The following is a 72,089-nucleotide window of genomic DNA, read 5'->3' as shown; positions in this document are numbered from 1 at the left end:
TTTGAAATGAATGAAAATTTTATCTTTTCTCCTAAAGAAGTAAACCCATATTCTTCTACTAAAATCATCAATGAAATAAACATAATAAACTTATCTACCAATAGAAGGAACATCAACTGGACCAAATACATTCAAATGGATTAGATCCAAAATATATGAGGACTTATGAGAACTTGAGTAAAACTTAATGTGGTTTTGTTTACCATAGATACAATGCTCATAAAAATTAAACTCAAGATTGCAATCATTTAACCTATCAAAAATGTTTTTTATTTTTCAAGATCCGAAGACCCTTCTCACCTATGTGGTTGAGTCTTTGGTGTCATAACATGGTCTTTTGTATAGGAAACCTTGACTCAGTAGATAGGAAACCCTTGTCTACCCAAAAACCTTGACCATGTATTAAACAAGAAACCCTCTCCTTATCCAAAATTGTAAGCTTTTCACAAAATTATTAGAAGTTATATTACACTCAACTGTGCATGCATCAAGATGGTACAATTTGTATCCAATTTTCTTCCTCTTGCTATTATCATAGCACCTCTCACCAATTTCACACATGCTTTAGAAAAGTATACATGCATGCCCAAGTTTATTAGTTTGCTAACAGATAGTAAATTGCTTGCTAGTCCCAAGATATGCAAGACACCATCAAATCATCTAATTCTACCATAAAGAAAAAATCATATGAATACATCCATGACCAACAATATCAAGAACTGAGTTATCACCCAAATACACCTTAACACCATCAAACTTTTAAAACTTACTAAACTAATGTCTTCTAGTAGGCATGTATAAATATACACCTGAGTCTATCAACCATGCATTATCACCTACATTGGTGGCCAAAGCTGCAATGAAATCATCTCCATCTTTCTTCCTGGACTCAAAATCAAAATCTTTTTTCTTCTTGTTCTTGTTCTTCTCCTCTTTATAGTATTTTCAGAAGTATCTTGGTTTTTGAAATTTCTAAAAAAATTCCTTGGACTTACCAGGAGAATTTGACCTTCCCTTATTGTTTGACTTAGAATGGCCATGTTGCTTTTCGTTAATTCATCTTTCTTTTGGTCTTCCTCAAACACTCAAAAACTCTTTGGCATTTACAGAGACCTTCCTTCTCATCTCTTTAGAAAGTAGAGAACCAACAACATCCTCCATATTTAAGGCAACTAAAGTGCTCCTTATGGCCATGATAAGGTTATCCCATCAGCTTGGCAACAAACATTGCAATATTTGGCACCTTTCTTCTTCATCCATTGACACCCCAATTGAGGTCAACTTAGTCACCAACATATTAAATTTTTCTATATGCTCAAAAATCTGTCCACCTTCTTTCATTCTCAAAAAATACTACTTCCTATACAAAATCTTATTCACAAGTGATTTTTCTTGATATATCTCACTTAGCTTCTTTCAAAGCTTCTTTGGAGTAGGTTCTTCTTAAACATTTATCAAAATTGAATCTACAATAGACAATGTGATAAGGCCTTTAGATTTTCTATATGTCACGTCATATTATATGATTGAATTCAAATTTGTGGGCCTCTACTTATTCTCATCAATTGCATCCCATAGATCCTGATCAATCAATAGATCTTCAATCTTTAACTTCCACATCTCAAAGTTTGTGACAGAAAACATCTCTACATCAATCCTCCCCAACATGCTTGTGATCTTTGCAATCCTATGATACAAAAATGAAAACTTCTATACAAGGTCCCACTCAAACATTGATTAGCTCAAAAAACCCTATACCTAAAAAATAGAACCAAAATTGGCCAAGCTTTGATACCACTTGTAAGGAAGAAAAGGTGCACATAATCACTTCATATGCTAATCTTGAGAGGATGACTATGTAAATTCCACTAGCTATTACAAAGATTTCAATGGATAAATAAACATGCATAAATAAAATATCACAATTAACACATAACACAATGATTACTATGAGTAAACCCTTCCGAGAGAAAAATCCAACCCTCCAAAACTTGCATAATGTATTACCAAATCAAGATGATTATAATGCAACTTCTTATGTGAGCACATCACCACAGCTCAAACTTGGAGAGACACCTTCTAGCATCTAGTCATGCAAATAGAACTCAATGGTCAATCTTCTCCCCAAGCCCTCCTTATATAGTGATTTTACAACTTTGAAACCACTTGTGATTTCACAAAACCATGAGAAAAACAACCACGTCACATGTTACCCAATCTTGACATTTGTAACTCCAAGACTTGAAAATAACCAAACTAAAATAGTATTCCCATATATAATGTTGTCCCTTACTTTAAACCCTGATAGAAGTTATCTAATGAGTTTTTTATAATCTAAAAATAGGCCACCTATATTCTACTAGGGATAAGACACATTTTTAACAACTCACACCTTTTCCAACACATAAACAAGTGGGAAACTACTACAAACAAATTATAGATCTTTCTAGAAAAAACTTGCAAGGTTGTGACACATGTTTGTCAACATCCTCTATCTCGATATTTTATACAACCTTTTGTTAGAAAAGATACTAGCTTGGTTTGAAAATGTGACTGTCCAATCACTCTCTCTTATCTCTCACACAATTACAATCTTGGAAGAGACCATTCTTTTTTATGAGAAAGCAAACAAACATGGCTATGGTAAATGATAGCAACAATATGAACAAATAACCAATGGTGAATAGAGATGCTAGTTCAACAGATGGGAGGAGTAACATTTTTTTTCTTGATTAACTAATTGTAATGTAATTACCTCTTTATATAGAGACTTTTAAATCTTTCTAGAATCATATCAATCTCAATTAATTTTGTAGAAAATAAACCAGAACAATTTATTGAGTTATATGGTTGTCCTATCTATCATAGGTGTGAGAGATTATCTTAGTTACATGCAAAGGTATAGAGAACATGGCATTGATTGAAATTTTAGTGTAACAAACTAAATACATGGTTGGAAATCTTCCAACACTTTCATTGCACAATGAAAGTCTTCTGTTCAACTAACTAGCTTTGATCACCAAGGGAAAACCATGGAGGGGTAAATTCCCTCTACTATAGGAAACTTGTCTTCCTTGAAGAATCTTGACCTATCACTTGCTAGAATTGAAAGTGAGACCCCAAGTGCCATATGGAATTTGTTGTCCTTGTAAAGTTTCATCTATCATTTACTAAAATTCAAGCTAAGATTCTACCCTCTATAGGGAATATATCTTCCTTGAAGACTCTTGATTTGGCTTTTCATAGTGTCATACAATAATCTCATTTGAGCTCAAGTTTAGATATTCTCCACTCCAATAAGATAGAACTATGTCAAGCCATGCATATGTAGATATGTGAGTCTCTACATCAATATTAGAATTAATGTCCCAAATGGTATGATGTTTGCCTAAATGTTAAAGAACTTTAAGGGCCCATTTGGTTGCTGGTGTAGGAATTGAAAATTAGAATAGAAAAATCAAATAAGAATGGAAATGGGGAACAAGAATAGAAAAGAGCAATTCCAATCATATTTGGTTCACTTGGAATTCAATTGAGAATATGTTAATTCATTGTTTCGTTGTACAAAAATGGAATAGGAATAAGGTTAAGTTTTGTATTTCAAAAAATATTTCCGTTCAATTATTTTAATTTATTGTTTCTTTGTTAATTTTTTCAATAATGGTAAAAAGGTTAATTTATTTTCATTTTTATTTTATTTATTTTATTTTTCTAAAAAAATATGAAACTAGTTACCATTTTTCACCTATTGCAACTAGTTACCATTTTTCACTCTTTTGAAGTGATCTTTGTTAGGAGCCAACCTTGTTAAAGGTTACAAAACATACTATTAGGTGTGATCCTATTAGAGGATTTAATCAACCTATTAGGAGTGGCTTTCTTAGAGGTCTTTAGACAATTCAATAGAACTACCACCTTGTTAGAGGATTTACAAATAGTTGTTAAGCCAACTCTGTTAAGAGATTTAGGTCACTGCTACAATAGTTAGAGAGTAAGAATGACATGACCTGATTTGGATGTAACTGAATTGCTAATTACAGATCTCAATTCTGGCTTGTACTTGATCCTTCCTAATTGAATATATTTTTTTGGCTTCTCAAGGATATTCTAATTATCCTTCTAATTTGCTTCCTCTTTTCATCATTAGATCTTCAAAATCTTCTATGTATTTTCATTCTAACACTCTCAAACTCTAATTCTCAATTTGACCTTTCATTTAAATCTTTCATATTGTCAAGTCAGCTCAAATATAACTTAAAATAATTAATATTCATGTTCTTTGTTTGCTAGAACCATTAAATTAATTAATTGAACTCAATATGCCAAAATAAGAAAATCCTTCGTTAATTGACCCTGTTCAGTAGAGACTAACTCAAAAAAAAATTTCCTATGTTAACAAACTAAAACTTGACCAACACTGCATACTAGAAAATTTCCTTTGGTAACTGAGTGAGATCGATTAATACTAGTTCCATCCAACATTTCCTTCATTAACCGAGTGAGCTCATTTAACACTCATCTTCTACAGACTTTCCTTTGACAGCCAAGTGAACTCGGTACACACTTCCTTCTAAACTAGGAAAACTCTAGATTTCCTGGTAGCCACAGAAAACTATCGTCAATGCCCATGTGGGCTCAACATACACTGATTGGTAATGATATGAAGCTTTTTGTAGCATCAAAGACAATATACAATTAATCAATTGTATTCAACACTTAACACATCATTGGCATACTTTGTTTGTTTGAAAAATAAAAATCCCTTTATTAGATCGAACAAATTCAATACCCAAGAAATATCTCATCAATCCCAAAACGGTCATTTCAAATTCTTCCATCATTGATATCATAAACATTTCTCTAGACAAAAATTTAAGTGAAAATAAAATCATCAACATATAAGAATACAATCAAAATCTAACCTTCTTTATTGATTTTTGTATATAGAGTGGGCTCATTAAGACTCATGCAAAGACCATTGCTTGTCAAGTATGAATCAATTCTACTGTACCAAGCCCTAGTGGCTTACTTCAAACCACAAAGAGATTTTTTTCAATTTGCACACTTTAGCTTCATGCCCATGTACCTCATAACCAGGTGGTTTCTTAATATAAACTTCTTCCTCAAGAGAACCATTCAAAAAAGATGATTTCACATCCATTTGAAAAAAATCCAAACCATTTTGTGTAGCAATAGATAAAACTATTCTAATTGTATCAATTCTAGCAACTGAAGAAATGTTTTATTATAATCTACACTCGATATTTTTGTCAAAAATATTTTGCACCCAATCTAGCTTTATACCTTTCAACTTCATCTTGAACATTAAATTTGGTTTAAAAATCCCATTTAACTCTAATGCAATCCTTACATTTAGGTAGATCTACAAGCTCCCATGCATGGACTCAATTTATTCATCCATGTCCTTGATCCAATGTTCCTCCTTAACTACTTCTTCAAAACATAATGGATCACAAGAGAAAAATACAAAATTTGAACAAAAACTCAAACTCTCTTCTTCTTGATCATAAATATCTTTCAAACTTCTCATATTTTTACCTTTTCTTGCCGAAGGTGTATTGATTACACTTCAAGTCTGCTGATTTTAATGGATTGGTGTTTGACCTTGCACATGATTCCTTTGTGGAGTGCTTTGTCTTGCTTGACTTGGCTTATTCAATTTCTCTTTTTTCTCTTCTTCATTAGGTATAAATGCTCCAATTGTGATTACTTCAATCCATGTTTCTATCCCATGCTTCTTCCTCTTTAAATTTGACATCCCTTCTTCTAATCATCTTCTTTGAAATTTAGTTATATAATCTTTAACCTTTCCACTCTTATCATCCAATTTCCTTCTTAATTCAACTAGAACCAAAACATATGCAACAAAGTTACCCAAAATTCTAAAATGAGATAAAAAAAATGTTTCATACCACTCCATGCTTCTTGTGGGATTCTATCTTTCATTCTCTTTGTAGGACTTTTATTTAGGATATATACCTCACATGAAAAAACTTCAGCATGAAATTCATTAGACAACTTCTTTTCCTTCAACATAGTTTGCACCTTGTCCATTATGGTTCTATTTTTCCTTTCTACTACACCATTCTACTGTGGTGTATACCTAGATATAAATATTTTTTTGATGCCATCATATCTAAAAAAATCTTGGAACTCATTAGAACTATATTCTTCACCTCTCTTAGGTCTTAATACCATGATAAATATTTTGCTTCACTTTTCAACAAGTGATTTGAAATCCTAAAACTTAAAGCCTTAGATTTCTCCTTCAAGAAATAGATGCAAGTTTTCTTACTAAAATCATTAATGAATGTCAAAAAAATATGAACTTCATTTGAAATATGAGGTTTGCATAGGGCTACATATGTTAGTATGAATCAACTCCAAAAGATCTCTTGCTATGTTCTGGACTTCCTACAGGAAAAATTTCTTAGTGTTTATTTTCCTTTATACAACTATCACAAGAATTAGTAAGTACACAAACCTTTGACCATATTATTCTTCTACAATAGACTTAATCCATCAAAATGAAGGTGTACATACCTCAAATGCTACAACCATGTATGATCTAGGGCTTCCTCCTTCAAGTTAGCTTCTGCCATTCCTATAGTCTAATGGACCTGAGGAGGATACATCATGTTCCCGGTAATATCAACTCAACAATAAACCTATATCTATAATTTCCATCCAAGATTGTGCATGCATTATCCTTAGAAATAAATTTATACCCATTTTTTAGTTAATTGACCAATACTCGTTAAATTGTGTTAATGCATGCACATAGTCAACATATTTTATCCATTTTTAGGAAATGCATGAATAACACATTTTCCCATTACAAGCACTATACTATCATTTCCTAATTTTATTTTAGATTTGTTAGAATCATCCAAGTTAGAAAATAATTCTCTATTTTCTACCATGTTGTTATGACAACTGCCATCTAAAAACCATATATAACCTTATAACTTTCTTGTTCCACATTGCATGTTATAAAAAAAATCCTAAATTACAATTTGATACATCTAAATAATTGGCATCATGACACTAGTAAATTTGGACTCAATATTCGACAAGTTTTGGTTGAAATTTTGACTTGGGTTGATCAAAATTTTTACCAAGCAGTTCGTTGGTATTTTTCTTGCCAAAATTTTGACCAACTTGCAGGTTGGTCAAAATTTTGACAAATACATTGGTCAAAAAGTCTTTGCTTTGATTTTTTATATTTGGTCAAAATTTTGACCAAATATTGGTCAAAAGCTTTCTAGAATTGGTGGAAATTTTGACCAAATATTGATAGAAAATTTACAGGAATTTATCAAAATTTCCACCAATTTTTGGTCGAAAACTTTCAAGAATTGGTGGAAATTTTGACCAAATATTGGTAGAAAAAATTCAAGGGTTGGCCAAAATTTCCACCAATATTTAGTCAAAATTTCCACCGATTCTTGAAAGTTTTTTACCATGATGCCATGGTCATTACCAAAAGATTGCTCAAAATTTTGACCAATTGTTAGTGGAAAACCATGAGGAGATGGTCAAAATTTTGACCAAACTATGAGGTTTAAAGAAAAGGTGTAGATGAATCCCCCAATGAATGTCTACCCATGGAATCTCTCTTGGATCATCTTCTTGGATCAATGCAATTTTAGAAGAGGCTTGGTAGTGGTTTCCATTGTATAGTGCATTTGTTCAGCGATTTTGAAGTTGATCTAATGGTGAGCCCTCATCTAGCATTAGGTGGCTACTTGGCACTCTAGCAATTTGTTATGAACCTATTGTGGCTAATGGGAGATTTGATAATGAAAGCTCCCAATGACCCTCCAATAGAATTAATATTGGTGTTCAAGAAAGACACATTTTTTGGATTTTGAATATTGACATTAGCATCCTTTCTATTAGAGGGTCATGAAGCATCCCAATTTCTATGTAAGGGATCCCCAAAGTTGTCTCTATACAACTTTATTAGCATAGTTTGCAGAATGGTTCAATAATGGTTGTCATTGTGGTTTCCTAGAAAGTGATTTGAAGGGCAAGCTATTGTCTAGCAATTGTGTTGCTTATCACAAGTGATGAGGGAGCCATTTCCAAGAATGAGAAAAGGATGAATGCAGTATCAAATTCCAAATGAAATCAATGACATCGGATCTATAAGAGAGGAATGAAGCAAAAACCTATTTTCTATGTCTAGCTCCCTAATAATGCTTTTCTTTCTCATTCCATTGTCACAAATTTGGGAATGTGGTTCAACATCAGTTGTTATTCTAGTGTGTCATTGTGGTGATATGGAAAGTGATAGTAAGGGTGGAGCTTGCATCTAGCATATGGGATGTTTTGATTTATTCACTCAAATCTATGATAAACAGTTCAACTCAGCCATTAAACACAGTAGATAATTGTTTTGACCTCAATTCAAAGAGAAATAAGGATATTACTAGAAAGATCTAAAAATAACAATCATATGGCAAAGTAGCAAAATGGTCAAAGAAAAATAACAAATAGCATTAAATTTATTAGGGAAGGAGAAAGATGTATAGTGAAATTGATATTATTGATATCAACAATCTCTATTGTGGTTCTATATCATCAGATACTTTGATATCATTGTTAGACACCTTGCGCACACATATACATATGTATCCATCTTTTCCTTGGGTATAGCCAACTCCAAGTAGGATCAGCATTACCAATACATTTCCAAGAGTTAATGTGCAACGATGAATATCCAAAAAGTGTGGGTTAAAGTAGTATTTTTTCTAAATTCTAAACAATGCATGACCTGTTCATAGTAGAGCTGGGCATATGCCTTGCACAATTGCATCATAATTCTCCAACTTCCACAACGTATGTTTCTCCAAGAATGGTCTATAATGTTGAGACCTTTGAATATCACTGTTGAAGATCAATTGCTTCTATTGTCCTATTGTTATGATACTATTGTCACTTATAGTTTTGGGAACATCCACCAGATGCTCTTGTGAAGCTAGGCTTCATAGGGATTTGGTAAAGCTGGTCACAGTTGTAGTGTAGTTGTAAATTGGAAGGTATGGAAAGATTGGTGTGGTAGATTCATTTGAACCCATGTATCTCAAAATGGTAGTTATTGTGTTGTTCTCAATATTTGATTTAGATTGAGTAGTGTATAGTTTGGTAGCCATGTAGTATTTGGATTTGGCTTGATTAGCTGTGAGAAGTACATCTATAGTCTGACCAGATGTTAACATGAGAGTGTCTATTGTGTATGGCTTTGTGTAGGAGGCATCCACTGATACCACCATGAGATTGTATGACACAACCTTGAAAAAGAGGTGATTATTGACTGTAGCGTTGATAATATGAAGAAGATATGTTTTTCCCTATTGTATAGTGAACCTTGTTATTCCTACATACATCAAATTTCATTGCTCACTATGTTGATTTTGTTTAGTTAGAAATGGATAAATTGTTTAGAATTAATTGTTTTTGATCTATTTAGCTATAGCCAATTGAATCCAAAGCCTGATCTAACAAAAAGAAAATGGTAACCTGATGTTGAGCATGAATAGAGGTCTCCTAGTTGTAAATTTATAGTGAAAGCATTTGAAATATTGGGCACACCTTCAATTTCATTTTCTTTACCTTCAACTTCAATGGGATCGTTGTTCCACCAATCCCTTGTTCATTTAAGTAAATGTAAAGTTTAAGCTATTATAGTGACTACTAAATGTAATGACTATCTAGTTGGAATGCACAAGGAAAAGTCTAAGAGATTGAAAGCTACAAATCATTGGCATAGAAATTCCTTATTGGAAATTACCCAAAATTTATACATAAAAATTAACTTAAATTAATCTTGTAACAATAAAAAAAGAGAAAATACTTTGTCAAAATAGAAATACACTACCACACTTACTCTCATTGGAGAAACTAGAAGACTACGGGGGATATTTCACATCTCAAACTACTTCTCCAATCATCTCTTTAATAGGAATAAAAAACACATTAAAATTTTAAGGATAAACTCTAAAATGATGTCGATGAACAAACAAAGAGCTTACTAAAATTTTAGATGACAAGGTTCTAAATCTCAAGAAGTGGTCCTCAAGTGGTGCAAGTAAAAATCTATACTTAAGCTTATCCAAAGTATGATCTAGGTTAAATGATCTTATTATTCACCAATGTCATCAACATGAAGATCATGATATTTCCCTTAATTAAATCAAACCAGTGAGGTTCACATAAATAGAGATTTCCTATTCTAACATTTCCATTATATGGCATTCCACATATTGATCATAAAGTTCCTTTCATTAATATTCCAAAGACAAATATGGCATCAAAGGAAGTATGATATAGATTTAAAATATTACTTTAGCAATGATCAACGAACATAATTTTGAATAGTATCAAATATTATTAATGACTTCTATAAGAAAGGAGAATACTAGGTGGACTATATATTAAGGTAGAGTGATCATCATATTTACTATAATATCCATTTATTATCATCGCTTTTAAAATAATGATTATTTGGTTTCAATCAGCAAGAGAACATATCACAAATCACTTTGTAAAGAATGGTTAATTAATTAATGAATTCTAAAGTGGATTAGTTATTTGATCAATCAATAGGTGCAATGAAGAGCTTCACATTAAGGCTACGATGAAGAGATGCCACTCATCCATTCCTATCATATGATGGAGCCTAGGTTTTTATCAAATTTAGAGTCTCCATTTGTGAAGACATGTTGGAGATCAATGTCATATCTTCAGATCACTACTCAAACAATAGCTTGTTTATAGATTCCTATTTGAACACTACGCATATGTGAAATTTGCATGCAACTTTGACATATATAGAAAATTAATATGTCGAAAGGACATAAACATCCATATAGAGATGAGAGTTTGCATTCTCATGGCAGACTTTATAAGATATTATGTGCTTCTTAATCTTCCTTACTCATCTTCCTTACAAGGAACACTTATATGCTCTTTATACTGCCTTAAAAAGGACATAAAGTTGATCCAATTTTACACTTTTATATGCTTGTATTTCTTTGAGACATTGGTTACAATGTTATATCTGAATGAACAACAATGTTACTAATCACAAAACCTATAGTTGATAGTCACCAATAGGGTTTTGAAGAATAAATTTGAAGTGATTTAGAACACAAGTGAAAATTGACGATCTCCTTATCTCCTTACCATTAGTTTGTTGCACCTGTAATCTGTAGACTCATTGTACCTAATAGTATGTCCAAGCATGTAATTTTCCCTTCTATGCTTATGCATGTTATAACCAAAATTAAGCCCTATCCAATATACTTGTGGCCTAAACTAAATGGACTAAGTTCCCTTGAATCAAATCTATGTTATTTGATTATTCAAAGTAAGGAGAGTTATATAGTCACCAACCATATTAAGAAAATTGTTAGGATTAAACCTCAGACAGAAATAATAATTACATGCAAATATAAACAATATTAGAAAATAATAGACCACACATAAAAGAACACAAGATACCAAAATTTAACGTCGTTCACCCAAACCCTGGGCTACATCCACCAAATAGAAAATCCAATATTATTACAATCTAGTGATTACAACTTGATTACAATCTATAATCCCCTACAGCTCAATACCGTTGCAAGAACAAATTTTTACATCACTCATAATGAAACAATCCCTAACCATAAGCCCTTTTATACAAGTATTTTTTGTGGCTTTAGGGTTACGACATGTCAGCCATAAATTGGTGAATACTAGCCCAAACTTTAGTGGCAAAACCCCAAAGAATTTATGAATTATGTACAATACTTCCCTGACTAGTCACCGCAAACTAACAATCTCCTACTTGGGGATTGATTAGACTCCACACGAGACAACAATCTCCCACTTTGAGACTGATCCTGTAGTTATGCCACTACTCCATGAGGCTCCCACTGGATCAAACCACCCTAAACTCTATTGTTCTTTTATTCCTATTTAGTATAGAAGACCATATTTAACATATCTACTAGATTTTCATTTGTATGTATCTTATCCAACTTTAACTATCCATCATCCAAAACTGACCGAATGAAATGGTACTGCAACTGAATGTGTTTAGTCTTTGAATGTAGAGTTGAATTCTTTGCAAGATGAATGCCACTCTAACTATTTTTAAATAAATAATTATCCATTTAAGGGTGTCTCTATTCTTGCAAGAAGAACTAAAGCCATATCATCTCCTTGGTTGCCTCTATAGCAGCAACATACTCTGCTTCTATAGTGAATAAAGCATTAACCTTCTGTAACCTAGAAACCCAACTCATCGCTACCCCACCAATAGTAAATACATAACCTATAGTACTCTGTCTGGTATCAATATCTCCTACCAAATTAGAGTCAAAATAGCCTTGTAAGCTAGTAGTAGAGCCCCCAAAGTGTAAACAATTACTAGATGTTCCTCTCAAATATCTGAGAATCCATTTTACTACATTCCAATGCTCAATTTCTGGATGAATCATATATCTGCTAATGAATCCCATTACATGTGCAATATCTAGCCTTGTACATACCATAGCATACATCAAGCTTCCTATATCTGAAGCATAGGGTACTTTGGACATCTTATCCTCCTCTTCTTGTGTTTTAGGACACATCTCCTTAGTCAACTTCAAATGACTAGGTAAAGGTGTGCTGACAGCTTTATCATTCTTCATAGAGAAATGTTGCAACACCTTCTCAACATAATTAGCCTGAGATAGTGTCAATTTCTTGTTCTTCCTATCTTTGCAAATCTTCATACCAAGGATTTGTTTTGCTGCCCCCAAATCCTTCATGTGCTAATTGGTATTTCAGCCCCTTAATGTGATCCATGTTAGACCCAACTACAAGCATATCATTAACATATAAACATAAAATAATGTAGCTCTCATCATCCAACCTCTTAAAATAAACACAATGATCTAAATGACACCTACTATATTCATGCTCATGCATAAAACTGTCAAATTTGAGATACCATTGCCAAGGTACTTGCTTCAAGCCATATAAACTTTTCTTCAATCTGCACACTAAGTTCTCCTTACCTTTGACCTCAAAGCCCTATGGCTATACCATATATATCTCTTCATCCAAATCACCATGAAGGAAGGTTGTTTTAAGATCAAGTTTCTCTAAATTCAAATCTTCAATAACCACAATACTTAAAACAATCTGAATAGAAGTCATCTTAACAACAAGAGAAAATATCTCATCAAAATAAATGCCCTTTTTTGTGCAAATCCTTTTACCACTAACTTGACTTTAAATCTTTTGTTACCTCCACCCTCTTCTTTTAACCTATAAACTCATTTATTTTGTAAAGCCATTTTACCTATAGGCAACTTGCATAAATCCCAAGTCTTAATCTTCAGCAAAGAGTCCATTTCATCTTTCATGGTAGACTCCCACTAAATCTTAGTATCCAGCTACACAGCTTCATCATAACACTCAGGTTCACTAGCCTCTATTAGTAAAATAGAATAGAAAGAGGGAGAAAATCTTTCTAGAGGTCTAATTAGCCTTGTTGACCATATAATATTCATTGGTGTGGGTGATATTTGTTGTTGTGTTGGTTGCACATGATGAGGAATTGTTGGAACATCATCTTTTGGAGTATTTATCCAACACCACATAATCATCTTCTTTCTTCTCATGTTTCTGTAATAGATCTTTGTACAACACTTTCTCATTAAATATGACATCCCTACTTTTTACAATTTTATGATTTTCAAAATCCCAAACCCTATAACCAAATTCATCAATGCCATATCCAAAAAATACACATTTCTTTGACTTAGCTTCTAGTTTGGTTCTATTTTTAGAATCTATATGAGAAAATGCTTCACAACCAAAGGTTTTGAGAAAAGAATAACTCACCTTCTTACTTTTCCATGTTTCCTCTAAAATACCACAACCCAAAGGAGTAGAGGGACCTCTATTAATCAAATATATAGTAGTATTGATAGCCTCTGCCCACATGTGTAAGGGCAACCCAATGTGTAACCCCGTGCTCCTTCTATGCTCCATTACAATCCTATTCATGCATTCAACCATTCCATTTTCATCTGGAGTCTTTGGAATAGTTTTCTATCTACAAATACCATTAGTGGAACAATAATCTTCAAATTTATGACTACAATACTCACCACCATTATTAGTTCTGAGACATTTTAATTTCTTACTAGTCTCATTTTCAACCAAGCATTTCCATTTCTTAAAAGTTTGAAATACATCATATTTCTCTCTAATGAAATAAATCCATACTTTTCTAGTTGCATCATCAATAAATGTAACATAATATTGAGAGCCACTAAGGGAAGATACCTGAGCTAGTCCCCATACATTTGTATGCACAAGAAATAATTTGTCCTTTTTATTTTCCTTCCTAGTCTTCACAAAACTCACTCTCTTTTATTTTCCATACACACAACTTTCATAGAAATCCATATTAACACATTTTAGACCTGGTAAAACTTTATTTGAATGAAGTACTTTCATAACCTTCTCACTTATGTTCCCAAGTATGTTGTGCCACAATGTTGTATCAAAATCTATAGCAACTATTTGTTCTCCCTACCTAATTGCAACAACTATTCCTGAACATTCATTTTTCTCTAAAATAATTAAAGTAAAAGGAACAATATGACTTGTAAAAAGATATAAGATTCCTACTTTCATAACTTATTCTACTACAAGGAAACCTTTTGAAACCTTCCAATTTTTATCATTGAAAGTAACTACACAACCCTCATCACCGAGTTGCCCTACTAAAATTAAATTTCTACTCAACCTTGGAACATGTTTTACCTCATGTAGTAGCCAATGATTCCCATTCTGCAACTTAATCTTAAATTTTCCCTTTCCAACAATATGATAGGGTTCATTATCCCCCAAATAAAAAATCCCAAGATCCCCTTGGACATAATCAATGAAATAACCTCTATGAGGTGTAGCATGAAATGAAGCACCAGAAGCTAAAACCCATGAATCATCAATAGTTTCTAAAGACATAAGCAAGGCATCCTCTTCAAATTTGTTACTTACCACATTTGCATGCTTGTCTCCATTTGGTTTATCTCCTTCATTTTTCTTTTGACTCCTACAATCTTTCTTTTCATGTCCTGGTTTTCTATAGTACCAAAAGTTGTTCAGTCCTCTTGATTGAGACCTCCTCCCTTTTGACTTTACTCTTGATTTTTCATGATTTTTGGAATTACTTCCTCTCAGTCGTTCTGCCTTTGCTTTGTGCATTCAAAGCACTTTGTGATGTACATCCACCTAAGAATTTCCTATGAGTTTCCTCACTCAAAATAACACTGATGACATCATCATATTTTAGGGTACTAGATCCAAGAACAAAATTACTCACAGCCATTACCAAGCCATTCCAACTTTCAAGAAAAGAACACAAAATCAAGAGAGCCCTAATTTCTTCATCAAAACTAATACCCATACAAGATAACTAACTAGTAATAGTATTAAACTCACACTTCTTGTTAGGATTAAACCCATTTAAATGATCCCCAATAGATCCACCTTTTTCCATTTTTATATTAAATAAATGCTTCATGAGAAATACCTTGTTTGAAGTAGAGGGCTTTTCATACAATGTCGCTAGGGTTTTCATCAACTCTTCTATTGTCTTTGCTTTTGTAATATTAAATGCCATCGATGGTGCTAGGCATAATTGAATGCTTCCAAGTGCCTTTCCATCTAAAAGATCCTAGTTGTCATTTGACATTGATCCCTGATTCTTGGTTTTTCCTTCCAACAGCTTCCATAAATTCTTCTGATAAAGATTGTCTTCCATTTGCATCTTCCAGAACTAAAATTTCTACCATTAAGCTTCTCAGCCCTCATGTTAGGATTAAATCTTAGACATAAATAACAATTGCATGCAAATATAAACAATATCAAAAAATAATAGAACACAAGACACCAAAATTTTAATGTGGTTCACCCAAACCTTGGGCTATGGCCACCAAATAACAAATCCAATATTATTATGATCCAGTAATTACAACTTGATTACAATCTATAATCCCTTATAGCTCAATATTGCCATAAGAATCAAGTTTTGCATCACTCACGATGAAACATTCCATAAACCTAAGCCCTTTTATATAGTATTTCCCTAATCAGTCACCATAAACTAACACAAACTTACTATTTATGATCCTTAGTGTTGATACTACCTCTAACACCATTTTAGTTCAAGAAGAAGAAAATTAGGTTGTAACCAAGTTTCTTAGATATGAATCAAAATATGTTCCCTCAAAGTTTAGAGATGCAAACACTTATCCTATCTTCGGACTATGCCCTCAAGGTTCTAAAGGGATGCTAACCTCTACCCTATCTTGGGAATCAATCCATTGGCTAGATTTAGATAGGCATCTCCTTGGAAACATGTTAGTCCCTTCTTTTTCAGGTACTAAATGATATCAAATCTGGACATGGACACTATTGTTGGATTTGTGAGTAACACCACATTAAAATATCAACACACAAATTATGACACTATTGTTGGATTTGTGAGTAACATCATGCTTAAAATATCAACAGACAAATTATGATACCATTGTTGAATTTGTGAGTAAAAATTCATCATGTTCATAAACCATTGAGTAATTGTAATACACAAAAACATGAAACAACAAATTTTTTAAGAAAGAAATGACAACTATGAATGGTAGAAAGATAGTCAATTAGCTATCCTTTGTTGCACTTCAACAACACTGGCAACTATTCCCAACCAAATAAAACCTGTAAACTATACCCAAAAATAATTTTTATATCAAATAACTTCACTCCCAAAAATACAAAAATTTAAATTTACAAGCATACAAACAACACCAGAATTGTAATCTGATTTCCGTAGGAGGGTTTCAAAATGACAAAAGGGTAGGCTCAAAAGTTATAGATGGTATATGTCTTGGATGCTACAAACCAAAGGCATCATCAGCTTCATAAAGTGACCAATACCTATCCTTCATATAGTAAACTATGACACAATTGTAACCGCATGATAACCACTTGTAGATACCTCCCAAGAAGTGTGAAGCCCATGTGATAAATCTATTTCCTATTCTCAAATCCACAACTTATGTTCTGTATCCAATATCCAAAACACAAAATTCTCAAGACCCACTTCTGATCTGCAAACTAATAGATTTCCCTCCAATTCAATAAGGCAATATACAAATCCTACTAAGGCAGGAACAAAAAGAGTAAAGCCCCATTGATCTTGATTCACATCATAACCTATAATCATGTGTAAAAATTTATCCCCATCTTTGTACAATCCCTCTAAATTACTATATCCTTCCAATTCCTAGGCATCTCTACTAGCGACTCTTAGCAACAAAATAAATGACACCACTAAAGAAAACTTGAGTCTCTGAAGATCTATATGGATTGTATTGATATTGATTAATAATGTGCAAAAGAGGTAAAGGCTGAGCACTATACCATGAATTCAAATGAGAATCAAACCTCTTATTTGTGCAACTCATGTATCATGTTCAAATTCCTTCTAAACTAGGATTTGTTTGTTTAATAAAGTGTAGATAAAAATAAAAGGAAGTTATAATAGAAACCAAGAAACATCATTCATTAGAATTTAACAAAATGGTCATCTTTCTTATCAATTCCATACAATTTTTTTCATTAAATAAAACAAATAAACATTTGCATCCATGCAAACTATTCTTATAATTCAACTGAAAGATATTCTAAAAAGCTTTATGCATCTTCAAAGATATAAAAACACTCCACACAACTTAAAGATGGAAAAAGTTCAAATCATTTTGATAGTGTTCTACTAAACACTTATTATTATAGGAAATCCATAAATCCTAAGAAAAGGAAGAAAGAATAGATTCGTTTTTAAACATGGTAGGGGCAACGAGCATCAAGACAACATCTAACACATTCCACTCCCAATTTTCCTGCAATAATTATAACATCATTTCATCTTTGTTTATTGTTAATAATATATTACAAAGTAAATTATTATGATAATAGATAAGGAAAATTATCTGACCTAATAGTGTCATAATTTTCCTATTATTTGCACTAAATGGTATAAAATTTGGTAATATATTGTTATGTGATGGTATTCAAAAGTCATCTACTATGTATTTAATTTAGAATGGTGGATTTGAAACAAAATATAGCTTTTAATGCAATCATATTTCCACAAACCATCATAGTTATGTAAATCAGTTTTTGGATTAGATTGTGTGGAGATTTGTGTGGGGATGGTAAAAATCTACACACAATCTAATCCAGAAACTAATTTACATAAAAATATAGCTTACTAGTGGAGGATGGTGTGAAGAGAAATAGGCCCATTATTCATGAATAGTGTCTTACAAAATCCCATCTCCCATGAGAGGTAATGGAACATTTAGCACTCATTGCATTTAGGTAATGTTCATAGACCTAAAGCATTGAGACTTCACCAGAAGTTACCCATCCTAATGCTACAATAGCCCAAGTGCACTTGAGAAAATTAAATTTGAGATTTTGCAATGGCTTATCATCACATGTTGTCATTCTTAATTCAAATGCAATTCAAGAACCAATTACATAATCAATTTGCATTTGACAAATAACTTCAAAACTCATTTTCAAGTTACTAAAGGTATATGTAGAGGAAGGTCTAGTAGTGATGAAGCGGAGGAAAATTTGTTAATGAAATGGACAATAGAAATGATTCAAACTATGATGATAAATTTTAAAGGAAACTTTTAATCTAAGGAATAATGATAGAATCTATGAGCAAGGAAACTAAAGGTTTGATAAGTCAAATTTACAATGTTTTTATTATAAAAGTATGGTTATTTTGCTAACAAGTGCTGGAAGAAGAGAGCTAATGTTGGCAAGCACTTCGTACATATCATAGAGGAGTCATAACATAATTTGAAATTCATCATCTTGATGTGTAATGTGACTTGTAAAAGTTCAAACATTGTTTCATTTTTGGATAGTGGATCCAGTAATCGCATGACTTGAAATAGAGAGTTGTTTACTAGTCTAGACACTAGCAATCACTAAGGGTAAAACTCTATAATGATAATAGTGTAAGTTTTAAGGGTAAAAAGTGACTGCATTGTATACCAAGAATGGTGAAAGAAGTATAAGTGATGTATATTATGTACCTAGTATAAAATGCAATCTATTGAGCATTACACAGATGATAGAGAAAATGTGTAAAGTGTTCTTAAAGAACAAGTTATTTATAATCATTGATAAGTATCCAAGAAGAAGCTCAGAGAAATTTTTTAGATGAGCCTAGCTATATCATTGATGGCATGGTGATTTACATTTTGGTGGACCAAATTTGCTACAGAAGAAGCATATGGTGAAAGGGTTTCCTAGTATTTAGCAACTAGAAAGCTCATGTGAATATTGCATACTAGTAAAGCATTACAGAGAGGAATTTGTTCCTAGAGATTTGAATACAATGAAAGCTACATTGGAAATTGTACACACAAATTTGTGTAGATTGATCGTTAACTAGTAATGTTTATTTTATAACTTCTATTGATGATTTCAGTTGGAAGACTTTAGTTTGTCATTAGAAGTTTGAAGCTTTTAGTGTATTCAAAAGGTTTAAAGCATTGGTCAAAAATGAGATGAGTCAACTATTCAACCATTTCATGCAATTGTAGCATAAACAATAGCATTTCCAAAAGATATATAATCAATATATAAGCATTTGGTAGTGACCACAAAAAGAGAAGTTAACTGACTTGCAAGATGTTGAACTTTCAATCAAGAAAAACTTTGATGAAAATGGAAATCAGTAATGTTTGTAGAGAAACCTAGCATACTTGTGATTTAGGGGAAACAAGAAGTGTTGATATGCCCATTCCAAAACAAAATAAGAGAATCAAAATATAATAAAGACATTATTGGTGATGATAATATATTTAGAGAAAGAAGCATCTCTATTCAAGTACTTAGAACACTCAACATTACAAAACTAAGCCAATGAAGATTTAATGAAGCGTAGAACTTTCTATTTATTTTGACTACAAAGACTTGAATATGGAAGCAATAGAACTGTCATAACTATTTTGAATGATATTAAGTCAAAAAAACTTAACTAATTGTTACACATATAACTGAACAATGCTAGAGACACATTAGTGATGTGCCAAAGCTTTTCTTCTAACCATGGAACCAACAACATCAACTACCCTTCAATTAGAGTAATCATGCCAGGGCTTGCCACAATCGATGCATTTGCCACAGCTAAAGAGATGCAAAATGCAAACTAGAGTGTTCTTATTTTTTTGGATGCATTTATGTGATGAGGCACTAGAAGACACTATTAGATATCTTAGTGCAACTATTTATTCCATCTAGCTTCAGCATTTCTAGTCACTAACTACTGAAGTACGCCCTTGTTAATGAAATTAAGCAGGTTGCATTCTTAATATGTTGTCAAATTGTGTACAACCTTATAATTATGTATGTTTTTCATTTTATACAAAGTAACATATATCTAGACATTCCAAGTAACATTCAACCATCTCAAGAGAAAATGAGTGCTACATTAAAACCAAGGGTATGCCAAGAACGTGGGAAATAGCAAGCAATCAAAATAAGAAACAAGTGGCACTGGCCAATAGGTGTTGTAGGAGTCTCTTGAGCTACACTAACCACATGAGAAACCCCTCAAGAGTGAGACTTGACATAGAAGTAGCAATAGGAGAAGATCTAACATCTCAAAAAGACTTTTTATATTGAGATGAAGCATCAACAAGATTGTCAAAAGAATTAACAATCAATCCATCAAGCATTAGGGTATGTGTAGGATCATGGTGTGTCAAAAAGTGGCGATTTGAAAATTCTATAGTTCAAAAATATCTCAAACCATTTCAAAATCTATTCCAACTTTTTTCCCACCCACCCTGATACTAAATAAAAACAATTAATATCTTTATAAGGTCTACTATATCTTTTGATACCAAACCTATATGGTCAACTTTAAAAACATCCTAAAAATGTGCTTTTGGCCTATTTTTATGTGATTTTTACTTCAAACATGTAGTTGACAACTTTTTTTCACCAAAATTTGGTGAAATGAAAAGGATTTCTTAAGAATGTTCTTATCTTTCCATAAATGTAAGGTTTGTCAAATTCTGACTTTATTAAGTAATTATTACTTATTTTCTAATGGAGTTACATATAAAGTGTTGACTGACACACTACTTGAAAAACAACTCAAAATTTCAAATGGTACAACATTTTTTAAATCCAAAGGATGTATCAAATTCTATGTTTCTTCTACTATAAGGAAATAAAATAAAAAATTGAATTTTGTTGAGTTTTGAATTAGTTAAGGTGGTCAGAAACAAGATTTTTTTTATTCCAGGCACGCGTCTACTACTTATATCTAGAATATTATTTAAAAATATTATCATTTGATTTTGATTAAGGTGGTCAGACATATGTCTACTTCTTATTTTTGTTCTAAATTTTTTTTAATATTGCATTAAAATTCAAAATTCTAACCAATCAATTTTTATTATTTTGAGATAAGTCCTCATATTTTAGAAACTAGATTCAAATTTCTAGGGATTCTTTTCTCTCAACTTTTTGATATAAATTTAATAACAAGTAGAAAATTGCACGTCAAGTTGACATAATGTCAACCCTAATTTTTTGATTTTTTATTGCCACTTAAGAGCATAGTTTGGTTGATCATGATCCTGCACATACCCATTAACAATCAACCGATCATTGTGAGCATTCCTCTAATAGTATGCCACATCCTTTCATCAAGAGCCTATACAACCTAAAGCTAGGTGACGAATGGGAAAACATTGCCTACATCTTAAGGAGAGACATTCATAGTGTCTGAGGTCTATCCCCCACTATTAGAACATCCCCCAATATTAGAACATACCCAACCATTAAAAAAAATATTATTAGCCACCTTGAGATCAATAGAAGTGTGATATGTAGATGAAGAGAATGCAACTTTTTTAATATCTAGCCACTTTCCAAAACCACAATGAGAAACATGCTCTACTAATTCCATCATGTCACATAGTGTCCAGGGGTGATGATGTTTTCTTTGAATGCCACCTTTTTCTATTGGGACCATTGGAACACATTGTTCATCTAGCAAGTGAGAGTTTAAGTACTCTGAGTCACAATGTTTCTCTATTGCATCTTGAAGCAACAGTGGCTTTGGGATACCTCCTTGCAAGAAATTCTTCAATGGCTTCAAGATCACTATTAGAAATTTCTTCCTCTTCACTTTCATATCATTTGCCTTTAGACTTTGTAGCTATCTTCTTGATTGATTATTTGGCTTCAAATGCAAACTCAAGATTGCTAGAACTAGGAACATAATTATCATAGTTATTCCAATGTTGTTTGGTTCAAGCAATTGTTGGTAGGTATGAAGGTAGAAATCAAGGATCTAGTGGTTATCCTCTGTGATAACACAAATTTAATTAATATATCAAAGAATCCTATGATGTATACCAAGACCAAGCACATTGCAATTAAATATCATTTTCTGAGAGAATTGGTAGAAGACAAAGAGGTAAGATTGGAATATGTGAATAGTATAGAACAAATTGCTAACATATTAACAAAGCCATTACCTAAGGATGCATTTTTGTATCTAAGAGGAAAGTTGGGGACTATTCCCCTATCTAGAGCTCACTAAATAAAGTTTAGTGATGTATCAAAAAAACCATGTTGAAGATCAATCATGTTGATGTAGTAATGAAAGGGAAGAATGCATATGAATCTGTACATTAGGTACATTGATATTCATTGTATACTATCTTTTGCATGAGATGTCAAAGAGGGAGACTTTACTATCATATTAGAAAAATTTTATAAAGAGGGAGAGTATACATATCACAAAAATTTTCTTTGAAGATGTCAAAGTGGAAGAACTTGGTCTGATATCAAAGAGGGAGAGTTTGCTATTAGAAGAAGATGTTGAAGACAATGGTTGCTGATAGAGGTAGAAATTGAAGTCAAAGGGAGTTCACACTGATAGAGGAAGTTCTCATGGATGAGAATCAAAATGAAACTAAGGATATTTTCCTAACTTTATTTTTCTCTAAAATTTCATTGTATTCTGATATTTTGTGTTGCCATCAATTCCAAAGAGGGAGATTGTTGAAAACAACTAAACAATTGTATATTGTATTTGATGTTACACAAAATATCATATCTTTATCAATTAGTGTATGTTGAGCTCACTCGGGTGATGAAGACAATTTCCTATGTCTGCCAAGCATTCTAGTGTTGGCCAAGTTTAGAAGAAAGTGACTACCAAGTTCACTCAGGCATCAAAGATAAGTTCATAGAAGTTGAGTGTTAACTAAGCTCACTCAGGTAACAAAGGAAAGTTGGATGGAACCAATGCTAATCAAGCTCACTTATTTACCAAAGGGATTTTTTGAAACTATAGTGTTAACCGAGTTCACTCACTTAACACAAGAAATTTTTTAGTGTTAGTGTCTACTGAGAAGGGTCAGCTAACGAAGGATTTTCTTGTTTTTGCATATTGAGTTTAATGGATTTTTTTTTTTTTTGGTTCTAGCTGACTGGGGAGATGAATATTAATTATCCTAAAGTTATATTCAAGCCAACTTGACAATATTAATGATATAAGTATAAGGTCAAGTTGAGGATTGAATGTGTGAGAATGTGTGGATGATAAGAAGATGCATACAGGAAGCGAATTGAAAGGATAAGCATAATATCCTTGAGGAGCTGCAAAAACACAGTTGATTAGGATTGGTCAAGTGTTTGAGCTAGAATTGAGATCTAAAATCAGAAATATAGTTGCATTAGAAAGTAGGTCATATCATTGTTACTCTCTAACCATTGTTGTAGTGTATCATATCTCTTAACTGAGTTGGCTTAGTAGTTATTTTCCAAATCCTCTAACAAGGTGGCATTTCTAGATTGAAGTTTCTAAAGACCTTTAACAAGGTCATTCCTAACAAGGTCACACCTAAGAGTGTGTTTTGTAACCTTTAATAGGGTTGTCTACTAACAGGGCTCACTTTAGAAGAGTGAAAATTAGTAACTAGTTTCAATTGCTGGTTTTTCTCAAATTGGGTTTCCACGTGAAATCTTGATTTCACTTGTGTTCATGCTATTTATTTTATGTGTATGAAACTAACTTAATTAAGGTTAATCACAAATAATATCTTAACTTCTACATGTTCAATATTTGACAAGTAATAGTTGTTATTATAGTGCTTACCAAGTTACAACATATTGTTAGTGTTAACTAAGTGCTTGTGTGTTAACTAAGTAACATCGGTTTCAATAGAGTTTATGTTTTGTATTGACACATAAAGGATCTCGATTTATTTTTTTGGTAATTGATTCACCCCGCCCCTCTTAGTTACTCTTATATTTCCAACAATATGTATGTATGTATGTATGTATGTATGTATGTATGTATGTATATATATGTATGTATGTATGTATGTATGTATGTATATATATATATATGTATGTATATATATATATATATGTATGTATATATATATATATACATACATACATATATATATACATACATACATACATATATACATACATATATATACATACACACACACACACACACACACACACACACACACACACACACACATATATATATATGTATGTATATATATGTATGTATATATATATATATACATATACATACATATACATACATATATATGTATGTATGTATGTATGTATGTATGTATATGTATATATATATGTATGTATGTATATATATATATATATATATTTATGCATGTATATATATACATACATATATGTATATATACATATATATATATACATACATATATACATATATATATACATACATACATACATACATATATACATATAGATATATACTTTGAGGATTTTATTTAAAAACTAGTAAAAATGAAATATTACAAATAATAATCATGCACTGATTGCACAGTAAGATGTGATTACTAGTTATATTTACAACAAAGGCATTTTATTTCTTGACATGGAGAAGCTAAATTTGGCAATCAACAACTTACACAATCTATAGAGAATGGTCAACCATGCAAATAATCTATACTATCCATTTTTCTACCAACTGCCTCCTTTTCATGTGCTCTATCATCCTTTTATATTCAGTGCAACAATCACTCTTTACCATGCCACGTCCATGACACAAACTCATTGTCATGTCAACTTATTCATGGCATAAATGCCAACAGAGACTCAACTCCTTTTCTTTTCTTTTCTTCACCCACTTAAGGTATGCTAGACATGTGTATTAGGAAGAAAACCACTAAAAATTTCTTAGTAATTAATTATTAGTTATTGGTAAACAATCTTCCAGGTGATGGCCCAAGTAAGGCTAGGAAAGACATGGTTTGGATCAAAATGAATTGGTGTGGATGTACTATGCATGGCTTAATCAAGCATTCAATGGTATTTTTTGTCTTGAGTATAAGTAATAGGTAGTCATTAAACTTGATCTTTATTCAGCAAGACTTCAATTGGGGTGTGCCCCTTTGCATAGAGCTGACACCCCATTCATATGGGCAACGACTATCCAAACAGTTAATTGAGTATAAGAAGTAGGTAGTCATCAAAGTTTATCTTAATTTTTCAGGACTATAATTGGTTGGATAGCCATTGGAAAGATATTGTATTGAGTATAGCAGTAGGTAGCCACATCAAATTAATTGGCTCAATAGTCATTGCAGCTCTATGCAAAAAGTCACGCTCAAAATGGAGTCCTATAGAATTAAGACCAACTTTGATGGTTACCTACTATTTATACTCAATTAAATGGCTAGATAGCCATTTCCCCATGTGAGTGGGGCTATAGCTCTTTGCAAAGGGGCACACCTCAATTGGAGGCCTATAGAATTAAGATAATCTTTGATGACTACCTATTGCTTATATTGAATTAATTAGTTGGATAGTTGTTGCCCCAAGAGCTATCCAACCAATTAATTTGACATGATTGGATGTCATCCCCTCAATGCCATGCTCACAATCCCATTGAGCCATCTATTTTTAGTTTGTTGTCAATCTTTATTTAGGTGTCATGTAGTTTTAAATTGTGTTGTCCACTACATTGTCATGCAAAGTAATCCACTCGATAAATGGTATGGTATATATGAAGAGTATAAATGAATAAAATAGTTAGGTATTTTTGAAGAGTATAAAAAATGAAAAAAATTGATGTTTTTTGAGGAGTTTAAAAAGAAAAGTTATGTGTTTTTTGAAGAGTTAAAAAGAGTTAAAAAGTTGAGTAAGTTTTTAGGAGTTTAAAGCAAATAAAAAGTTAATTGTTTTTAAAGAGTTTAAAAGAATTAGAAATAAGCTTTTGTTAAGAGTTTAAAAATAATAAATAAATTGAGTGTTTTCTTAAGGGTTTAAAAGAATTAAAATATAAGTATTTTTTAAAGACTTTAAAAGAGTTGAAACATTAAGTATTCTTTTAAGTGTAAATAAGTGTTGGAAAAATATATATTTTTCTTTTCCTTTTGAGTTATATTATTAAGTATATAATATATCAATTATTTTAAGATGTATAAATATATTTTCATATAAATAAAATATTAATTTTAAAAATATATCTATAAATTGAATTAATTATTTAGAATTATAAATATTTTTTAATTTTTTATTCAACCATTAAAAAAAAATTAATCCTTTAACTATTTATAATTTCACACACCTTATTTAAAATGTTATGATTATTTTTGGAATCAAAATTAGCTATTGTGTTGTATTTTAACAGAAAAAAAAGATAGTTAGAAATATTATATTAAATTAAGAAATATTTCGCCTAAGCAAATAAACTTATTCTTAGTATTTATATTTTAAAATAATTTTACTTTAGTAGTTGAATAAGTAATAGATTTAAAAAATATGTTTGACATAGTTTTACAATTTTTTTTATATTTAATTTATAAATAATTATGTAAATTAGATTGTAAGTTTAATCTATATATTCTTGACTTAAATTTCATAATACATCATTTACCAAGAATGTTTTGAATTTATATTTTTTGTTTAAATTTTATATATCTTGATTAATTTTAAAAGTTGTTTTTGAATTTTTAATATTTTGCACTAATGTCAAATTTAATTATATGTTATCAATTTAATAATAGGTGCAAATTCATATTGTGATGAACATTATAGTTCTAAATTTCCATATGAGTTAGTTACTATAATTTGTTAGTAGAGCTTCTAAAGCAAATAATAATAATAATATCATAAATAAGTATTGTAAAGCTACATAAAATATTAGTCAAGTTTTTAAAATAAATAAATAATAAAAATAATGTGACCTATAAGTATTTTTTAATATTTATAAAACCCAAATGATAAGAATAATTTTTTATTCTTTTATAAATTTATCTAAATCTTTTAAAATTTAATATAATACTCTAAATTATTTGTTACAATAGTTACACACAATAGCTAATTTAAAGTCTAAGAGTAAACATATAATATAAATAATTAAAATAATTATTACATTTTAAATCAGATCTATAAAATCATATTACAATCTTTTATTATAATAGAATATTAGTATAAATATTTATATTTCTTCATATTAGTTATCTATAAAGTTTTAAAAGTTGATAATTATTATATTAATAAAATACTATTTAATACCTCTAAAATAATTTATATATTACATAGCAATATAGTAACAAACTAAAACTCTTCATATGTATTATTTAGTTTACCTAGTTGGTGGGTTTTTTTCTTAGGAAATTCTAACCCACTGCATTGCACTGAGCACTAAGTCTGATATGATTTAGCATGGGTTTGTCTTTTCGTACAATCTAACTTAACAACTTGTGGTGCAAACTAACAACAAATTGGCAATAGATAGCTCAATGGGCATAGAGGGGATGGCATCCATCCATATTGAATTAACTGATTGGATAGTCGTTGCCCTCACACGGAGGTAAGCCTTGAATTAAGTCCGTCGGCTATCATTTGCAGGGCTAGAATGACCAATTGCACCAATCCATCTTGGAGGCAAAGTCATTAGATCTACCTCACTTATAAATGCTATGGGAACTAAATTTATGAAACTCTTGCATAAGTAAAGCATGACCAATTTGTGATGTGAATGAAGACATATGAAACCTATTGAATATCCTTGGTTTCAATTTTTTCTTCTTTTCAACCATCCAATTGGAGATCCTTGTTGTTCTTCTCATTTCTATTGGGTATCATGGATATTTTGAAGAATAAAGAATTGGTAAGTTTAATTTTAATCTTTTGGTCTTCCAAAATATGGCTATAGATGGTATTAATTGGCTTTCCTTATTAGATCGATTGAAACTAAGATTGTTTTGATGATTAAAAATATTCAGGAAAAATTATTAGAATGGTGTTAAAATAGTGAGGCCTATAAGAATAATGTTCATAAAATTATCCAATTTCTTATGTAATTTAAAGAATTAATAAAACTCACACCCAACCTAATTTTAAAACAACACTTTTAGCTACCATTTTTAGAATTTAAATTTCTATTACTATAATATATTATGGTTTGTGGACTTATATAATGTAATGTAAAGCACAAGGGTGTTGAAACTGAGATCCATCCCTGTCATCCATTTCTTTAGGTTCTCCATCTCTACCAAGAGATTCTTTAATTTAGCTTCCACATGCACAAAAATGGATTTATCCAAGTTAGGGGTGGAGAGGGGGGTATGAATTGGTGGTGGATATGTGGGCATCCTAGAAGGGAAGCTGGAATGGGGGTGGGAGGTGGACGGGTGTCCTCCTTTAGCATCCTAAGAGGTGAAGTAGCACTCATGGGGTAATTATCACTAGTGGCTAGGGAATTATTGTTGGTAGTGAGATCAATTGTGCCCATACTAAAACTAGGCGATGTGTAAGACACATCTTTCTCTTGGGAGGCCTCCTCTATTTTCTTGGTGGTCTTAATATTAACACTCATTTTCTATCAAAGTTATGCATGCAGTGACTACAACCCTCTACCTCTTACAACTAGAGAAGGCCAAGGGTAAAGCGGAGGAGGATGCAGATATGAGATTCTAAATGTTCCTTGCTAATGATTGGCTACATGTACTACTAAAAAATCAAACCACCACAAAGGAGAAGAAAAAATGAGGGTTCAACTTCATTCTATACTTTAATTTTTGTTATTGTAGTTTATGCTGGATGCAAACCCTATGTGGTTGCTTTTATGAAACTCTAAAAACTTTGAATGTGGTTGCTTTTAGTTTAGCATTTTGTTTTACTATGAACAATTACAATGATAGCTTAGATTTCTACTATTTTATTTCTATCATCTACTAGTTTTGCGATAGTAGGATGTTGAATTCTCGTAGTTTACTATTTTTTGATATTTGATATGGGTGGTTAGTAAGCTGACTGTGGTTGTGGCCCCTAGGTTGTAAATGGTTGTATGTCTATTGATAGTGATCCTTTCACTTTCTTAATGTTACATTTGGGCCAATCATCCATTTTGACTACTTTTAATATAAAAATAATACATAGTTAAGATTGATTAAAAAAGGAGATTTATTTACATAATTTTCAAAAATGATGCTTTTGTATGTTTTTTATATTTCTTTTTCTTATAGTAATTCAAAACAAAGAGAGAGCCCGAGGCCAAGATTAATTATTATTATTATTTGTTGTTAATTATTATTATAATTTTTTAAGCTTGATTACACTCAAACCCAAGACCTCCCATATAAGAAACTCACAATTGATCATTCTGTTGTAGACTCAAAATCTTAATTATTAAACATTGTAGTTATCAAAATAAAACATAAAAATTCAATAGTGTACAGTCTAATAATTTTTGAGATATAAAAAAAATGTTTTCTTTTCTTCTTTCCTTGTTAATAGAAAACTCAATTTAATCAGTGATATGATCGTGGAAACAAAGATTAAGAAATTGATTGAACTAAAAGTTTTGGAGGCAATGACTTATGAAGAGCCTAAATCTTTGTTAGCACAAATAAAGAGTGAATTTTATCTTGCAACAAAGTTCACGTAGCTTTCATGAAGCTACTCTTACGTAAGTTGAATAAATAATCAACAATAAAAATAGATTTGTTTAACGCCTTTGGTAATTTTTTTTTGCAAAAAGAGGGTTAAAAATTTATTATGACAGAAAGGAATATAACAAGGAGAGCTCAACAAGGAGCTCTATCCTGAGCAACAAGATCATCAAATTCTTGCACCATCTCAAAGGACAATTGCCTCCTATCCCTAATATTCCAACCTGGATCATGACTAGAAGCCCATTTGGCTAAACAATTAGCAGATCTATTCCATTCACAAGGAATATACGTGAACCTAATGAACTGAAAAGAGGAAGAGAAGAAAAGAATCTTCTTAGCAATAGTGGCTAGCTGCCAACTAACATCCTCAAGCTCTTGCGAATAAAGCATGTTCACCACCACCTGGGAATCAGACTCATAGATAATCTTACTCCATCCCCGCAAGCAACACTGTTCCACAGCATATAAAATACCTTGAGCTTCCATGAGATTGTTAGTATAATCACCCTTATGAACTAAGAAGAAAAATTTAACATCCCCAGAACTACAACGAGCCACTCCTCCAATACCAGCCAGACCAGGATTCCCACGAGAAGAACCATTAGTGTTAATTTTCAGAACTCCACAGGGAGGAGGAGTCCAGTGCCCATCCCAGTTAACCCAACCCGTCCTCTGATGGTGAAGCTGCCTAGACATAGAAGTAAACCTATGAGCTACAGCCCCATCCTAAAGATGAAAATTGAGGCGATTATAGATAGCAAGATCAACCGGATCCATACCCCCATCAACCTCACACTTCACAAGAATAGTTTCTTGAAGAGAATGTGATATTTTCCACCAAAGATGCAAAACACCAAGCCGAACATCTTGGAATATGTGACAATTCCTCTCCAACCAGATATGCCAAAGCATGAAAGATGGTCCAGCAATCCAAGCAACATGGAGAGAAGAAGACTTGGAGGGAGCACTACCCAAGTGGGCCCAGAACTCAAGCAAAGAGGAACCATGCCGACAAGAGCAACCCCAAGCGCTCCACCAAAGGTGCCATATCTAAGTAGAATAGGAGCAATGGAAGAACATATGGGAGACAGATTTCTATCCATTACCACACAAAACATAATAAGAGGGGCCCTAAAATCCACGTTTACAAAGATTATCCCAGGTAAGACAATAGTTGTGAGCCACTAGCCACATGAAAAAATTGCACTTGGACCAAGAAACTTTATTCTAAACTTGCTTCCACCAAGGGACCACAGCATCCCCAAATAATTGTCTAGTTATCTCCTGATACCCAGTAGAGACATGATATTTACCAGACAAGGTACCACCCCAAGCCAAAAGATCTGGACCAAGCAAAGAAGAACACTCTCTAGAAGCCAAAATTTGAGAAAGCTCTTGACGATCCATGTTTGCACCTCCAGGAGGCCAATCAAAAAAATGCTTCCATCTGTAACCAACAATAGGTCCCAATTGATAAGGAGTCTTGTAATGAGCCACTTTATCCCATCCAGCGGCAAGAAAAGAGTCACAAAGAGGCTGAAGATGAGGATATATGGATAAAATGTAAGGGAATCCATCCCAAGCATCAGACCAAAAAAAAGCTTGAGAACCTCCTTTACATATCCAGAACAGACCCCTCTTCACCAACATCGCACCTCTCTTCAAAGTATGCCAAACCATTGAGCCACAACCTTCAAGAGGAAGTGCAGAAATAGAGCAAGGATCAGCACCATGAAAATATTTATGAGTGATAATACGAGCCCAAAGTTGATGTTGTCCAGAGCACCATCGCCAATAAAGTTTAGCAGCCAAAGCTTGACTACTCAATAGAGCAGATCGAAGACCAAGACGACCCTCCTTTTTAGGCCTACAAACAGTTGCCCAATTAACCAAACTCCATTTAGTACTACGCAAATTACCACTCCAAAGGAATTGTCGAGAAAGAGCATCAAACTCCTTGAGAAAGTAAATAGGTGTAGCGTGAACCATGCTTCTATAAGTAGGAAGAGCTTGGATAACAGCTTGAAGAAGAGTAACCCAAGCAGCAGTAGAAAGCCATCTATGAGTCCAATGATTTACCTTATCCTAAAGCTTGGTAATCAAATTTTTCCAGAAGAGACGTGGCTGCCTGGAAACAGCAATAGGAATGCGAAGATAAGTCAAAGGAAGTGATCCTATCTGAAACCGTAGGATACCAACAATCCTGTGCTGAATAGAATCAGGAGTGTTAAAAAAGTAAATGGAAGATTTGTGCTCATTAACTTTCTGGCCTGAAGCTGCCAAATAAACATCCAAAGCATGTCAAAAAGCTTCAGCTTCCTTGATCCTAGCAAGACCAGCAAGAGCAGAATCATCAACAAATTGAAGATGGGAAAGAGAAGGTAAGCCATTACCCCACCGCCAGCCTTGAATAGAATTTTGGGACACGTGATGCTTAATGAATCTGCCCAAGCCTTCAACCATGATGATGAATAGATATGGGGAGAGAGGGTCACCCTGGCGAAGGCCTCTAGAAGCACCAAATAGTTGAGAAGGTTGACCATTAATAAGAATAGAAAAAGAGCCAGAAGTAACACAACTCATAATCCAACTCACCCAGTCAGAGCTAAATCCAAAAGAAAGAAGAATACTCCTTAGGAAGCTCCATTTAACTCTATCATAGGCCTTAGCCATATCCATCTTAACAAACATGTCTCTCTCCCTTGAAGTAGCCATAGAGTGAATAGCCTTAGTAGCAATAACAACCCCATCCAAAATTTGTCTGCCAGAAACAAAACCACCTTGTTCTTCTGAGATAATAATGGGAAGCCACCTTTTCAGTCTCTCAGCAATCAACTTAGTAATAAATTTGTAAACCACGTTACATAAGGCAATTGGTCTAAAAAACTTCAATTGATTAGCACCCTCTCTCTTAGGAATAAGAGTCAAGAATGTAGAGTTCAAAGCTCGAAGCATCTGCTTGCTAGCATAGGATTCTTTAACCACCTCCAACAAATCATCATTAATGATGTCCCAAAATTCCTGAAAGAATTCACCTGGAAACCCATCAGGACCAGGAGCCTTCCCCTTAGGAATGCCAAAGACTACCTCCTCCAGCTCTTCCAAAGAGATAGGACGCATTAGATAATCATTCATTTCCTGAGTGATAAAGGAAGGAATACAGGACAAAATAATATTTTCTTCATTATCAGCAAGAGGAGAGTCCTCAGAGAAGAGGGTAGAGAAGTACCAAATAGCCTCCTGGAACAAAGCTGGCAAGGAATTCAGTTGGATACCTTGAGAATTAACCAAAGAAGAGATAGTGCTCTGATTCCAGCGAGATTGCACTATTTTATGGAAAAAGGTGGTGTTTCGATCACCTTCCTGGAGCCAATAAACTCTAGCCTTTTGCTTCCAAAAAATTTCCTCTCAAAGTTCCCATTCTTCTAGAGCTCTAGAAGCAAGGGATTCAACCTTGCCAAGATCCTCTGAGAAACCTCGATCTCTAATCTCCCTTGTGATGACATCAAGATCTTCTTGAGCAAGCCTCTTCATAAAGTGAAGGTTCCCAAAGCATTCCCTATTCCATATCTTGAGCTGCCTTTTAACATATTGAAGCCTTTTAGAAAATGAGAACATTGCAGTACCGTATGCAGGAGCACCATCTTCCCACCAACAAAAAACAAAATCATGAAGAGAGGAGTCACGAAGCCACATCAACTGGAACTTAAAAAGAGGATGCTTCGGAACATAAGTCCCTATAGCAGAAAATTTGATTGGCCAATGATCTGAACCCCTCCAATCAAGGATTTCTGAAGAGATAGTAAGGGTGCCACTAACCCAGAAGCAAGAAACAAGAAATCTATCTAGACGTTCTGAGATAGCAGCAACACTAGTCCTGCGATTATTCCAGGTTTAGAAACCATTAGAAGGCTTAACATCAGAGAGATGCAAAAGAGATATGTGTTGCCGAAGAAGAGCAGAAGAAGGCCCCAATCTAGCCCAACCACCATGCTTCTCCTCCAGACTTAAAACTGAATTGAAGTCCCCTGCTAACACCCAAGGATGATAAGGATGACAATTTCTAACATATTGAATATGTTCCCAAAGTTCCTCCTTTCCCACAAGATCAACAGGTGCATACACATTAGTAACCATGATTACCTCTCCTGAGTCTAGAGCAGAAGCTACCATAGAGAGAGCTAAGCGAGAAGACATCCAGCGAAGAGGAGAAATTTTTTGAGGATCCCAAAATATAGCTAAACTACCAGCACTGCCTATTGCCCCAACACACTGGCATTGGCCACGAGACCAAATACTAGAGGCATGTTGGACCATAAACTACATAGAGAGCTTAGTCTCTTGGATACAAAAAACATTAGGACTATGATCAACCACCAAGTTATGAATAGCCTTTTGTCTAGGGATGCTATTCAACCCCCTTACATTCCAAGAGAGAATAATCATCATTGGGTAGAATTGGGAAAATGAGAATCCAAAGGTTTTACTGAACCAGACTCAATCAATATATCTCTTGTGAGTTTAATCTTCTCTTGGTCTGTTTTGTGCCCACTCCTTAGAGGGGGGGTAGAAGAAGCCCGCTTAAAGGGTCGAGGCAACAACCCCAAGGGGAGAGGAGATCCCTTGCCCTTACCTGATGGTAGCACATCCTTAACCAAGTCAGCCAAAATAACATCATTATCCTCCAACACTACAGGAGTCACCAGAGCCTCTGTCACAGGAGCTACAGGGACCTCACAGTTTTGATATACTACAACTTGGGATGCCCCACAAGCATCATTAGGAACAAATCTCTCATCTGGGAAAACTGGATCAGAAGAGATAGGAGGAGGAATACCCTCCTCTAGAACCATACAATCCAGCACCTCAAAGCGGTTAAAACCTGAATCAAATAATCTTTCTTTCAAAGGCCTCTTTTGACCATGTCCCTTAGCTCAAGGGTGAATAGGGGTAAATCCATCCTTATCTTGCATTTGAGACTTACCATTACCTATAGCATCTTGCGGATTCATCCCCTTGGTAGTATTAGCCATTTGAGATTGTCCTTTCCCTGTAGTATCTACCAAACTACCAGCATTGCCAGCTGTAGAACCATCCACTCCTTTGAAACTCGAGTTACAGGGGCACTGACATTGTAAATGACCATACTAATGAAAAATCCAGCAACAGAAAGGGAGGGATTCATAATCTAACTGCTGCACCCAAGAAGAATCCCCCAGACAAATTTCCAAAGAATCTGGTAATGGGTTATTCAAATTAATTTCAACACAAATTCTAGCATAAGAAATAACCTTTTTATCAAGGGATTGATGTGCAATCACAGTCGGCTTCCCCAACAAAGCAACAATTTTTCGAAGGATGTCTTCACGCCAAAATTCCAAGGGAAGACGAGGCAAGCGAACCCAAACTAGCATTGTTGAAGGGAGATGCTCAGCAGAATTAAAACCTGAATGCCAAGGTTTGACAAATAACCCCACATGGTTGTAGAAATAAGGGCCTCCTTCAAAAACACGATCACGATCAGACATGCAAGAGAATACAAAAAAAAAAAAACTATTCCCTACCAACATAATCTCGATATTGCCTTCCACCTACCATGAGCGGCGGATCCATGCCTCAAGAGCGGATAGGGAAATTTGGATTCTAAGAAATTTTCATATCAAAGCATGCTTGGTCCAATAATCAATGTCCTCGATTACAGTCATTGGAGGAATAACCAGAATAGGGCGATCATGGCTATGCAAAAAACAACCATTAACTTTTTTCAGCTTGGAGCTCTCCCCTGAATAAAATGATTCAGATCGCATTGCATGCATAGTTGGAGAAGAACTATCTGTTCTCACCAACGGAGAAGAAATACCAGGCCCTGCCATGCAAACAATAAAACCCCAATCCAAAATTGACTGCAGAAGATTTCCAAAAACACTGACGCAAATTATGTCCAATAGCTAGCAATCCAAATAGAACAGAAAAAATAGTAAAGATCAAACACCAAGAACAGGCTAGGGGAAAAACCCTAGCCCAGCCAACAGCCAACGCTTCTCCCTCGCCTTTGGTAATTAAAATATAATGTTTGACTTGAAAAATCTAAGCCCCAAATTTAGCTTGTGTATATTGATTTCTTTATTAATTTTTTTCCACTACACGCTTGTGTATATTCATTTTCTGTATGTGATAAAAGTCTTCACTGATCGACGTGAATTTGTACAAAAGAAATTGACAAGATTTAAGTCTCCGTAAGGTCAAGATTTTTCGGGTTAATTATCAACAATGTCTGGAAAGGTTTGAAATCACTTTATATTAAACTTTTCAAATACATATCAGAACAAACTCTATTTCTATTCATACTGCACCAGTCGTTAAGTCATCTGCGTGGTTGACTATTACATCAATCCATTCAGACTCACATTTTATACTTCAATATTACACATTCTACCATCTTCAAAGTTATATAGATTAGGTTAAACTTTTCATTCTAAGTGCTTTCAGTAAATTCTAGGTATTATAAAACATAATTTAAACAAGGATGTTATTTGGGAAAAATATCAAAAAACAAGTAGATGAGGACGAAATTGGTGTGTGTTACCATCACAAGACATCAACTTTTTGAATGATGACTCTTCCTTTCCAGTACAACACTCATTTCACCTTTTATTAAAGATACCAAGAAATTTAGTGATTGGAAGACATGGATGTCACGTTTTTGTACGAAAATCATGGCCCCCTCCCTAAAAGAAATGGCAATCATGGCACGAATTCGATTGCTGCACAGGCCATGTTTGTGGCCTAGATTTGAGTGGATACAATTTGCAACTCCCCATCTTGGAAAGTTGAATATACTTTGCTTTCTTGACTTGTCTATTCATTTCAGTGGATTGACTTTGAGTTTAGAGAGTTTATCAAATATAATAGAAATTTTTATTTGTTTTTCCTCATCACGAATGTCTCATCCATGGATCCAGTAATTCTAGCCTCCATAGCATTTGCTTCTTTTTTTGTGTGATAAGTGTTTGTATGCAGGTGATTCTTGAGGGCTGTGAGATTGATCTTTCATCAACTTCAACATGGTATTAGAGCTCTAGATCTTTATGCCCCTATTTTGTTCATGTGAGGTTTGTTTGACTTTCAGATCTATGCTTTTTCTTTTAGAGTGTTTCATTTTTCAGAGTAATTTTGCATTGAATCTGGGGGGTCACTAATTTTTTGGTCACTTTGAGCCCAAAAAGGCATCACAGTTGAGATTAGAGTGCCAAAAAACTCCTATTTTTGTATAAATTTTATCCAATTTGAACATAGTTGAAATCTAAGGCAAAATAATATTTCTTCCAGATTGGGCACATTTCCAAAGGTGGGCATTATTTCTTTTTTTGACACATAGATCGAGAATATTTAGCACATAAATCCAGATTTTTGGTATGAAATTTGAAATTTTTGGTATAAAAATCAATTTTTTTGGCCAATCAAATCAAGTTTTTTGTGCACAAATCGAGATTTTTTGACACATAAATCAAGATTTTGTACAAAAGTTGAGATTTTTGGCATGAATGTCAAGATTTTTGGTATGTGAGTCAAAGACTTTGACACACAACTTGAGATAGTGTTGGTACAAAAAATAACACGTTTCTTGAGGTAATTTCTAGTGCTAGTAGACACATTTTTTGAGACATTAGGCAAGGATCCTGAGGTGGTAATTTTTTTTCCCCTTTCAGCACTTGTTTTTGCCGTAACTTTCTCATCTAGATTCCATTTTCTCCAAACAAAATATCATCAGAAACCTTGTTCTGAGCCCATTCTAATGGTGCAGTTTATGTGGGCTTTTGATCTTGCTTGATTCCTAGTTTATGCAGTTAATGTCAAAGGTTCTATTTTTCACTCTAGGATACATATCTTGAGACATTCTATTTTCTAGATTGTACTCCAGGCACATCACATTCATTTTTTTTTTTACATTCTAATGGATATCTTGGTTATTTTAGGTTCAAAGATCAATTTTTTTTATTTCAAATAATTTTCAATTGGTTGTACTCTATATTATATCGACCTTATATCTCTTTTGATCTTTGTCAAGATCCTTTTGTAGTATTTTTGCAAACGCACTCAGATAAAGTGTCAGCCTATTGAATTTTTCTATCTTGCATATCTTTATATTTTGTTGTACTCACACAATATTATAAAATGCCTGGAGGGGTTTCATGTTTGTCTTATTCGTCATATTCCTTTGTTAGGTGAGTTTTCCTTTCATGACATTAGCCTCATGATGTGTCGATGACACATGTTATTATAGTTGTTTGTACTTCTTTTGCACTCTCGATGTTCCTGGTTTTTTTTTTTATAGGAGATATTCCATTTAGTTTCAGTGTTCATGTCTTACCTCTCAGCATTATAGGGGGGTTAAGTTGGTTCTATTTCTTTCTTAGTTGGATAGAGTGAGCTATCTATTCAGTATTCAATCATATGTACTTAGCGATTGCAATGGTTGGATACATATGCATTTGGGTGAGATGGATCTTTTACCATATAGGCATTCTTTCATTCCTATTTTTGGAGGCAATGCAGATACCTTCCATCTTCGATTGATTAGCTCTTCAAAATTAATCTTCTCTTCTAGTTCATTTTCTATATAGTGGAGGTTCTTCATATCAACAATTTGGTAGTATTTACAACTTCATACTTAAGTGGTGTTCTTCGTGATCATCCTTGTGTTCCTATCTTCTAAAACATTCTTTCCATCTCTTTTTGGAGTAGGGTTTTTCCCATGTGGTTTTCTCTATTTCTTCTCTATTTAGAGATTTGGATGTGCTTGGGTACCTCACCAGGCCTTGTTGCTAGGATCCAATTTGCTTTCAGTAGTAGTTTCTAGGGTTTTAACTACTCCCTAAGTTTATCTTAAGGGGGTATTAGAGTAATAAGATATTACCTTATTAATTAAATTATTTTGATTTAATTATTAACTCACTTATTATCTCTAGTTTACTTAAGCTAAATTTTAGACATATAATAATTAATTATTATCATGCAACTTAGGTTTTACCTATGGGTAAGTGCACCAAGTTGTGGTGCCAAAAGGGGGATATAAGTGGAGATCTTTTTTCTAAAATCAGCAATTTCTAAACTTCAACAAGAATTTGAAGATAGTTACACTAAAAATTTTAAGATATAACAAAAATAAAAGTAGTAGTCCTTTGTTTCTAGTTTGTAAACTACTAATTTTTTTTCACAAAAGTTTAGTTTTAGGTCCTTAAAAAAGGGGGCCACAGAAAGTGGTACTGTTTATTCCAAAAAAATATAACACAATACAAAGTATGGCCCCCCTAAAATTTTAACATTTTTTGTTTAAATTCTTTAATTGCTTTGGTTAAAAATCACTTAACACTGTGTAGTTTATCTCAGGCTTTTTGGATAATTTTATAATGTGTATTTTTTTTAATGAATTTTTTAACTAGACACATCCCAAAAACATGAAATATCTATGTGCTCCCCATAGAAATGATTGAAAACTAATCTAAAATCAAAACTTCATTTTTTCAAAGTGTGTAGAATGGTGTCTAGTTTCTAAAAAATTAAGTTGTCGCAAAATTTTATGAATAAGCTAAAATCTACGGCCCAAATAGTACATTTTGATTTTTGACAAAAAATGGACATACATTCCAAAGAAATTATAGATGAAATGCTTGAAATAGCTCAAATAAAAAATAAATTATATGGTTATATAGCTAACATAGAAACCTGCAATGTCATGTAACCTAATCTTATCAATGCTTAACCATGACATATCTTGAAGGAGAGCACACAAGAAAAATCAATTATTTTTTGTATGTTTGTAGCAAAACACATCTCAAACTAGTTTATAGACTCCAAACCTTTGGGTTTGATCCCCAAGGCAAAACCGAACGTTAGGCTTGGTAGAATGCAAAGGTTTTGAATAGCGCACATGCCCTATAGCTCGTATGTGCTATAGCGCACACACGCAATTTAAAGTTTTTTAAATTTGGGTCTCAATAGTGCATGCACACTATAGTAGGGGATTAGAGAGGGGAGAGAGAGTAACCCAAGAGAGAGAGCGGGATGGGAGTGTGTGAGACAGAGAGAGTAGGGGATGGGAGAGGAGAGAGGGTGAGAGAGAGAGGTGGGATGGGAGGGAGGGAGGGAGAGAGAGAGAGAGAGAGAGAGTAAGGGATGGGAGAGGAGAGAGGATGAGAGAGAGTAGGGGATGGGAGAGAGAGAGTAGGTAGTGGGAGAGGGAGAGTGAGAGAGAGAGAGAGTAGGGGATGGGAGAGGTGAGAGAGAGAGAGAGAGAGAGAGAGAGAGTAGGGGATGGGAGAGTGGAGAGAGAGTAGCCCAAGAGAGATAGTGGGAAGGATGGGAGTGTGTGAGACGAAGAGAGTAGGGGATGGGAGAGGAGAGAGGGTGAGATAGAGTAGGCAGTTAGAGAGGGAGAGTGAGAGAGAGTAGGGGATGAAAGAGGAGAGAGAACGCGAGAGAGCATAGGGAATGGGAGAGGAGAGAGAGAGCAAGAGAGAGTAGAGGATGGAAGAGGATAGAGAGTGAGAGAGTAGGGGATGGGAGAGAGAGAGAGAGTGAGAGAGATTAGGCGATGGGAGAGGGAGTAGGAGAGGGAGAGTGAGAGATAGAGTAGGGGATGGGAGAGGAAAGATAGACTAAGAGAGAGTAGGGGATGGGAGAGGGGAGAGAGAGTAGGGAGAGAGAGAGTAGGGGATGGGGGATGGTTAGATAGGTAGAGATGTGTTTTGACATAGTGCATACGCGCTATAGTGCATATGCACTATAGTGCGTATGCACTATGTGAAAACACCAAAAAACTGTCACAAAGAAAGTTTGTGTCCCTTTTGATCCATATTCTACTTTTTGTCTATTGTGCATTCTATTGTTTCGACAAAAAACATGGGTTTCAAGCTTTTGGAAGTTAGCAAACACTATTTGAAGACCTTTTGAAGCTAGCAAACACCAAATTCATATACAAAAGGTTAGTGCAATCCTTTTTAAATATTTTTTGTTGATATATAGAGACAAGTTTGATTATAATTTGACATGTTGTTTAATATATAGTGAATTCATTGAAATTTGTATGTTTGACTGAATTGTTATTTCAAAATGGTTAGAAATTTGGCAAGTTGTTTGATATATATTGTGTATTTATTGAAATACTTGTAATTTGTATATGTATTTTAATGATTTTTAATTTAGAAATTGTAAGTAATTCAAATGTTTGAATAATTTTAACTTAGGTGGCATGCAGTTTCAAATTGTGTTGTCTGCGAGATTGTCATACACAATCATCAACTCAGTAAATGGTATGGTATATATTAAGAGTATAAAAGAATGAAAAAGTTAGGTATTTTTGAAGAGTATAAAAAGTGAAAAAAAAACTAGAGTTTTTTGAGGAGTTAAAAATAAATATAAAGCTATGTGTTTTTTGAAGAGTTAAAAAGTCGAGTAAGTTTTTAGGAGTTTAAAACAAACAAAAAGTTAATTGTTTTTAAAGAGTTTAAAAGAATTAGAAATAAGCTTTTTTTAAGAGTTTAAAAATAATTAATAAATTAAGTGTTTTTTTAAGAGTTTAAAAGAATTAAAATATAAGTATTTTTTAAAGAGTTTAAAAGAATTGAAAAATTAAGTATTTTTTTAAGTGTAAATAAGTGTTGGAAAAATACGTATTTTCAATTTTTGTTTTGAGTTATATTATTAAGTATACAATATATCAATTATTTTAAGATGTATACATATATTTTTGTATAAATAAAATATTAATTGTAAAAATATATTTATAAATTTAATTAATTATTTAGAATTATAAATATTTTATATTTTTCATTTAAGCATATTAAAAAATATTTAATCGTTTAATTATTTATAATTTTAGACACCTTATTTAAAATATTATGATTATTTTTTAATATTTTTATTTTTAGAATCAAAATTAGCTATTGTCTTGTATTTTAACAAAAAAGAAAGAGAGTTAAAAATATTATATTAAATTAAGAAATATTTCACCTACGAAAATAAACTTATTCTTAGTATTTAGATTTTAAAATAATTTTGCTGTAGTAATTGAATGGGTAATAGACTTAAAAAATATGTTAGATATAGTTTTACAATTTTATTTATATTTAATTTATAAATAATTATATAAATTAGATTGTAAGTTTAATCTATAAATTCTTGACTTATATTTCATTACAAATCATTTACCAAGAATGTTTTGAATTTATATTTTTTGTTTAAATTTTATATATCTTGATTAATTTTAAATTTTTTAATATTTTGCACTAATGTCAAATTTAATTATATGTTATCAATTAATTATAGATGCTAATTCATATTGTGATGAACATTAGTTCTAAATTTCTGTATGAATTAGTTACTATAATTTGTTAGTAGAGCTTCTAAAACAAATAATAAGAATAATGTAATAAATAATTATTGTCAAGCTACATTAAATATTAGTCAAGTTTCTAATTTTTTTTTTAATAAAAAAAGTGACCTATAAGTATTTTTTAATATTTATAAAACCCAAATGATAAGAATAATTTTTTAAATTTTTAATGAATTTATCTAAATCTTTTTTTATTTAATATAATACTCTTAATTATTTGTTACGATAGTTACACACAATAGCTAGTTTAAAGTCTAGGAGTAAACATATAATATAAATAATTAAAATAATCATTACATTTTAAATAAGATCTATAAAATCATATTATAATCTTTTAATATAATAGAATATTAATATAAATATTTATATTTCTTCATATTATTTATCTATAAAGTTTTAAAGTTAACAATTATTATATTAATAAAATACTATTTGATACCTCTAAAATAATTTATATATTACATAGCAATATAACAACAAACTAAAACCCTTCATATGTACTATTCAGTTGACCTAGTTGGTGGGTTTTTTTTCTTAGGACATTCTATGTTGAAATCTGATTGAAAAGATCATTATTGAAGAAGGGAGATTGTTGATAAAGAATGTTTTCAATCATTTTTTTGTCACTAATGTCAAACTTGCTATTTGCTAGAATGAAAATTGCTTATAAGATCTAAGTACTATCACTGAGTTGATTGATGAAGAGGATTTAATCAATAAGATGTAACAAAAGAACCTAAAGGAAAGGTTGAGTTATGGTTTTGTAATGAAGTATAAGGATCAGTTAAGACAATGGTAAAATGATGTATTGACAATATACTTGTAGGTACAGAGGTTGGCTACACTAAGAAACTCTAGAAAGATAAGTTGTAACAAAGTTGTCTACAAATCTTAACTAAATTCATTAGTGGGTGCTGAGAAAGTTAGTTCATGCCAAGTAGATTATCAGTAAGTGCCGAGAAAATGTAAAATCTAGTGTGTGCCGAGTGAAACAGAAGGTGCCAAGCAAGCTTAGGTGCTGAGCTAGACAAAATCTAATAAGTGTCGAGCATCAGTAAAACTTAGTTGATGTCGAGTGAATCCACAATAGGTGTTGAGTAACACAGTATGTGTCGAGAATCAGAAGGTCAATAGTGTCGAGTTGCTGCATTATTTGAAAAGTCAAAGATTTGCCAAATTTGAGTTGACAAGTTTTTTACCTTGAATTTTGAGAACTAGATGGAAGATAAGAATGCTGAGTTGGTGGCACAAAATTCTAGGTGAACTGTATTTAGGCAAATACAGGTGGATTCTACATGATGCTTCTAGAAGAAATAAGATAAGGGGTAGATACATCATATCTTACCTAATCCATTTGAACCCAAAAATAAGAGTGGGAAGAATAGAGTAGGAAAAAGTATTCCAAACTTCTATTTAAGGAGTTACAAGTGAAGAATCAAGAGGGGTTGGTTAGAGAGAGTATGTGGTGTTAAGGAGAAAACATCGAGAAAAAAGAATAGAGTTCAGAGACTCTACTTCGATAGTTGACCACAGAGGTGACTGCATTGGCACAATGAGCATGGAGACTCAAGGAGACAAAGCTTGAAAGGAGGACAAGCCATCAGAGTTGCAGAGACTGAAAGCCAAAAAAATTTGTGAACTGAATTCAAATCTAAAATCTGCAAGTTATGTTGTGAGTTGTACAAGATCAAAAGCCCTTATTGTTACTCTCTAGCAATTGTATCAGTTAGGAAAAAATCCTATGGACTTAGGTTGGTTTAATAGCCATTTTGTAAATCCTTTAACAGGGTGACATTCCAAGTGAATGTTCTAAAGTCCTTTAACAAGGCTCACTTCTAATAGGGTGGTTAAAATCCCTTAACCGGGTTACATTTAATAGTGTGTTTTGTAGCCTTTAACAGGGTAGGCCTTTCATAGGGCATCACTTCAAAAGAGTGAGAAAGGAGTAGCATGTTAGTGGTGGTTTTTCCCAAATTGGGTTACACGTAAATCACTGTGTTATATGTTGATCTTTCATGTCTTATTCCAACATGTTGATTTTTTAGTAACTTGCTAAGATGAATGTTTTGCTTGGATGCATGGTTAGTTTAAATGGGCTCACTATACTTAGTAAATAAAAAGTGTTTTATTAGGACATTTGGACCTTTAATAACTGATTCACCCCCTCTCTCTTAGTTACACTAAAGCATTTCTAACATTCTAGCTTGATCTAGTGAGCACTAAGTCTGATATGACTTAGGATGGTTTTTTTTTTTGTACAATCTAACTTAACAACTGATGGTTCAAATTGACAACAAATTGGCAATAGATAGCTCAATGGGAATAGAGGGGATGGCATCTATCCATATTAAATTAACTGACTAGACAGTTGTTGCCCTCACATGGAGGTAAGCCTTGAATTGAGTCTGTTGGCTATCATTTGTAGGGCTAAAACAACCAACTACACCAATCCATCTTGTAGTCAAAGTCATTAGATCTACCTCACTTATAAATGTTGTGTGAACTAATTTTATGAAACTCCCACATAAGTAAAGCATGATCAATTCATGATGTGAATGAAGACATAGGAAGCCTATTGAAGATCCTTGGTTTCATTTTTTTCTTCTTCCTAGCCTTCCAATTACAGATCCTTGTTGTTCTTCTCATTTCAAATGGGTATCATGGGTATTTTGAAGAATGAAGAATTGGTAAGTTTAATTTTAATCTTTTGGTCTTCCAAAATATGACTACCGATGGTATTAATTAGCTTTTCTTATCAAATTGATTGAAATTGAGATTTTTTTGATGATTAAAAATATTTAGGAAAATTATTAGAATGTTGTTAAAATGGTGAGGCCTATAAGAATAATGTTCATAAAATTATCCAATTTCTTATGTAATTTAAAGAATTAAGAAAACTCACACCCAACCTAATTTTAAAACAACACTTTTAGCTAGAATTTTTAGAATTTAAATTTCTATTACTATAATATATTATTGTTTGTGGAGTTATATAATATAATTTAAAGCATAAAGGTGTTGAAACTGAGGTCCATCCCTGTCATCCATTTCTTTAGGTTCTCTACCTCTATTGAGAGATTCTTTAATTTAGCTTCCACATGCACAAAAATGGATTTATCCAAGTTAGGGGTGGAGAGGGGGGTGTGAACCGAGGGTGGATATGGGGGCATCCGAGGAGGGGAGCTAGAATGGGGGAAGGGGGTTGGGAGGTGGATGGGGGTCCTCCTTTAGTGTCCTAAGAGGGGAAGTAGCACTCATGGGGTAATTGTCACTACTGATGGGGGCATTATTGTTGGTAGTGAGATCAATTGTGCCCAGACTAAAACTAGATGATGTGTGATTGGGAGGCCTCCTCTATTTTCTTGGTGGTCTTAATATTAATACTTATTTTCTATCAAAGTTATGCATGCAATGACTACCACCCTCTACCTCTTACAACTAGAGAAGGTCAAGGGTAAAGCAGAGGAGGATGCAAACAAGAGAGTCTAAATATTCCTTGCTAATGATTGGCTCGATGTACTACTAAAAAATCAAACCCCCATGAAGGAGAAGAAAAAATGAGGGTTCAACTTCATTCTGTACTTTAATTTTTGTTGTTGTAGTTTATCCTGGTTGCAGATCCTACATGGTTGCTTTTATGAAACTTTAAAAACATTGAACACGGTTGCTCTTAGTTTAGCATTTTGTTTTACTATGAACAATTATACTGATAGCTTAGATTTCTACTATTTTATTGATATCATCTACTAGTTTTGTGATAGTAGGATGTTGAATTCTCGTAGTATACTATTTTTTGATATTTGATATGGGTGGGTAGTATGATGACTGTGGTTGTGGCCCCTAGGTAGTAAATGGTTGTAAATCTATTGATAGTGATCCTTTCACTTTGTTAATGTTACATTTGGGCTAGTCATCCATTTTGATTACTTTTAATATGAAAAATAAATTAGTTAAGATTGATTAAAAAAAGAGATTTATTTACTTAATTTTCAAGAATGATGCTTTTGTATGTTTTTGATATTTCTCTTCCTTATAGTAATTCAAAACAAAGAGAGAGCTCACGAGCCAAGATTAATTATTATTATTATGTGTTGTGGTTAATTATTATTATTATTTGTTAAGCTTGATTAGACTCAAACCCAAGACCTCCCACATAAGAAACCCACATCAGTGATATGATCGTGGAAACAAAGATTAAAAATTTGATTGAACTAAAAGTTTTGTGGGCAATGACTTATGGAGAGCGTAAATCTTTGTTAGCACAAATAGAGAGTGGATTTTATCTTGCAACAAAGTTCCCGTAACTTTCATGAAGCTGCTCTTACGTAAGTTGAATAAATAATCAACAATAAAAAAATTTTGCTTAACGCCTTTGGTAATTAAAATATAATGTTTGACTTGAAAAATCTAAGCCCCAAATTTAGCTTGTTTATATTGATTTCTTTATTAAACTTTTTCCACTGCGCACCAGTGATTCATACAGAATATTCGTTTTCTGTATGTGACATGGTTTACTATGACTATTTTATTAGTGGTCTCAATTTTTAGATAAAAGTCTTCCGTGATCGACGCGAATTTGTGGAAATAATTGGAATGAAAAGTAATCAAACTTAAATTAGGTGATACCGAATTACACAGTTAATTTTTCAAGTATTTAGTATCAGATAAATTAGTTTTGCGTGTTACCATCAGATGACTTTTGAACTCCTTGGTATCCTGAGCATAGATATCAGAACAAACTCTGTTTCCATTCATACTGCACCAGTCGTTAAGTCAAGTCATCTGCGTGGTTGACTATTACATCAATCCATTCAGACTCTCATTTTATCAAAATATCAAAATAATCTAAGTGCTTTCAGTAAACGAGGACGTTGTTTGGGAAAAATATCAAAAAACAAGTAGATGAGGACGAAATTGGTGCGTGTTACCATCACAAGACATCAACTTTTTGAATGACGACTCTTCCTTTCCTTACACGACACTCTTCCAGTACAACCCCACTCTTCAGCACAGGCCATGTTTGTGGCCTGGATTTGAGTGGATACAATTTGCAAGGTAACATCAGTACATCTTCCTCTGTAATTTAACTCCCCATGTTGAATATACTCTGCTTTCTTGACTCTGAGTTTCGAGAGTTTATCAAATCTGACAAGATTGGAGTACCTCGCTCTTTATGGAGTGGACATCTCTTTAAGGAAAGAGGGGGCTGAAGTTCATGGAAGTTTATCTAAATTACAATTGGGAGAGAGATTCAATAGCTGAGCATCCTAATTTAGTGCTTATCAAAATCACATGTAGAAATTTCAAATCACTATCATTTTTGAGCAATAGCTTATTTGGCAAGTCCCCTTCTTATAACTAAGGTTTCAAAACTACATCATCAAATATGATGTCACATCAGCATTATTGTAGAACCAAGGTGCCCAAAACAACACAAAAAAGAGTGAGGCCAATCATAGTGCATTAGAGATCCCCATACTTGTGTAGCTGATGTGGCATCACACTAAAGGACACATTTGTTTCAATTAAGGGTAGTAATAATTAGCAATAACAACTTTGAAGTCACAATTATTGGTGCAATCTTGAATTTTTTTTGGATATTAAGTCAACAAGTGTGGGTGTTAAGTTAACAACTCCTATCACAACTATTCCAGCGTGCTCAACTACTAGATCCTTTCCCCTACTTCATATGTCTGACTATAGGCTTATAGGACTAGTTCCCAATTTCCTTGTCAACCTCACCTCTCTCCTTCATCTCAACCTTTTTAGAACTTGTTTGTCAGTGCAAATACAAGATTAATTGCAAGATATGACTGCGCAATTGCTCTCACTTGATCTCTCTTGGAATGAGAATGTTGGAGTAGATGTTTCATCTACTATTTGGAATATGCCATCCTTAGAAAATCTTTCTCTATTACCTACCAAAATTAAAGTTGAGTTTCCATCTTTTGCAAGAAATTTGGTTTCCTTGCAAAGTCTTTATCTATCAAAAACTAGAATACTGGGTGAGAGTGTTAGAGTAATAAGATATTACCTTGTTAATTATATCATTTTGATTTAATTATTAATTCACTTATTATCTCTAGTTTACTTAAGCTAAACTTTAGGCATCTAATAATTAATTATTTTATTATTTTTTATCATGCAACCTAGGTTTTACCTGTTAAGGTTTTGATCTCCTTTTATAAGGATTGATCTCTGTCTAATTTTAATTCATTCACTTTTGATAAAAGAAATCTCTTTTTTTTTTGCTCATCATGAATGTCTCATCTGTGGATACGGGAATTCTAGCCTCCATAGCATTTGCTTCTCTTTTTCTGTGATAGGTGTTTGTATGTAGGTGATTCTTGGGAGCTATGGGGTTGATCTTTCATCAACTTCAACATGGTATCAAAGCACTAGATCTTCATACCCCTATTCTATTCATGAGAGGTCTGGTTTGACTTTCAGATCTATGCTTTTTCTTTCAAAGTGTTTCATTTTTCAGAGTAATCTTGCATTGAATCTAGGGGGTCACTAATTTTTTGGTCACTTTAAGCCCAAAAAGACATCACGATTGAGCTCAGAGTGCCCAAAAACCCCTATTTTAGCATAAAATTTGTCCAATTTGGACACAGTTGAAATCCAAGGTGAAATAATATTACTTCCAGATTGGGCACATTTCTCAAGGTGGACATTTTCTTTTTTTGACACATAGATCGAGATTATTTAGCACCTAAATCAAGATTTTTTGCATGAAATTCAAAAATTTTGGTATGAAAATCAAGATTTTTTGACACATAAATCAAGATTTTGTATGAAAATCGAGATTTTTGCCATGCATATCAAGATTTTTGGTATGTGAGCCAAGGACTTTAACACACAAATTGACATAGTGTTGGTACAAGACTAGCATGCTTCCTAAGGTAATTTCTAGTGTTGGAAGACACATTTTTTGAGACATTAGGTAGGGATCCTGAGGTGGTGATGGGGACACAATCCAAGAACCAAAATGGACGCAACAGAAAGGGAAAATTATATTAACTGAGAAAATAAGCTAGTACAAAAAGTATAGGAAAATAAACTTCGAAACATGCCCTAAGGGCTTACAATAGCATAAATATGGAGATAATTTCTCCTTTCAGTACCTCCTCTCAAACTCCACTCCGAACTGCCTTTTACAATGCCAGAAATCTCCTTAAATAGACCTCGGAGGGTTAAGGACTAGGAGTACATTCTAGAAAGTGCTAGTAGGCACCCACCGACCAAATAGAAGGTTCCAGAATCTATGGTAGAAGTTGGCGCAAATCTAGAAGAATCCAGAAACGGTAACCGAACTTCCGGGAGGCATAACTTTTGAACCGTAGCTCCGATTGACGAACCGTTTACATTTTCGGAAAGCTCTCGAAGCGCTCTATAGCCTTATGGACCAGCTTTGTTCATCCCCCATTTTTTGACCCTTTTTGAGGTCATTTAATGCCCCTAAGCTGACTTTGAAGCATTCTTAGGAGGTCTCCAAAACCCAAAAAACTGCAATAACTTTCAAACTGCAGGGCCTTTTGACCCGATTCTTTTTCTAGAATTCTCTAAATTACAATTACATTCATTTGGCCAATTTATTCCTCCTAGTTCATCAAAATGATGGCTCAATTACATACTCCTATTTTTTCAAGATTTATACGAACACTGATAGTGGAACTGTGAGAGTTGGAACCTTTATTTGGCCCAAATGGGTATCCAAAAATGAAAACACATGAAATAGAAACTAAGTCTAAGTACATTTTTTTGGGCGACATAGGATTGACGTTATACCTCTGGATGCTCCTGCATTAGGTGGTAAATTTTTTTTGCCCTTTTAGCACTTTCTTTTGCCGTAACTTTCTCATCCAGATTCCATTTTTTGCAAACCAAATATCATCGAAAACCTTGTTCCAAGCTCGTTCTAATGGTTCAGTTTGTTTGGACTTTTGATCTTGTTTGATTCCTGGTTTATGCAGTCAATGTCAAAGGTTCTATTTTTCACTCCGGGAGACATATCTTGAGACATTCTATTTTCTAGATTCTACTCTAGGCACATCCCATTCATTTTTTTTTAGCATTTTGATGGATATCTTGGTTATTTTAGGTTTGGAGATCAATTTTTGTTGTTTCATATGATTTTCAATTGGTTGTACTCTCTATTGTATTGACCTTATATCTCTTTTGATCTTTGTTGACATCCTTTTGTAGTATTTTTGCAAATGCATTCAGATAAAGTGCCAGTCTATTGCATTTTCCTATCTTGCACATCTTTATATTTTGTTGTACTCACACTACATTATAAAATGCCTTGAGGGGTTTCATGTTTTTCATATTCATCAACTTCCTTTGTTAAGTGAGTTTTAGTTCCATGACATTAGCCTCGTGATGTGTCGATGACAAATGTCATTATAGGTGTTTGTACTTCTTTTGCACTCTCGATGTTCCTAGTTTTTCTTTTTACAGGAGATATTCCATTCATTTTTAGTGTTTATTCTTACCTCTTAGCATTATAGGGGGGTTATGTTGGTTCTATTTCTTTCTTGGTTCAATAGAGTGGGCTATCTATTCAGTATTTGATCATATGTACTTGGTGATTGCAGTGGTTGGATACCTATGCATTTAGGTGAGATGGATCGTTTATCATTTAGGCATTCTTTCATTCCTATTTTTGGAGGCGATGAAGATACCTTCCATCTTTGATTGATTATTTCTTCAGAATTAATCTTCTCTTCTAGGTCATTTTCTATACAGTGGAGGTTCTTCATGTCAGCAATTTGGTAGTGTTTGTAGCTTCATACTTAAGTGGTTTTCATCATGACCATCCTTATGTTCCTATATTCTAGAACATTCTTTCAATCTCTTTTTGGAGTAGGATTTTTCCCATGTGGTTTTCTCTATTTCTCCTCTTTTTAGAGATTTGGTTGTGCTTGGGTACCTCATCAGGCTTTGTTGCTAGGATCCAATTTTCTTTTAGTAGTATTTTCTAGGGTTTTAACTACTCCCTTAGTTTATCTTAAGGGGTGGTGTTAGAGTAATAAGTTATTGCCTTATTAATTAAATTATTTTGATTTAATTATTAACTCACTTATTATCTCTAGTTTACTTAAGTTGAACTTTAGGCATATAATAATTAATTATTATCAGGCGACCTAGGATTTACCTATTAGGGTTTTGATCTCCTTTTATAAGGATTGATCTCTTTGTTATTTTAATTCATTGACTTTTGATAATAGGAATCTCTTTCTTTTTGCTAATCAAGAATGTCTCATTCGTGGATTTAGGAATTCTAGCCACCATAGATTTTGCTTCTCACTTTCTATGACCAGTGTTTGCATGTAGGTGATTCTTGGGAGCTATGGGGTTGATCTTTCATCAACTCCAATAGAGAGTCCATTTGGTATGTGGAATTTTTCATTCTTGTGATTCCTTAATTTGAAAGAAAGCCTAATTGAAGGTGAGATTCCATCTTGTATGAATAATTTTCATCCTTGAAAAGTCTTGATCTATCAAATACTAGAATTCAAGGTGAGATTTCATTTGCTATAGGGAATTTAATGTCTTTGTAAATTCTTGATTTGTCTATCACCTGTATAGAAGGTAAGATTCCTCTTTCTCTATTCAATCTCTCTAAACTTGTTCATCTGGATCTTTCCTACAATAAGCTAACTAGGCTAATCCCATCTTCAATATGGTCACTTTCTTCCCTTTTTTACCTTGTTCTAAGTTACATCCAACTAAATGGTGAAATTATGTCCACTATTTCTGATGTCAACTTGCAATACTTTTGGCTCAATTCCAACAAGTTTAGCTACTTCTTTTACTTTTCACTCTTCCTAAATCTCGCTAGACTTGAAAATATGTCTCTTTCAAGTAATAACTTAATTGTTAATGTTGAGTTAGAATAGATTCCACAATTTAAAGAGTCGTGTTTCTTGATCTTTGTTTCCTTAATTCAGATATAATTTTATCCTTTCTTGTGACTCAATAAGCTTTGGGTTATCTGGATTTATCTACTAATAATATTGCAACAAATATCCTATGATATTTCCTTGCCTATCTTTAACTTTTTATATTCTATTCTAATATCTATTTTTGATGGTAGTATTGCATGAAATAATTTTTTATTTCAATCCCCTTTTGATATCCATTTTCCCTTTATTTTTATTTCCAAAAGCTTTCTTCTTTTGCTAATATAGATTCTTATTTTAATAGAATTTATTTTTCTTTTGTGTATTTGTTATTAGGTAGTCCTTGTTTTATGATTTTTAATTTAGTGTTTTTAGTTCTTTGTTTGTTTCTAACTATTCTTTGAATATATTATTAAAGTGCTTTTCATTCCACCTTAGAATGTTTTCTTTTAATATTATTAATTTTGATATGAAACATAACATTTTGGATCCTTCAAAGTTCCCTTCTGAACACTATTATTTTATGAGTGGCATAAACTTATCATTTTGGAACCACATCTTCTCACATTTGAAAGGCTTCCTCAATGATTTTTGTTGTTTTGATATTTCTAATTTGACAACAAAGTAATCCAATCCCATATTGAGGAGGATAGATGACTGCACAGAATGGTCAAAATCTCTAAGATCTCCTTTTAATGTGAATCTATCAAGTCTTTCCACTAGTTGAAGAAAATCTTTTGTTTTGTTATGCCAAGTATATAGACCATTTTTTGGTGCAAAATCAATCAAATTGTGTTTAGTAATCCAATTTCCAAAATGTCTCATGACTTGGGAGATGAATTGAAAAACCTCCTTATTTGTTCTTCTCGACTTAAAATAGCATTAAAATCCCCCCTATATAGGATTATAATGTAGGGTAGCTATTTATAAAGGTACTAATTTCATGCCATAGAACTTTCTTACTAGTTGTTGAAGTTGGTCCATATACATTGATTTTAAAAATATATAAATCTTCTTTATAACTTTTAACTCTTTTGCTCATCCAATTTTTGTCTTTTGTCCACCTATTGTATTCAATTTTCCTTGGATCCCAAATAATAGCAATGCCTCTAGAGGCTCCCTTGGACTCTATCAAATTTATTTTCCAAACCCCAAGTTTCATACTTAACTTGTCTCCTTCTGACTTGCTTAATCTCATTTCCTAAATCAATATTAAATCTAATTCAAATAAGGTTAGATTCCACTGTAATAAGTATTTTTTGTTAAAGGTGTTTTATCCCCTAATATTCCAAGTAGTTAACTTCATAGCCCTATGGGAAGGATCTTTCCCTTCCCAACTTTAAGAACTATATGGATCTTTTTCTTATTTTCTACATTACCCATTCCTATTCTTAACTCTATAAGTATTTTCCTAGCTCTCTTCTTATTTTGTTTACCACAACAAGGAGCATTTATACCTTTTATATTGCATGCCAGACCAAGAGAGCCAATATTATCCTTAGAATTTCATATGATGCGTTCTATTTGGCCATCTTCTTTTTCTTCCTCTTCTTTTGTTACTTCTTTAAATATCTTGTTACTTATACTACAATTTTTCTTGATGAGACATTTTCTTTATTTTTTCTTGATGCTTGTTTAATTTTCTTTGATGATTCATTCCAATTTGAATTCAAATATTTTTGCAGTAAAAATTCATCCTAGAATTCTTTTTTATTTTCCTTATTCCTTTCTCTACGTAAAGGATTTTTCCCTAAATTTGTCTACGACCTTTTTGCAAATATATAAGATACTACTTTGACTAAAATACCATTCCATTCATGTTCTTCTTTTTTCCCTTAATTATCTTATGAGTTGTTTAATTTAAAGGGATATTTCTCATTTTGAGGATTTCGCCAAAAATTTTAAGATTTCTTCTTGGTTTTTTTGCTCTTTTTCTATAAGCTATGTCCTATTTGAGTGAGTTTCCCTATATGCCATGTAATAAATTTTATAGATATGGATGGAGTAATGATTAAATTTCATTCTTTATATAAATATGCTCAATTACTATTCTATTTTTATTGACTCGTAAATTAAAGTTTTCATTATCTGATACCTCTTGTTCCTTTTTCTGCTATTCATATCCTTTAGAAGCATATATTTTAATAATTGTTACCTGTTTTGAAGGGTCTAAAGTTGAATTTATTCTTTCTAACACTAATTCACAACTCATCTTTTTGTTTTTTGAAGATTCAACTACCTTACTCTCTTGTTCCAGGTTTCTAGAATAAGATGTAGTGTTGTGATTCTTATGGGATTATTCCCAAAGAGTCATCTGATCATTGATATAATTTTGGATTTACAAAATGTCATGAATGAGCCTTTTGTATTGTATGAAATTATTTTTTATATCTTCAATAAATTAATTCTTCTTCATACATTTGTCACATTTTTGCAACATATCTAGGTTTAAGTGATCAACATTCTTGCGATTGTTTTGATTTCGAAAATAATCAAAAAATTACTTAAATAGGGAAATTCAAAGTCTACACCACATGATATAATGAGTGAAACAAGGAAACCAATGCTTAGCATGTTTGAGGAATATAACACTTTTCCTCAATATGTTAAGAAATATTTATCTTTTTACCATTCTATGGACCTTCATCCAATGTTATATGGTATGATTGGTTATGAAAAGAAACAATATCAAATGATAGCTTTTGAATTATTTGTGAGAAGAGGTGGTTCATGCAGGGAGAGAAAAATAGTCTTTGGTGGTAGGAAGGTGAGAATTGAAGAGGAAGTGGACTTTAGTATGATCCAAGAAGTTATTTTCAGCATGGATAACAATGATGATTTTTATGACAACAAATTTAGTATTAAGTATACTCATGAGATAACAACCATTTTAGGTGTGAAAGATGGTTATATGGAGTCCAATTGTGTATATGCTCAAGATTTGAGTGTTAGAGGCTACAATAAGTCTAATTTTTCATATAAGACCTTAGAGAATGAGTGTGAAATTTTATTGGTTGGTAATAGGCCCAAGGATCAATTTTTTGATGGAAATGCAACTAATTTATTAGAAGCTAGTGATGATATTGTTATATCATCAACTTCTACATTACTATTTGATCCATTTGTTGAGGTGTTTAGTAGTATGGTTTTTTGTTGTTGTGTGTACTGATGATAGAATATATGTTATTGTTGATTATGAGGCAAGTGATGTATAGAAAATATTATGTTATATACAAATAAACACAATGGTTTCTCTGTGGACAATTCTATGTTAAAAAATGATTCATCATTGTCTTATGACTATCCTTTTTATTGAGGTTGATGTTGATCACTCACTTGAATGGAGTTGGGTGCAATTTATACCATCTACAAATATAGTTCACTTTTTTCTTGTAATATTTGGTGATGCTCCTTTGTTCATAGATTTTGATAAAGATGTGGCTACATTCATTTCAATTACACTTGTTTTTGATACACTTGGAATGAGTACATTTTTTAAGAGCAAAAAATAACTACATGTTGCACTAGTTTCTCTTGTGGTCACATCTATTGCATGTGTTAGTGACGACCCTAAAGATGATGGTTATGTTTAGTACTAGGAAGAGTATTCATTACAACTTCTTAGATCTACACACAAATAACTTAATAATGCATTAGTGTGAATTGGTTTTGAGGTTGTACCATTCTTAAAGGGAAAAGTATTTTCTATCTATAGAAGATGCGATCAGTGGTTGCAAGTTGGAGTACTTGCAGTGTCATCACATCTATGGGAGCGTTGTATCGAATGGAGATGGTGCTATTCAGACTACCACTTCTAGATCTCCATTGTAAAAATTGATGTGTACTCAATGTGCTTTGGGTCATTAGTTCAGACATGGTTAGCAATGAAGTTTGGTTAGGTCTTGTTCATTGACTTCACCAACATTGGCTTGGTGAAGTTGAGTTCTAATTTGACCAATAGATGTCAAAGGATGTTCTTCTTGGAAAACTTATGTTTGATGTATGATATCCTTCTAGTGCATTGGGATTTTAGATAGGATTCACATATGATTTTTGATATGTTTACATCATGTTGAGTACATATTTTTTCATTTTAACTCTCATGTGAATGATGTTTTTAGGAGCATTTATTAGTTGTGCATGTGTCAGAAGTATGGATGCCAACTCACTCTCACAATTTGGGAAAGTAAAAGTTTGTCAACTTATCAAGTTGATTCCCTTTGATATTCCCTCTCTTTCAACATGTATAGTTATATTTTCTTCATTTTGACAAGTTCAAATAGTTGTATTGGTGATGATGTTAGAGGCATTTGTTAGTGATCATAGAGACATAATTTATGGCATATCCATGGGATCTACTTGGAATGATGTGTTATTTGTTACTGATAGTTCTTGGGGACAACCAATTTCAAGGAGGGTGGCTTGTAGTGTTCCATTTTTAGCAAGCATTAGAGTAAATGGATTTAGTTATCACTAGGTCCTTGTAGATTAATACTGGTGACATAATTCATATCCAAGTTATAAGTGGTAATGAATTCATTAAAGACAATAGAATATGGCATATAGGGCATTTAGTTTTTCTAAAAGTCTAATTTATCACATATGTATTAAGGTTTATAATGTTTATTATTTTATCATACATTTGAAAAACATAGAGAGAACTTGAGCGGTTTGTGAGAAGTAATAAAATCAAAGATTTGTGCATGAGTAATTTAGGTAAGAATGATTCATAACGGGTCCCTACTTATCAATTAATGAGATTAAGGGGCTTCTAATGAATGGTTGATAAGGCACAACCCTTGGTGAAGGTTTTGCAATTGGGGTTGCAAGAAGAGTGGGTTTAACGATAGAGGAAACTCTATAGTTGAGTCTGCTAAAGCTAGAGTAGTACTGGGATGGGTGACCTCCTTGGAAGTCTTGGTGCTTCACCTCTATGAGCATCACCTAGATCTAATGAGTATTGTCCTCCATTTATTCTCATGAGAGATGGATTCATATTGAATCACTACACGTAAAACATTGGTGAATGAGTTTGATTCAAAAACTACACAATAAAATCTTGATAGAAATATCACAATTTGATTTTTTGTGGATATTATCTCCTACTTTTCAATTTATCTAAAATTCAAAGTGAAAAAAGGATTTTTTGAGAACTAAGTGAAGTGTGAAAATTTTCAGCTTCAAAAAACCTAACTAGTGAAAATGGCCACAAGCTCTACATTTGCAAAGAAGAATTTGAAGAAAAATCTAGTTGAGTTGATTTGAAATGAGGTATGCATGAAACCCAACATGAAATTACCTTATCTTCTATTCCACCTAGGGTTTTGTTGTTTAATGATGTTCTCTCATTCTATCACTATGAGATTGGTGAAATTTGTGATTTCGAGCTAAGGGAAGTATATGAACAATTGTCTAAAAATGGGAAATTTAAAGATGAATTAAAACACTTGGTGGAATTCAAATCTAGTTGGATTTGAGTTGCCTTGAGCCACCTACATAACATTAAATTGTGGCTGGATGAACTTCTTTCAATAAACAGAGATGCAATTCATATGGTAACAGGGTATCCTATAACCAATAAGGTCAAAACCTTCTGTACAACCTCAAAGAATGAAATTTAACCAAACACAAAGGTACAATAGAACAACAAAGGTCTAAAGTTTACTCCAATTAGTGACCCAAAGCTTAAATTTGGAGTATATGTTGTTTCTTACAATAAGGTATATGCAAGATCATGGTGTGCCAAAAAGTGGCAATGTGAAAAAAAGTAGAGTTTGAAGATTTCTAAAAGTGCTTCAAAATCTGCTTTGACTTTTTTCACCTATCCAGGTACCAAACTTGGAAGGTAAGGCCGAGCCTTATCGGGTATCCAATTTGAGATCGGATATCTGATCTCATATCGGATATACGACAATTAGCGAAATAATATTATAACAATATAATTATTATAATTATTATAATTATTATAATTATTATACTGTAATATAATATTATTATTATATTATAATAATATAAAAACATTATATTATAATAGTATAATATAATATTTAATATAATATTATAATAATATAATATATTATTTAATATAATATAATAATAATAATAATAATAATACTATAATATATTATTATTATTATATTATAATAGTATAATATTATATTATAATAATATAATATAATATTTAATATTATAATATCTAGTAATGTAATATAATATATATAAAATATAATATAATAATAAAAAAGTAATATATTATAACATAATATATAATTAAAAAGTATAATATATTATAAATTATAATAATATAATATAATACATTATAATATTATAATATAATGATAATATTATATTATAATGATATATTATATTATAATAATATAATATAATATTTTATATTATAATATATAGTAATGTAATATAATATATATAAAATATAATTAAAAAAATATTAAATATAATCTAATCTAATATATTATATATAAAATATAATATAATAATAAAAATGTAAGATATTAAATGTTAGCATGTATATATAATATTGCATATCGGATATCTGATACCTGCGCACAACATAAATTAAAAAACACAGACCTGCGGGCCCGTTATTACATTATTTGGGGCTAGCTTTTAGCAAGGGCAATTGTATATATGATCGAATATCAGATATCAGATATTAAGGAATTTTTTTTTTCCAACTCATTTTTAACTTAAATTCAATAGATTTGAGGATGATTTTGTTTGTTTTGGTTGAATCTAGGGTTTTTTTGAAAACAAATGGTTAAAATTAAGGTTTTTTAAACTATATATTATGTTTTGCAATTCAACAGGAATGGCTGATCAGAATGATGACACTAAGGCATGAAATAATATTCCTCATAAACCCCCACCAAACGATCTAATACCCCCACAAAACCATCCACCAAATGATCCTGTACCCCCTCAAAACCCTCATCAAATCAAGGATTTAATAAATGAAAATCTCACTGAGTTGAGAGGTTTGCATAGAACATATAATAATGTACCCGCATTGGCTTCTGTGTTATCCACATTAAACACGATATTGGATAACATTGAAACCCTTACAAACCAACAAAATGCCACTCTTCATTAGCGTGATGAAATGCACGAGATGTTTGATGATGGTTTGGATTATGATGACGTTGTGGCCCTCAACATAAGCAAAGATGATTTGACTAGCCTTTTTGTAAAATTTAAAACAAGTTTACCAATTGCCCCAAAAAAATCCAAACTATTGATTAAATGGTGCACAAATGATGCCATACGTGCAAACTTTTGGGATTATTGGTGGATGGTCTTTGATATCCCTCCACATGGCAATTTAGACATACCATTTTATTTCCTTAGAAAATTATATGCAGAATTTGTGTTGAAACTTAAAGTGAACAATTGGAGCATGAAGCCCAACATGGGTGTAGGACTAGGAGCTCCTTAGGATAGACCCTCTTCCCAGCAGAAGAAAGCTGGCACTTTTGTCTCTCCCACTGATATCTCCCCCCCTCCTCGAGTGCAGCATCTAGATTTATAGAGGCTAGCTCTCAGACCATCAGAGTCATTCATAGGCTAAGTAGCCTAATGATATCTCAGGCTAGGTTAGTCCTACCTCCTTGTGTTGATGGTGATGGTGCTAGTTCATCATCGGCTAGCTCATTACATGTTTGTGTGACTCACACTTGCATTGCGTGCAAGAATATTTTCCTGGGTCCCATAGGTGATCTACCTGAATATCATTTTGTATTAGACAAGGATACACCAAACAGTCATGTAGAGGCTACAGATCCTGATGTGAGAGAGGAGGGGAATGCAAAGGCATGGACTCCTTCAGTGTCGGTATGTGCATATATTTTTGTGTTATGAAATATGTGACTTAAAGTTAATTTTTATAATAGATTAATTTTAATTTTTAAGCCATATTGACTTTTATATGTATGTGATCTTCATTCATGTTTAGTTGATGACCGAGGAGGAGCTCAGACAGATTGATGATGCCACGCTCTCAACCATTTCATTTGGCCTTGAGACATCTATGGTACATTATGTTGTGTTCGCATTTTTTTTTCTATTTGATATTGTAGCATATATGGTTGCTAATATTTATTTTATCTTGTAAGTAGCACCTGTCCCGGGGGGACAAAGTGTGAGGGGAGCACCAGCATGCATTGACAAAGGAAAGGTAATTAGGTACTTTCTATTTGATTAAATATCGATGCATTCTTGTAAAATATTTGTGGTAATCCCATTTAATTACATTCTTTATTGTATATAGGGTGTGGCTACTGGCGATGAGCCTATACAAATTTCGCATCGTAGACCATCAGGGATTTTCATTCACATTGAGAGCCCCATTATATGTATAAGTATCATTTATTTATTATTATCCTTATCTTCATAAATAAATTCAAAACTGATTTCTGTGATATTAAAAACTACTATTTTGTATCTCATAGGAGACTCCTAGTGCACATGAGGTCCGACGGGAGAGTTATGTAGATTTGATGACGCGACCACTCACTCCTGAGGAGGGGCTTACAATAGTAAGTTGTAGTTTGAATTCATGATTAAATATGTTATAAATTTAGCATGCTATGAATTATAATGTTATAATTCAAATTGTAGATTCATCTGACAAATGTATTTGAACATATACAACCCACAATCAGAGAGGTACCAGCATTGCCGAGGGCATACAAGAGGACTCCTAACTGGTGCAGGAGGTCGACGAGAGAGGTATTTATTATGAAATTTGGATACTATAAATCTCCATTACAAAAAAGATCATTATGCATTTGAGTAATTCAATGTTAGATACGTAGAATCATATAAATTTAGTAGTCTAACTTTGGGTTTTCCTTTTTTTTTTATGTAGGAGGCATCCAATCCACCTAGTGTAGTGAAGAGGCTGCATTTTGATCATCCACAGCACCCTAGGATAGTATAGTTTTCGTAGGATGCATCATGAGACATTTTGAGACCACATATGCCACATTGTATATAGAAACATTGATATTATACACATTCTGATGGCATGATCAGCCACATTTTGTATATGGATCTATGTATTTTAATATATATTTGAGTACTTTGTTTATGGATACATGATCTTTGATATATATTTGTGTAAAATTTTGTCCATGGATACATGTGTTTTGATATATATTTTTGTCATTAATGTGCACAATGATATACATATTAATTTAGTATCTAGTATTGTTCAATTTATCATGGATCATGTGTATTGTTCATGTTTATGGAATATCATTAATTTTGATTATGTTTGTTATATTCGATTCAAATGAAATAATTTTTTAATAAAATTTTAACAACCTGTATTATCAAATTTGGATGCAATGTATAATATGAAGTGTTATCATGACATAAACATAGTTGTTAACTTCCTACACAAGATTCAAATAACCCCAAATTTGATTTTAAACTCCACCTTCAACCTTGAAACTAACTCTTGGCTTCAAATCTAATCTCAACACAATTAACGACTCCACTCCTCAACCATGGATTCTATTCCCAACCACCAAGTCATTCATAGATTCATAATCTTTGATAACTAGCACTTCACTTTGTTACTATCCTCATACTACAACTTTTCAATTTCAACATAACTTCAAAATATCTCAACTTAAGAGACTTGATTGGATAGTTCATTGATAGCCCTCATGAGCTTTGAGTTATTTTAGGCCTCAACATCACCGTCCTATAGCATTCAATGGTTCATTGATAGCCCTCACGAGCTCTGAGTTATGACCCTCAAAATATCGACCTCAAAATGCACTTAGAGCACCTTGGAGACTCCTTGGTATAGGGTGGCCATGGATGATGGATGGTCTCTATGGCCAAAAAAAAGGTGTCACTAAGGTTCACCCATCCACCCAAAGCTAATAGTACTATCAATTTGATTCCAAGATCAGTGGTTTTAAAGTTACGTTGTGGTGCACCTATGAACTGAGGCACATTGCGAGTTTTGGCATCGAGTGAGATTTCTATGCCAAATGCAAACAAAATGTGAATTCTCAAAAATGAGATAGGTTATTTTAGGCCTCAGAATCACTGTCCTATAGCATTTTATAGTTCATCGATAGCCCTCACGAGCTCTGAGTTATGACCCTCGAAAGATCGACCTCAAAAGGCACTTAAAGCACCTTGGAGATTTCTCAATAAGGGGTGGACGTGGATGATGGATGGTCTCCATGGCTAGAACAAGGGTGTGAGTAGGGTTCACTCGCCCACCTAGAGCTAATGGTGTTGACGATTTGACACCAAGATCAGTAGTTTCAAAGTTACGCTGTGGTGCACCTATGAACTGAGGCACACTGCGAGTTTTGGCATCAAGCGATATCGTTGTGCCGAATGCAAATGGAATGTGATCTCTCAAAAATGAGATAGGTTATTTTAGGCTTCAACATTACTGTCCTATATCATTCGATAGTTTATCAATAGCCATCATGAGCTCTAAGTTATAACCCTCAGAATATCAACCTCGAAAGGCACTTAGAGCACCTTGGAGACTCCTCAGTATGGGGTGGCCACAAATGATGGATGATCTTAATGGCTAGAACAAGGATGTGACTAGGGTTCACTCGCCCATCCAGAGCTAATGGCGCTGACGATTCAATGTCAAGATCAGCAATTTCAAAGTTACACTGTGGTGCACCTATAAACTAAGGCACACTATTAGTTTTGGCATCGAGCGAGATCGTTGTGCCAAATCCAAATGGAATCTGATCTCTCAAAAATGAGATAGGTCATTTTAGGTCTCAGCATCACTGTCCTATAGCATTTGACAGTTCATCAATAGCCCTCAGGAGTTCTAAGTTATGACCCTTGGAATATCGACCTCGAAAGGCACTTAGAGCACCTTGGAGACTCCTCGGTACGGGGTGGCCGCAAATGATGGATGGTCTCTGTGGTCTAAACAAGGGTGTCACTAGGGTTCACCCGTCCATCTGGAGCTAATGGAACATATAATTCAATGCCAAGATCAGTGGTTTCAAAGTTACATTATGGTGAACCTATGAACTAAGCCACACTGCGAGTTTTGGCATTGAGCGAGATCACTGTGCCAAATCCAAATGGAATCTGATCTCTCAAAAATGAGATAGGTTATTTTAGGCTTCAACATCACTGTCCTATAGCATTTGATAGTTCATTGATAGCCCTCACGAACTCTGAGTTATGACCCTCGAAAGATCAACCTTGAAATGCACTTAGAGCTCCTTAGAGACTCCTTGGTACAAGGTGGCCACAAATGATGGATGGTCTCCATGGCCGGAACAAGGGTGTCACTAGGGTTCACCCACCCAGTGAGAGCTAATAGCACTGATAATTCGATGCCAAGATCAACGGTGTCAAAGTTACGCTGTGGTGCACCTATGAATTGAGGCACATTGAGAGTTTTGGCATCGAGGGAGATTGTTGTGCCAAATGCAAATGGAATGTGATCTCTCAAAAATGAGATAGGTTATTTTAGGCCTCAACATCACCATCATGTAGTATTTGATAGTTTATCAATAGCCCTCACAAGCTTCGAGTTATGATTCTCAAAAGATTGACCTCAAAATGCACTTAGAGAACCTTGGGGACTCCTCGGTACGGGTTGGCCGCGGACGATGGATGGTCTCTATGGCCAGAACAAGGGTGTCAGTAGGGTTCACTCGCCCACCCAGAGCTAATGGAATTAATTATTTAAATAGTTCTATCCATTAGGAATTAGACTTTGAAAAGTTGTCAAGAAAACTGCAAAAGTTGCTAAGCAACTTTTTGCAATTTTTGCCCTAAGACAAGTTTTATTGCAAATTTGATTGCAAATGGACTCTACAAACTACTGGGGACCCTAATAATGTTCTAAACATCTAGACGTACCTTAAAAACATGGAATTTACCAAAAATCCACTTTATTGAACCAATTGATGGCCAAGGCTTATAGTTGCACCATGGGGTCTTGTGTCCATTACAAATGTGGATGGTCACATGAAGATCATTAGATCTATCCCTAAACCTTATTACATCAAGAAAAAAAAATGATTAGGTGCTTTGCACTAGTGTTCCTTATATTTCATTAATGTTATTGGACAAAGAACCAGTTTTCCTCTCAATTGGAAGGGTGGGCCTAAGGGTTCAACACTAATGGGTGATGTTGAACAACCTTGGTAATGACTAGTTCATTTGGGGAGGCTTGAGTCTACATGAAAAGTAATTCTTATCTATTTTACTATTTTTTCTAGAGGTGTTCCTAAGAGCTCAACATATTAGAATGATGTTAAATCACCATATTAATGAATAGCTCATTTGGAGATGGTAGATAACCAAAGCTTAGAAGATTATTTTTATAGTATTGTAAAAGTTTTTTGTGAGAACCTTTCTACTAAAAATTCAGAGTATATGCAATTTTTTCAATGATTCTAAGCATGGTAAGAAATGGAGGAAGAGTTGGCATGGTTGTAAAAATGCATGGTAACCATGATGAACCAACAAAAAGGAGAAACACTATGAACCATGATGCACTTGAACATAAAGATGATTATGGAGAGGATCAAATGTAACATGTTGCTTCAGTCCCAAATGTTGACAATATACAAGTGATGCAGAGGATAGGGTGATGGACCCAAGTAACAACCTAAAATGAGTAAATTTCTAACAACGTGGCTAGTGACCCTTCTAGGTCCTGATGGTCAAATCCCACAAATGGTCAACTCCAGGAGGTTTCAAGGCTTCAATGAGTTTTTTTTGACATATTCACCATGTTCCAACACTTACCCTTGAGTTTCAATATTTTTCAAGCCAAAATGCACAACATGCCAAAATGTTGTCTATGCAACTTTACAATTCTGTGATAGCAACAAGACAAATAGGTGGATAACTTTTTTTTTTTTTTCCAAAAGACTCCTTGAATAAATGGATGTTTTGGATACCCTTTATCCTTTCACAAAACATATATAAGACTTAGATACCCTTCCTTTGGAAAATATCAATGAACTTTCGCACTTCTCCTATTTTTTAACAATGTAGAAAAGATGCATTTACAAAGCAACCTCTAGAAGGACTTAAGATCTGGACTCCAAACTTTTCATAGGCTCCTAAAATGACTTCAATTAGATGAATCCACTCTCAATTTCAGTCTATGGGTTCCCTAACCCCAAAAGCCCCGATTCACCTTCTCAAAACCCTTGTTCTTAGGGCATCACCAATCTCACACATGCCAAGCCTTCTTGGACTAATTCAAAATTCAGACACCTATTTTTTATCACCATAAACATGAATCAACTCACAAACACTACCCTCTTTAAGGAAAATCTCTTCCTATAGGACTATCCCTTCACTTTCAACTCTTGTTTTCACCTTTTTATGTTTGGTGGCCACCAATTATTCTGGTTAGTTGATCATTTCAAGGTTAGAATACATTATACATGTTAGGACAATGAAATTCCATGAAGATTCAGGTAAGCAGTTCATGGAATGAGCATGATTAGATGAAAAAACTATCAAAATGCTTATGAAAAGGATTACTACAACCAACAATTAGCAAGTTACATGAATAACCCTTAAAAAATGAAATCAAAACTTGGTCCTAAACTTCCTTATAGATCTTAGAAGATGCCTCAATGCATTGGAATATCATAAAGAACTCAGAAACTCCAAAGAACCTTCAAATTGCTATTAAAATCCAAGTTATTTTATTCAAAATTTTGAATCAGTCCGTACATACTGCCCTTACATTTCGTACAAACACTATTTATAAGTTTCAAGGGATGGTTAATAACCCCCTCAACCACCTCCAATTGGTTTCACTTCCTATTCCTTCATAAAATTTAAATTATGGAGTTTCCCTCCAAAATGCTCATGTAGCTGTTACATTCAAGATTTGCTAAATTTTAAGTGACTTATTGAATGTTTCAACTTATGAAATGACTTGAGATTATTATGAGATCTTATTAGGACCTATATAATGACTCACTTACCCTATGGAAACCTAGAGATTACTAAAATTCAAATCTCATGGTCCTTTACAACTTTTCAATATGAAAGTCTTTCAAAACATTATACAGTATTATGACTCTTTATTTTTTCAAATGCCATGATTGGTTGCAAAATGGAAGAAATCAAGTATTCTAATTTTTCGTCCATACTTTCTCAATTTTTCTTATTTGATTAGTTTGATAAAAATTGTTTTAATAATCATAATGTCAGCTTTATGTCAAATAAGGAAAAAGCCAAACTTGTAATAAGATATCCGCAAGCAATTATCTTTCATATAGTTATAAATGCTCTTAAAATTGTCCTTATAGCTTTGTATCACATACAAATATTATTTTCACGAACTTGTTCAATATCTTCCTCTTATAATTCCTTACAAAGAACCTACCAAAATACAAATTAGAATGTGCAACTAATTTAACCTGTCTTTTTCATTATTACAAAAACCATATACTAAAAAAGTTCACATTTTACATCATAATACATCATAAATCTTAGGAATTCTCCCCAATACCACCCCCGCCCCCCCCCCCCCCCCCCCCCCCCCCCCCCAACTCTTCATGATGTGCCTACATTCCAATATCATAAAAAAATTAGTAACTTATTGTATTAAACAAGATAATCATCAGTTCATTGAATCATTATGAAGAAAATAACATAAGAAATAAATATACCTAGTTGAGTGTTCCAATAGGTTACTCTCTCTATTTTAGGGTCTCCAACAGGGCTTCATGATTAGTATTAGCAATAGTAAAAACTTTTTTTACTTTTGGTCTTCCTTGATGCTTCAACAACTTTACATTTATTGCTATAATAAGATGCGAATATATGAGAATTATTTTGTGCTTCTGATAGTCTTCGAATGTAGGAATTCGATTCCTTCTAAGCATGTATGTCCGCAGCCATGTTCCAACGACAACCACTAAACCAGTAGGATATGTGAATCCATCATCATCTGTGATCGGTTGTGCAAGTTTTTTTTTACCTCGTACACAATGTGCTAACCAATAATCAGATTTCTCATCATTCCCCTGTGGTGCAACCAATGCAAAGACATGTCCTGGCTGAAGTAGATATGATAGATGGTTATGCTCAAGTGAAATTTCCATGTCATCATTTTTGATAGACGGTATGATAGATAATGGAGTAAGATAATGTGGAGCCCATGTGTCCACCCATTCACTTGACTCATAGTGATCCCAATCACACTAAAAACAACTAGGACAAAAGAAAACTAGCTATCATGTCCAAATGGTCCATGTACTAGAATCAGAGCTCCGAAATGAATGCATTTTTGATGAGTTTCTCATTGTAGCACAATCTAATCTATCAGCTATGGACCCTTCCTCAACCAACCAAAAGAACTTGTGTACCACTGAATCAAGAGTCCCCCCTATGATAATGCTAAACTACACCAATCAACAATGCTATGAGCATCAAGAAGCTCTGTTGCTGAAATCTTCAGTTGCTCCTTAACTAGAGCTCTCTTCACACATGCCCCTGATCCATCATGTTCTCATTTTCCATGGCTGGACTCAAAAAAACTCCAAATATGAGGCACCCCTCTCTCTATGTGCATCCTATACAACCAATAAAATATGCCAGCATTCTTGAATTGACCTGTATAGTTATTTAACCAAATGATATATCCATCCATAGCAATTGCATGCTCATATAAGAAATCAAAATAATTCTCGAAAAAATGTTGCAAAAACTCGTGAGAGTGAGATCTATCAATACTCATATAAAAATGATACTCTCTAATAATCTTTTGATTATCTTCCGCACTATCAGGGGCATGTCTATATGTTATGTGAACAAAAATAGCAATCTAAATAGACTTTTAATACTAATAGTGTGTCTCATTTTGAGGTTACAATGTGTAGTTCTTAGCAAAATCAACAACAGATATAATAGTGCCAATGGGAAAAGTCTCTTTGCACATTCTAAATTATTCATCCAACCACTGAGACCTGTGACTATGTCTTGCATACTTGTAAAAAAGATTTTTCTTGAAATCTAAAATAAAACTAGCCACACTGATATCCTTTCCAACCAATTCACATCGAGAGCTCTCACCTCCACTCTTCAATGTGTATTTCACCATTTCATATAACTTTTTTTTCACTATTGTCTTTCCAAGATCTTGTTTGCACCCCTCATGTAAACATGTGTCAAACTTGGATAAGCCAACACATTTTGAACACTTCTCATTTAAGTAACCATTTCTATAAAAGAAACAACCATCAACTCTATGACATAAAATTTGATCTAGGAAGTCTCTTGATGATTTTGGAAGCCCACTAGCACCACAATCCTCCAACATTTCTTTACTATGCAAAGTAGAATGGATGGAGTGTAATAGTTCATAGTGCATAGAAAACTCAACATGATATTTGAAACAATATGTATTTCAAATTTTGATTCGCACACAATTAAATGGCTTCAAAGATTCAAAAGCCCTTTTTGATATATGAAGACTTGGATGACTCTCTCTAAATTGTTTGAACAATATAGTTTAACTTACCTCCAAATAGTGTTTAGAATGTGGCGTGCGGTCTCTGATGCCAATTCTTAACTTTAACACATCTCTAGCATTGGGTGATACTCATGAGGTAGAGTGCCAAAATTGTGTAATTTCTTCCTTCACATCATTGGATAGCTTCTTGTCAAAACATGGAAGTCTCCCACCAAATGCCCATGTTTCATTTTGAAGAGGATCATCAATTTTCTTTCATCAACTAAGTGCTCTTCTCAAAGTAGTACAATTTAAATTCAAATCAATACAATTTTGTCTCATATATTTACCCTTTCCCAAATGATGACTTACCAAAGAGGTTGTAATAACCCTTCGAGCAACTCTGTTATCCTTCTCCTTGCTATTTTTCCCAATGCTATTGAGAGCACTGAAAAGATTCTTCACAATAATGGTATTTCTTTCTAACTTTTTATTGACATGAATCTTCAATTTGGAAAGCATAGGTCTCATCTTTTGCATCTTTAATAAATGCATAAAAAGTTGACATTTCTCTACCATTGTCTTGTTGCCAAAAAACATCTTATATAGTCTTGAAGCCCATAACTGAATGGTTCTTTCTGATTTTATTCCTTCCAATCTAGTAATAATCATTTCATCAATTTCAATTATCCATTTTGGCATTTTAGAACCTTCATATCGATTATAATTAGGAGATATATAAGGTTCTTGTGCATTGTCATGTTCGACATGGTCAATTATGCAATTTGGATTATTACTTCGTAGCATTTCGTCTTCAAAAATTTTATTCTCTACTTCTTTAATTTTGGTATTATCATTTTCAATAGGTACATTTTCATTCCCCAATTGTACATATTCATTATCTGACTCTATAATTTCACCTTCGACTAATTCATCATCAACTTGACTGATATTTAGCATACCTTGTCTTTTTCTTCGATGGTCCATTTTGTCCCTTTCCCTATATGCCACAATGCCCTCATTGGATATCTTCCTTTTGTGTTTAGCCTTTCAACGACTACCACTCCCCATTTAGATGATAATATCAAACACCTAGGGTTATATTTTTGAACTTTTTTCGATTGGTTGGGCCCCAAAATGCAACTTTTTGTAAAACTCGTTAAAAAAAATTGAAAAAATGATGTTGTCGGGTCTGTAGGGACAGGAAATATGTTCAAAATTGATGCCATTAATATCGGATATCCGGTTTCAAATTGGATATCCGCTATCGAATTGGATATCCAATATGACCCTTGGGACATCTTGTAGGGAAAACTGATTTTGTGAGCTAATAGTTTATAATTTATTAAATATTTCACTTATATTACTATGTAATATATATATATATATATATATATATATATATATATGTTATATATATAAAATCTATAATATATTATTATTATAATGAGCTATGTTATTAATATATAATAATATATTATCTTATTAGTATTATAATATATAAATATAATATATATATATATATACATATATATACATACATATATATACATATGTGTGTGTGTGTGTGTGTGTGTGTGTGTGTGTGTGTGTCTGTGTGTGTGTGTGTCCCTAGGGGTCCTAAGACCCCTAGGGACATATTAGAATTGTTTTTATGGGTCAAAGTGGGTCACAGGTTGACCTATGACCCCCTTTGACTCATTAAATGACTACATTTGTTCCTGGGGGTCCTAGGACCCTTAGGGACATATTAGAATCGTTCTTATGGGTCAAAGGGATCATAGGTTGACCTATGAACCCCTTTGACCCATTCAATGATAATATATGTCCCTAGGGGTCCTAGGACCCCTAGGGATATATTAGAATCATTCTAGTGGGTAAAAGGGGGTCATAGGTTGACCTATGACACCCTTCAACCCATTAAATGATGAGATATGTCCCTAGGGCTCTTAGGACCTCTAGAGATATATTAAAATTGTTCTAATGGGTCAGAGGGGGTCAAAGGTTGACCTATGACCCCCTTCGACCCATTACATGATGACATATGTCTCTAGAGATCCTAAGACCCCTAGGGACATATTAGAATCGTTCTTATGTGTCAAAGGGGGTCATAAGTTGACCTATGATCCCCTTCGATCCATTACATGATGACATATGTCCCTAGGGGTCATAGGACACCTAAGGACATATTGAAATCATTTTTATTGGTCAAAGGGGGTCATAGGTTCACCTATGACCACCTTCGACCTATTAAATGAAGACGTTTGTCCATAGGGGTCGTAGAAACCCTAGGGACATATTAGAATTCTTCTTATGGGTCAAAGGGGGTCACAGGTTGACCTATGACCCCCTTCGACCCATTAAATGATGACATATGTTCCTAGGGGTCCTACGACCCTTACATATTAGAATTGTTCTTGTGGGTCAAACGGTATCATAGGTCCCTTCGACCCATTAAATGATGACATATGTCCCTAGGGCTCCTCGGACCGCTAGGGACATATTAGAATCGTTCTTGTAGATCAAAGTTGGTCATCGGTTCACCTATGACCCCCTTCGAACAATTACATTATGACATATGTCTATAGGGGTCCTAGGACCCTTAGGCACATATTAGAATCATTCTTATGGGTCAAAGGGGGTCATAGTTTCAACCCATTATATAATGACATATGTCACTATGGGTCCTAAGATGCCTACGAACATATTAGAATTGTTCTTGTGGGTGAAAGGGAGTCATAGGTTGACGTATGACCCTCTTCAACCCATTAAATGATGACATATGTCCCTAGGCATCTTAGGACCCGTAGGCACATATTAGAATCGTTATTATGGATAAAAGGTGCTCATAGGTTGACCTATGACCCACTTCAACCCATAATATGATGACATATGTCCTTAGGAGTCCTAGAACCCCCAGGGACATATTAGAATTGTTCTTATTGGTCAAATGGGGTCATAGGTTAACCTATGACCCCCTTCAACTCATTAAATGATGACATATGTCCCTAGGGGTCCTAGGACCCCTAGGAACATATTAGAATCGTTCTTGTGGGTCCAAGGGGGTCATAGGTTGACCTATGATTCCCTTCGACCCATTAAATAAAGACATATGTTCCTAGGCATCCTAAGAACCCTAGGGACATATTAGAATCGTTATTGTGGGTCAAAGGGGGTCATAGGTTCACCTATGACCCCCTTCGACCCATTAAATGATGACA

The sequence above is a fragment of the Cupressus sempervirens genome, chromosome 8 (genome assembly GCF_028749045.1).
Source record: "Cupressus sempervirens isolate cs-2001-9-10 chromosome 8, ASM2874904v1, whole genome shotgun sequence".
Classification (NCBI taxonomy): Eukaryota; Viridiplantae; Streptophyta; class Pinopsida; order Cupressales; family Cupressaceae; genus Cupressus; species Cupressus sempervirens.
Note: the sequence above shows the minus strand (reverse complement) of the source record.